Source organism: Haliotis rufescens, unplaced genomic scaffold (genome assembly GCF_023055435.1).
Source record: "Haliotis rufescens isolate VD_foot unplaced genomic scaffold, xgHalRufe1.0.p SCAF_19, whole genome shotgun sequence".
NCBI lineage: Eukaryota > Metazoa > Mollusca > Gastropoda > Lepetellida > Haliotidae > Haliotis > Haliotis rufescens.
The window spans coordinates 11468147-11540235 of NW_025963879.1; the positions used below are offsets into that span (position 1 = coordinate 11468147).

Consider the following 72089-nt stretch of genomic DNA (forward strand, 5'->3'; position numbering starts at 1 on the left):
GTCCCATTCTTATTAAGAATGATTTTTGTGCAAATTAACTATTTATCTATAATAAGTTGGATCTGAAAATGATGTCCTTTAAACAAGAATACTTGTTGGGGGAACAATAAATTTCTTTTTTCAAGACAAGGGTATGGAAGAATGCATGTCTATTTTCATAAACACACTTTTTATTAGCCCAGTTTAAGTATAACAAATAACCTTTTGAAAATTATTTTACGCCAGTGTGACATTTTTACACTGAACTTATCATTAAAAAGTGTATAGTTTCTTTTAGGGCATATTGACCGTGAAATAAATTGTAACAATAGTATGTCCATCAAACTGCTTTCGGGGGCACGGGTGGCCAAGTCGTCTGAGGCGCCGCGATTCGCTGTGCATAGTGGCGTCCCTTGGGCACGCCAGAAACCTATGATTGTGGGTTCGAATTCGATTTCGCCCGGATTATGTTTCTAGCTTTGTCAGGAAAGTGATATCCTCAGAGATAGTATGATCTAACACAATGAACCTATATCCTGATGAGATGGGGGGGGAGGTAGCCTAGTAGTTAAAGCATTCGCTTGTCATGCCGAAGACCCGGGTTCTATTCCCCACATGGGTACCTATGATTGTGGGTTCGAATCCTGGTTTGCCCCAATTATGTTCCTAGGTTTGTCAGCACCATACCCGTGCTCGTGGGTTTCACCGAAGTGTTAAACGTCTGAGATATCCCTGCATCACTTCGGGCTTTCCTCCCACATTAATTTGACACGCCGCGATATAACTGGAATAATGTTAAAAGAGGCGTTAAACCCAACTCACTCACTCACTTAGTAAAGTACAGGTTCTGGTACTTTTGGGTTGAGTTTGGGATTCGAACCCACACTGACAAAGTGAGGCCCCTAATCGCCAGCACACATAGTCAGCGATCTAACCCACTCAGTCATGAAAGACCAACAACTGGTAGTCTAAATCGGCTTTCGGCCATGGGAGCCGTGCCAATTTACACTTGTCAGAGGGGTACACAAAGAATGTTATCTTTTTAATTTTAATTTTAATTTTAAATTTTAATTTTAATCTATTCTATTATATTTTATAAACAGATCAATACCACATTCACTCAAATAAACCAGTCTAATTGCCTGCACAGAAAGCATATAAACAACGGTGTATGTATAGCCATCATAGCATAATCCAATCGTATGGACTATAGTCACATTGCTTAAACAGTGTACTTGCATACAGATAAGAAAATGGTATATATATACTACGTACATTTATAAATTTGCATACATATTTACTTTGGACACACAGTCCTCTCTTTGACTATACGGAGGGCAGCACTCGAATCCTTCACCCATTCGTGGAGTGAGTGAGTGAGTTAGGTTTAACGCCGCTTTTTAACTGTATTCCAGTTATATCACTGCATGCCTGCTGACAAAACTAGAAACATAATCGGGGCGAACCCACAATCTTAGGTGTCTGGCATAGCGAATCGCGGCGCCTTGGACGACCCCCCCCCCCCCCCCCCCCCCACTAACACTAACACTAACACCTTCTTTGTGGAGGTAATTATGTGGACGACTTAATAACTTTAAACCAGGGCGCCCCATTTACAACACAGCAACTACCGGCATGAGCGAGAACAATCTTTTAACATTTGGGACAAATGTAACGAGGCTATCCTTCGGATTGTGGCACTCAAGTAACACTGAGATTTCCATCAAGATGCTCTTTTCGCAAAGGCTTCATATCCCAGCGACTTAGATGACGCCACAAAATGGTTTTAATCACAGCTTACCAACGCTCCGAGAGTATTTGTGGCTTATGGTGACCATGACAGAAACATTGTTTTTATACAATGTTAACAACACAGTCTCCGTATTGTGTGGTTCGCTTTCAGATACCAGAATACGGAAAAGGGAATAGAAGGCGCTCAATTCTATAAAACTCAGTTCGATCTCATTTCCAATTCAGGGCTGACGATATCTCAGTTTCTTGTTTCCAGTCAGTTCTACTCTGACCCTGGCCCTGTGGCAAATGTCAGCGAGGTGACAAGCTCTCGCTATATAAATTACATTACTTCCGTTTAGCATATTTTCTGACGGAATTCGAAGGTATTCGTGAGTCACAAATTGCCCTATGAGGCACAATGCCACTCGAAGCCAAAGCAACGTCCTGGGTTTGATTAACTGGCCTATCTGTTATCTTACAAATTGAGTTTTACAAATTGAGCGACCCTAAGAAAAGCATGAATCATGTCTTACTCAGAAATTAAAATTGATGACAATATTTAACGTAAAGCAGCTGGGATATTTTCTTTCTGTTTTCAGATGATCTGACGATTAACGAAATTGTCCTTGTGAAATATGGATGCAGAACTGCACTGACATCATCTGGGGGCAGGAACTGCACTGACATCACCTTGATGCAGAACTGCACCGATATCACCAGGAGGTAGGAACTGCACTGGCATTCCCTGGAGGCAGGAACTGCACTGACATCACCTGGAGGTAGGAACTGCACTGACATCACCTGGAGGCAGGAACTGCACTGACATCACCTGGAGGCAGGAACTGCACTGACATCCCCTGGAGGCAGGAATTGCACTGACATCGACTGGAGGTAGGAACTGCACTGACATCACCTGGAGGCAGGAACTGCACTGACATCACCTGGAGGCAGGAACTGCACTGACATCACCTGGAGGCAGGAACTGCACTGACATCACCTGGAGGCAGGAACTGCACTGACATCACCTTGAGGCAGGAACTGCACTGACATCACCTGGAGGCAGGAACTGCACTGACATCACCTGGAGGCAGGAACTGCACTGACATCACCTGGAGGCAGGAACTGCACTGACATCACCTGGAGGCAGGAACTGCACTGACATCATCTGCAGCAGCTGTCATCGGTACAAGAACAAACATATCGCAAACACATGCGAATGAAATATTGAGTAATACAAGAACAAAACTGTCGATTTGAACTGTATTTCATTTCTTAGTTTCAAATTTTAATTTCAATATTTCCACCTCTTTTCAAAACGCAAATTTCTACTTTCAACTATTTAGATTTACTTCAAATTACAAAACGAGCACTTTTGGGTAATTTGACCTTGAAATTATTAAAAGCGTTCAACGCGTACAAATGACATATCCAGGACACTCTGTTAATCAGGTCGGGACGGGTGCAAAAGGAATCTTCCAGATTAAGAGATATCCTGATAAACGAATGATTACATCACAGCTTCTGGAACTGATCGGGTCCAACAGGCTACTAACAATGTCAAGGTTTCACTGTATTCAGACGTGAGGTCCCTGAAACAAACAGTGGACAACAAATCGCCGCCATCACAAGTATTAACTACAGATATTGTCTTAGGAAGAAAACATTCCGTACAAAAGGTGACTATTATTGCATGATAGGTAGGTAATACACTTCATTGAAAAAGTATAAACATTGCATTGACAAGTTGAAATGACATTTAGCAGTGAAATGTACCCAGCAGTGAATGGGTACCCGGTAGGATGAGATGATAATGTGGCTTGAGTTGCGTACTCCCCGGGGAGATGTCAATAGCCTGGGAACGTCTTCAGAATGCCTCATGTATTGAGAGCTTCCTAATCGAATGTAACATCTTTCAAAGGACATTGTCATCAGAGTTTCTAAATGTCAACATTGTTGAAGCTTGGGTAGCCTTCAGGAATCGATTTCTTACACTTGCCATAGTCAGCAGAAACATCAACTCTTTTATCTTCAGACCGGTAAAAGCCATTTGAGAGCGCTTGGTCAGATATCGGTAACATATGGCGGTTATTTGATGCATGAAGGTATGCGGATAGAACGGGTTATACTGAGAGTAAATCGAAGAGGCAAGTATTTTCATATTTCCTGTAGAAAGACGGTCGAAGATGTCTTTAAACTGAGTTTGGTCTTGACCTTCACTCACAACAGGTCCTAACGATAAGCCAGGGCATGCTCCGAGTGCGGCGCTAAACAACAAACAAACATAACTGTAACTTTTAGCTCTGTCTCTTTCACAGTTTAATATTGGGTCGTGGAGTAATTTACAAAACGCATAAATATGGCTGTCAGTTTTACGTGTGTTGTTTTACAAGCTGTGCACGAACAATGATTTGCTACATTGTTCTAACACCGGTCCAAAATCGTCTGAACTTACACATCAATTCAGGAAACAATCCGATATGCATGTTCCACAACAGGTTCATGTTTTATTTTCTTTATGACATCTTGACATAACATTATGTGAAAATACATCAATTTCACATAATATCGAGACACAATATTCGTATATTATAATCTATCCAGACTCAAACAGGAAATACCCCCACCACGCGGAAAGTATTTATCATTAAGACGCGAGTTTTTAAGTTCACAAAAAAAGGCCGACAGAAGGGGGGACTTAAAAAATATTTATGGAAGTTTATAGGGAGCACGGGGGTCCAGTTGTCTGTGGAGGCATCATTCACTGTGCAGAGCTACCAGGATCTGCGGATACTGGGTTCGACTCTTGGAATCCTTCTAATTATGATGGATGGTTAAATATGTATAATTACCTGCCCCACTGTGATCTGACACTTAGCTGACACCTGTTATCATCACTATTTTATGAAGATTTTTTATCGCTACATTTATATACAGCACAACTCAGACCCAGAACAGCAGAGTTGATAGTCATCTACAGGGAAAAGTTTCTAAAGTGAAATTTCTTATCAACGGCAAATTGACAGTTACTAATATAATAGTAAATTCATTTCTCAATGAAATCTAATTTTCACTTTTCCACCATGATTGTTTCCCAGAAGCAATTCCACCTGTATGTGATATAATGAGTCAAATTCCGGAAACATAAAATAAACGTAGTCTGATTCACTGCTACAGCCCTGTCACAACAGAAGCTCTGAATCACAGATGATTCAGTTAGGATGCAGTGATTATTCATTTAGGACGTAATGAAGGTGCCAACCAGACAGACATCAAGTTCGGAATGTGAACGCTCTGACCTGTATCATACAATGCTATCACCCCCGCCTTAGTCGGTGAAAAAGAAAGTTGTAGGAGGAATCGATCTTTGATAGGGCTCATTGGAAAAATCAATGAACACTTCACTTCCGGTTAGCGGGTATAGGAGACGCATGTGTAAAGAATAATATTTCCTTCGTTTGTTAGTTTTCCCTTGTAGAAAGATAATTAAAACGTTCGACCAAAACCTAAATTTAGACTGGTTTCAATATTCTGCAGTCGAGTACAACTTATGACGTACGCAAGATGGCTGGGATCGAACAGCGACAAGTTTAGCTGAAAGGCGAAAGGTTTTGTGGTGACTTGGCGCCCAAAATAGCACGCGCTGTCCCTTCTCGATGTTATTTGCACATGTCTGAGTTCGATAAATCCAGAATGCCAGTCAAGGGTGTGTCTGTAAGTCTTGTCTAATGTTGGGTTTCAAAGCACGCTGGAGGAACCGGAAGGTTGGGGTTCGCTTTGATAACCTGGAAATGAAGAGAGACGTTGACTTCAACACGTTGTTTGCGGTAGTCACAGACTCCCACATCCCACGCACTCGCCTGAAAGAAGGTGGTCATTTTTTTTTAATTTGAGCGCCTGAAGCTGATTGTCATCATTGTGTCAATGTGACCTGTCTGGATCCGAATAGAAACGATCTTTTTTTTAACAGTCTGAAGCATAATTATCTTTTTCACGAATCCCAAACTTCTAATCATAAATGTGACAATTAGTTCTACAGGAGCTATATGTACACTAGATGACACTGTGTGGAGCAATCTGGTTACAGTGGGATTTGAAGCCCGGCATTCTTAAGGACTAATTACGTCGTGGGAATACTCTCCTGTTGTTAAATTTGGCATTTTCGTATTCTTCAGTCAATCAGTTTCATTTCAAACTGACAGAAAACGATAAATTATTTTTGTTAATATGCTTTTGTTGCAGAGGCATATGACGTCATCAAATTCTCAATAATACCCTTGAACATCTACGCCCAAAAGGTTTCAATATTCTTTTTAAAAAATGATAACAGCAAAAGATTCGGCGTCGAATCTACAGCAGATCATGGAAAATTTCCAAACAACAATTAGTTTCAGATGATTCAGCTCAATCCAATCTTAAGATCACCTCATATGTCTATATGTTAATCTCGTTGGTATGACATTATTTCCAGACAGGCACTGTTTCAAATTTGCGAAAATGCGATCGTAAAAGTTGTTTCGTGTTGATTAGTTGCGCGACTACGGGAGAACGAACTCTAACAACTCATGTATTAACAAGAGTTTGCCACTAACTTGGCTATATACCCCGCCCCTGTTGCAATTGTTTTGACATAATTAAATCTTAACAAACCCTAAACTTTTTTAACCGAGGTGGAACTTGGAAATTGTTAAAAAAAGAAGAGTTTGGAACCTAAGTCCATCTTGTTGCCATGGAAACGTAAAAAATAAAAATTTCTTAAATTTCTAAATAGCAAAAGGCACCAGTTCAGCATGTACCTGACAGACCTGCAAAGTTTGATGAAAAGATATTCAACGGTTTATGAGTTATGCACCGGAAACAAACCCTACCCTCACAGAACCTAAGTCCATCGTGTGGCCATGGAAACGTAAAAATAAAAATTTCTAAAAATTATTACATACAGAGGAAACTCTAGGATACTAGCAGTACAATGTCCCTCATTGTAATCCCGGTGTATATGATAGCTTTATCTACTTCTAACAGAAACAGCTTGAGTCATGTTGAAATATCAGACAAATGCCTCCAGACTGAACAATTAAAATGGCGAAAATGTGTGTTTGTTTGTTGTTTAACGCCGTACTCAGCAATATTCCAGCTCTATGACGGCGGTCGGTAAATAATCGAGTCTGGACCAGACACGAGGACGTTAACCAATTGCTTATGCCTAAGTGTTGCTATAAGTCTAAGAAACACATGTTATAACTTTCCTAACTAGTTCGGATTGTTTTGTGTTGTGTTTAAATGATGCAGAACCTTCTGGGCCAAACCGGTATATCTGACTGATTTTATCCAAAGCAGGCGTCAATCGACAGGAAGTGATCGCGTCAAAGTATGCCGAGAGTTATCCCCCTTTTCAACTTCGATGACAAGCTCCTTCCGAGCGCGTGACACCTTCGTTTCACTCTCGATGGCCGACCCGGACACAATATTGCAGCGTTCGTGCTGTCCTGTTCCATGTGAAAATTAGGAGCTTTCCACGGTTAGAATATTCTATAGTTTTGATAATTATAATATGTTCATTGTTCATACATTGTCCTTCATGTCCAATCACTGCCGGACCGGCCTTCAGATCACGCGTCTTCTCATCAGCATTATACGTCATATCTTTATATGACTAATATTAATACAGACACGTGACCATTCAAATATAATAATGTCGAACTCCTTTATGTCATTAGCCACGATAGTCATGTGGCACAATGGTCAAGAACACTCCCTATGGGTGTAAGTGCAGCTTATTTCATGGAACTTAGTGCGCTACTTCTCAAAGAAATCATTAAGTTTTTGTCTTCCTGACAACGCTGTCCATATCAGTCAGTATATACAATCATTTCCGTTTACCTTCTTACTTTCAGTTGCACGTGCCACGGAGCTCGGTTTCTTATTTCCCCCTGGCAAACACAAGGAGCACTTACCTTAATGAAGACATTGATCGCATAGCTGTATACAGATGTACACGTTGACACATCTAGCAACATCTTGTGTGTATGTTCGATGATATCATTCGTTTAATTTTTTTAGGTTGGCATTAATCGTATCATGGAAATCCATGTATGCACTCATATGCTCGTAAATAGAAGTGAAATTATAAGGAGAATTAATCGTGTTCATGGCATCGTCGATTATCCAGCATAACATACCTCGATGAAATATCTCAGCAGAATACAATTGAGATATAACACTAGTTAATCGTGGATGTTTTGATTAATAATTGATAGTGTATAAGAACTGCTTAAAACACTTACTAGAGATTTGATTCCTTTGTCGCAAGACATACCATGCTCTTTTATTTTTACTTCTGTAATTGTCGAAAGAACAATCAATATTCAAAATGTATCTTATAATCTGCTGGTTGTAGAGAGTTGTGTACCTTGGTTGGGATCCTGAATTTACTGAATTACAAATGTATGTGACAATACGTGCTACAGTGTGCAAGATACGAGCTAATCTAACATTCATTACAGATAACAATGTAACAAAACGGGGGTTGGTGGGGTAGCCAAGTGGTTAAAGCGTTGGTTCGTCAGGCCGAAGACCTAGATTCGATTCCTCACATGGATAGAATGTGTGGAGCCCATTGCCGTGTAGTGATGGAATATTGCTAAAAGCAGCGTACAACCATGCTCACTCACTCATCCACAAAACAGGTTACGAGAAAAACTACATAACAAATGAAAAGATAAAATTGGAAACTAAAACATTAAACTAGTAAAAAGGAAATGACAGAGGAGAATTCTCCTCTATCATATTTACATTTAGAGCATTAATTTGCATATGGGGCCAGACCAGTTCCGTTGAAGTCTGCATAAATCTCTATTGCGATTGTGGAAACAGATACCTACTTTATGTCATTATTGCTGAAATCAAACAGCACTAATGTGGTACCTACGTAACGCGGATCATAATCAGCGAGAACCTGAGATTCAAACCAAAGACCAGCTGATGTAAGGGACGCAACTCTGAACAGCGAAAACAGTGCCTTGTTGACCACCTGTCAACCTACCACTGTGTGGTTTAGTTGGTGGCCATATACGTTGACCTAGTCAAATAATATAGGAATCATTAATAATATAGGTTAAGCCCTTATAACAATCTCAATAAAATCAGATCTTAGTTCTCGCTACCGCTAAACAAGGATCTGATAACACCCCATTACGGGTCATGTCAGACCGACCTTGCGCGAACTGTGACCGACCAATGGAATGACTGACAAGAAGTCGACATAAGCCAATCAGAAGGCAGCTTTCTCGTGCACTAATTTCATATTGGCAACTACGCTTCGAAACATATTTTAACAAATTCTCGATTAAAAATTTGAAACCCTAACAAAAGAAAATTCTGGAATGCCTAATAGATTGTATGGATTCATTTATTAAGTCTGTAACTATCGTTCGTATCGTTAGAAATCACATTCCGACTGTCACTTTCATGATCTGGTAAGCGACGCTCTGATTGGTCGAATGCAATGGGATGTCTTCAGATCTTTGTTTAGCGGTAGCGAGAACTAAGATCTGATTTTAATGAGATTTGCCCTTATACTCAATTTATTCAAATGACCACGCGATGACTGTTATTTTTATTCGAAGAAATAATCAGTTTACGCTCAAAAAGTAGTTTAAAGGTTGTACAACAAGCGGTTGATTCGTGCGCAATCACGTTTCCTAATGCGATCAATGAATAAATCAACCCGTGTGTCAGTCCACGACAATCATTACAGCGCAAAGAAGACGGTTTGTGACTCTGCTTCCCGTAATACAGGGGGGCTTCTTTCCGTGCGTTTATTGGTAATTAAATTGAGTCATCGAATACAACTTTCTAATCAAAACGTTTCATTTTTTTACATAAATAGATTACATGTAATGGTTTGATACATGCTGTTTACTGGTATTAGTTGCCAGTCTAATGTTCGTGTCTCGGACATAAATAATGTATTACTGAGAGTCCCTGGGGTGAACATCGCACTGCAGATAAAAAGAAAGTATACATTGTTAGATTGTGAATAGGTTTTTAATACCGTGGCACAAGAAACTATTTCAGGTTGACAAATGTTTTTATCGTGAAAGAAAAAGCAAGCGTTGGATCCCAAAACATCACAGCTCATTAAAATATGCAAGAAGGACAGAGGGATCTTGGAATGGCGCTGATCGGGACTACACAGGTCCATTTTGCAAGAACGATTGGCTGCAGCCGACTGACCATTGCCAGGCTACCTCAGCGACACCGCCAGACTGGTCCCACGAGAGGACCGCCATCTGCGCATGTTACATCTGCGCAACCGCTTCCTGGCGGGACAAGGACATCGCATCAGCAGACTCAGTTTCAAGGCGATTACCTACTGTGGGAATTTGGGCCTGCGGACCCTCCCCGGAATGGCCTTGATCCCTCAACATCGGCGAAATAGAACGTTCGTCAATAGACTCGAAATGTGCCTTTTTGAAGCGATCAGGAAGTTTTGTTATAAAGACTTTGGGAAAAGTGAGTTATGACTTATGTGTTTAATCGTTAATTCATCACAAATGCCATAAAATTGTCTTTTAACGAGTACCATAAATGATTGAACTTCAAAATACATTTCAAATGAAATGTGCACATTTTCTCGGGTTGTTAATTTCATAAGCGGTGACTGTCAAAGTCTATGCATACTTTCTTCTGATGAGTGGTTTCGACACACTCAGGTAAATTCCTGCCAGTATCCATGCTAGACTATTAATTTGAATGTTTTGAAATTGATTTAGAGGAATGAAAAAATACATTTTTGAAAATATCCTTTTCCAGTACGAAATGTATGATTTGTGTGATATACGTCGTATCTTTGATATGGAACTGTTATAATTATAAGAAATTATGACAATAGATTTTTGTGTAATAACCTTTCATTTCTGGCGTAATGGCACCGCTATTTCCTAAATTCGCTTTTTCAGTAAAGAAACTAATCTTCTCAATAAGATGATCATTAAGCATTGCTGATAAAATAAATAATATCAAAGCGATGTTGACCCCTTGCAATGCGGTCAAAGGGAGACAACTCATAATATTTTGGTTCACTTGTGAGTGGTGGGGGGCTCTCCTCACTTAACCAACTTGTCACCATTGTGAATATGCAGCTCTACATATACTACGATGTTGAAACAGCTGTTATGCTGATTGAACATCACCGCAATCTACTTCCTACACCATAACGGAGTCTTAAACTTTTATTGACTTGTGTTGAAATATTTTATATCAAATTTACAAACACGAGGGTGAATTTTTGTATGTCATCCAAAATCCTTCTTCCAACTTCTTCAGTTCAGCACAAGTAACTTATCAATGAATTACAATCATTAAACTAATAATGAGAAACAAAAGAGACGTAAAATCGGGGGGGGGGGGGGGGGGGGGGTAGTAGTCAGCAATTGTGTCCAAAGACTCACCCCACCCCCTGTAATAATAAATGGCCAGTCCTCAACTATGCATCCTCAACGCATTCTATTCTATTTTAGTGCAGCAAAAAGAGCAGCATCTTCAGTTGTTAAAGACATATCTGGCCAAGGCATGGTTTTCATATATTAGCTCCGCTAATTATCGTTTTATTAATACGTTCATTATTTTCAAAGTGACAGTACTTGATTTGCAGTAGGTATCAATTTTATGCTCGCGCACTAAAGTATGCCAGTATTCTAAAGGAAAAGGTTTCCCTCGGCATTGTGCGTGGGATTTTGTCCGGTATTTCCAAACCGCTTTTATCCAGATACAATTTGCTTTTTCCGGAATGTTTCCAGAATCCCCATGCCAATTTCCTAAACATTTTGGAAATGTTATAAAGTTTATGCTACTCTGAAAAAAACATAGAAAGCTATAGTAGCGGACACACTTTTTATAAATGCAAATCTGATCTGTATGTTCAATGGCCATTTCACGAGGCTCAGTTTATTAAGGCTTGATTCAATATGGTCAAAGGGAGACAACTCCAGTTTTCCAGTTGATGACGGGAAGTTCCGGTAAAATTCCTTTACACAGCAGTTGTCATTGTTTTGGTTTACTGACACACTCCATAATATTCAAGCTGCCTGTAAAAGGAATCGAGTCTGTACCAGACAATCCAGTGATTGATATTATGAGCACAGACCTGCGACGCCCCTTTTTATTATATTTATAACTGTAAATTAACTGGTTCATTTCGGAAACCACAGATGTTAAGCTAGGGGAGCTATTCTAATACGGAATTGCAAATTTTGAACAGCTGGGGATATATAGATACGTGTAGATGGACACAGAAGTTAGTATGACATGGGATGAAGTATGAGAGGTGACAGGAGAGTGTGGGCAGGTTGAGGAAGTCGCAGCTGAGCTGCACACGTTGTGGCCTTGTAGGATTCAGGGATCATAGAAAAACATTCTTATAAATATATCTACAGATACGAAGTTGTAGAAATATCGCCAATGTTTAGTGTTGATATTTTTAAATTTAATCACAATAATAATATTTTAGTAGACTCTTTGTTTTGAAAAAGATTATTCATTTCTTTCTTTTTCGGCTTATCTTTAAGACATACATCAAGCTCCGACGTTCATACAGTTTGGCCTTCACTCTATGAAGGTTCATACTCGAATGAACTCACACAAAGTGAAGGTCACATCTTAATTAAAGCAAATTAACTATACCAATATTGTATACTCATATGGTGAAATCAATGACAACAAAATATTTAAAGAACAAAGGAAAGTATTTGTATTTGTAGAGAGTGTTTCACATTTACTTGTCTCTAACCAGAGACCATATAATAATTATATGGTCTCTGCTCTAACCAACCAAAACATTTAGCCATGTACAGGCATATTTCAATAAATACAAACTTTGTTCACCATATGAGTAAACAATGTTAGTATTCTTAATTGGTCTTCATGAAGTATGTCTTAAAGATATGCCAAAAAAAGTCAGAAATGCACATTTTCTTATATTTTTTTCACACTTAAGATTACCTAAACATACATAAAAAGTCTACTGTGAAAAATGTATTTACTTTACAGATCTAGTGTTGGGTAAATATAAAACCACAGCTAAAGTCATAATGGCAGTTCATTGCAAGTTTGTGTAAGGAGACGATGTAGGCTTTATTCTGTGTCAGGGATGGATTCAGAGTATATGAACCTTTAACTCTGTTCAAGTAGTTCACACAGCAAGAAGAGTGATTTCCTTTCACTGACTGTGTCTGTTCTGTGGGTTGAGCAAGCTGTGTATACCAGTCGGCGTGTCCACCGAAAGCGCTCCAGCCGAGGAAGGGGGCTGTGCTGATCGAGGCTCTTTGAGGTGGATAACCATGTGGCTCAAAGATCAGTGAAGAGCAGCTTCCCAGAATAACTATTTTTGTTAACAATAAACATAAAGTAAAAACTACGGATTTGTGTTATCTATGCATCTCTATTTAGGGCCATTTTCGTCTTCGTCCCGAATTCTTTGTATGTTTATGGGATCAGCGGTGACGAATTCGTAGAGGGTCGGACGCCACTCCACAAAAATTATTGTGAGAGGCTCGGTGCTATTTTTTCACGCTGACAAAAGAGCACTGTATTGAGTAAATTGTAAAACGTGGACTGCCAAAAAACAAGCTGCGTCCCTGGGTGGGCTCGAACCACCAACCTTTCGGTTAACAGCCGAACGCGCTAACCGATTGCGCCACAGAGACCTTGCTGTTGTTGCGATGAAATCCACGACTTATAAATGACTAAAAATAGCACCATGAGGGGAGATAAGTATGTTTTCCGGAAATGCATATTATCAATAAACAAGATGGCGGAGCATGATAAATCCCCGCTTCTAAAATTTGACCAGTTAGACGATTATGAAACCCAGAGGCAACAAATTCGTCATTTATATGAAAACAATGAGAGATCAAGCGGGGGTGACGGTTCCAACGACGTGATCACTATCAGCGGCAGCACCTCGGCCTCAGTTCTTGCTGAACCTGATAATGTTGTGGCGATTTTTGTTGTCGCATTTGACACAAGAACAGGTGGGCAGCATTGAAATAATTTATTTATCATGTACATCAAGGCTGAAGGAAAATTCAACGTCACAGACCCATAAGAATAGATGAGATGTCAGTTTAGGTGTAATGGACCTTATAATATATGTACGGGGTATGTACTCATGATGATTCAACATGTACTCACCCAGTTAGCCTGCCTGTCTGCCCCAAAATATTCTTGACGTCGGTGAACAATGGTGAATGCGTTGTGTCGCTGCAGAAGTGTAGGCGTTTACCACTTTTACATGTAACAAACTACATATAAAGATTGCATGTATGTTGATAAGGCAGTGATTGAATTGTCATGATTTTGTAATACTACTGTCCAGTTATCAATCCTGTCTAGAGTTGAATATATTTGGACCTTCCAGTGTCCAGTGTCACTGAAGCGAAAAACACTTGGCATTACACATACTGGTATATGTATAATAGAAGTAAAGGACAATTATCGGGGATTAATAAGTAAAATGACACCCATACCCGAATGAAGAAAGAATTTGTCTCACCCAATCATGCCCAATGTAAGGTGCTTCTTGTATGTTGAGGCAAGCTTTTGCCTACCTTTAGAATACAGTACCGCAAATTTTTCACACAGGTCACAATACCCTATGACGTAATTTGAAGTATTTTGTATATTGAAGTATATTGAAACAATGCCCCGTGACGTCTTGGTCTCAGTGATCTATCATCTCCACATGCAATGTCGTTGAATAAGCCCAGCGATGTTGAGAGTTTTGAATATTTGTTTACTAAATATAGACTACAGGAGCACATTTTATGGAAAGCTCTAGTTTATGAAAGCACCTTTTTTTTTCAATATATATATATATTTTTTTTTTCTTAATACAAATGGCTAAAATAATACAGCCATATACATTCAAACTAATATACATGGTTTATTTTTTTCATTCATTAATTTTCATTATCATGTACAGGAATACAGTTTACTAGGTATTTATATTGGCGCTGAACACATCCAAATGTCACCCGTGTTAGACACAAAGACGTCGAGAAAGCAGGATGAAATGGTTTAGTGTCGAATATTTTGTCTACTGGAAACTGTCCTGGAACATTCATAGAAACCATTTTCACCCGCAACGTTATATTCAGTAATGATTCAAGAGTGGACTCATCCTTGTGGCGTCACTACCCATGCTCATTCCTCTTTTTTTCCTTACTGTGATCCACATTATCCTTACAGTGTTCACTACCACTAGGGCTGCAACGATACAGGAAGGTCACGATACGATACGCATCTGGATATTCTGGTCACGATGCGATACGTATCTCGATACGCAATGATAAAAAAAAAACAAGACTTAAAGCATGTCAAGATTGAACCTTTCATGATATAGGAACAGTCAAAATTATTTTATAATAACAAGACTACTGAACTTCTTTGAGTGGCATTTAGAAGTTGGAGTGATGAAGTAAGACGAGTTCTATGGATGAACAACTTCTTTATTACAATTAGTGCGACGTTTCGGTGTAGATCCTAACACCTTTATCAAGCAAGTGATGGATAGGGCTAAACAACATAGGTATATATACACTTATTGACATCTAAGTTGTTACAGTGACTAGTTGATGGACACAGAGAGGTGATTAAGCTAATTGGAAGCCAGTGGATTACTAATGAACACAGAGTAACTAGCAGAGTAAACAAGCAGACTGATGGAGATGATGGAAGCCACTGTATTAATCGGATGGACAAAGGGATTTAGCAATTAGGTGATGGTAAGCAGAAGGGATGTAATAGCCTTGGTCTCTGTTCATTGCTGGCTGGATGTCAACTTAGATGTCAATAAGTGTATATATACCTATGTTGTTTAGCCCTATCCACCACACAATCCTTCCGACTCCCTAACAACCAATCAATATTCACGGCAGAACTAATGGGCATGGCCTCAGCCCTCCATAATCAAGAATCCAAAAACCACAAAAAAATCCTAATACTTACCGACTCCCTAAGTGGACTGCAAGCCCTCCAAAACAAAAATACCAAAAACCGACCTAAATTAATAAATCGAATACTTAAAAGCTCCAACGACCTAACTAAGGCAGGCAAACAAATAACCTTCTTGTGGATACCCGCCCACGTAGGAATATACGGTAATGAAAACGCCGATAAAGCAGCTAAACTATCCCTCAAAATCCCAGAAATAAGCTTAAACTTACCCATCTCAAAATCAGAAATTAAAAGTGTAAACAAGCAAAAAATCACCAAAAAATGGCATAACCTATATCTAAACTCAAATAGCCAAATCAAAAAAGTGCTCAGCAAACCACTAACCAAACCAAAAATTCTCCATCCATCCAAAAAAATCGACAGAGTAATCACTAAACTCCAAACAGGACACACCAACCTAAATAACCACCTAAAAAAATTTAAAAAACACACTACAGGTAACTGCCCACACTGCAAACAACCAGAAACCCCAGAACACGCACTCATCCACTGCACACACTACCTAACACATCGAACCGCATTACAAACCACCCTCAATCTAAACAAGGCTCTAACTCTAGAAGCAATACTAAACCCACAAAATAAACTAGAAAACTTCAAGGCCTTAGGCGTATTCTTAATCAAAACGGAACTAATAAAACGCATCTAAAAACACAATAACTCACCAAATCAAAATCACATAAACAAACAAACATCCACCATACCCAGCTCCCTTAGTTCTCCTCCCCAATCCCATCGGCATCTATTCCAAATCTCAAAATTCCCAAATTCTATATAAGCAACCCCTAAAACCCCCCTCTTGGGTTGCACAGACCACCTTCGCCCCTTTCGGAAACACATTAAATGGCCTGGCCGGGCCCGTGTGCGAAATACGCATCAGTCGGAAAGCGCACGTTAAATCTCCAAAGTAAGTAAGTAAGTAAGTAAGCCCTATCCATCACTTACTTGATAAAGGTATTAGGATCTACACCGAAACATCGCACTAATTGTAATAAAGAAGTTGTTCATCCATAGAACTCGTCTTACTTCAAGACTACTGAAGTTGTTCAGCTTCAAAGTGAAACTTTCTCTAACTTTCCTTCAAAACAATTCAAAGTTCAAACACCAGAATATAATTAATGCGCTCCACCAGTGATACAACTTCAAAGAATTTTGATGCAAGAAATTGTATCTGAAATTATTGTTTTATCAGGAATAATATATTGCAATATTGTGTTTCCTAAGTTGCAGCTTTTACTATATATATATTTAAAATTATAAGAACCACAAGTGTAGCATTTTGGTACTGGTGATTGCTGTTGCAGGATATTTTTATGTATGGAACAATTTGACCAGTCACCGTAGGGACTTCCCGCGCTACATGTATTTCGATTGCGAAAACGTTATGTTGACATATATTAGCCTAATTGCCACAAATATGACTTTCAACGAGTCAAAGTATGGCATTTTTAATATTATATGTATCCATTCTCTAGCAACTAAAGTTCGTTTCAATGCGTCAAAAGCGGTAATCTGACCGTGGTTGCTGTATCTCTTCACACACGATTTCACATAACTTAATGAAAACAATATGAAATGAAATTTTGAATAAAATTAATAAAATATATTACAAACACAAGACCAGATATACAATGAACACGTTTTATTAACAAGATAGTATAATAATGGTATTGAATTGCGTACTTCAGTTCGGATTTGCTGACTGGTATTTCCAGTGTTATGTGCTTGCAGTGATCAGCTGATAATATTTTATGAGATGGGGAAAAACATCTGTCGGTGTAAAACCTCAGCTTATTAAAAATGTAAGTACAATCTTGGGAGCCATGCGTTACCGCGGGCTATAACCAAGTTAGCGGTTTATTGAAAGGCGCAATAGCGAGGAAACGCTGTACTTGAGATTTGCGTTCCGTATCGTGGGGTATCGATAAATGGGCCCACGTTTATCGTATATCGTATCGTGGGTCAAGTATAGCGATGCATCGGAATATCGGTGTATCGTTTCACCGTTAACTACCACACTTTTCTGTCACAAAAGTCATCTGACAAATTATTACCATGTCGTTCATGCGCACCCGCGAGTTCAACATCTGCACCTGGAACCGTTTTCATTAGCGCCACATCAGTTCATTCCACACCATTCAGTATCTTGTAGATTAGGAATGGAACAAGTGTGCCAAATGACATCCGGATCACTTTTAAGCATTCGTAGAATAAAGTAACAAGACACCTTGCCAACCTGTGCCCATTGTAAGTGTCCGTCACCTGTTGAACCCTTTTCGTTCAGTCCCGTAACATCGTAGGCATGACTAGGAAAATTTGCCTTTAGTTTCACAGTGTGGATGTAGCTCAGTCGATTATCTGTCCGGCTAACGATCCAAAGGTCGCGAGTTCGCGTGCGACGGATTCTCACAAAAACTGGTTGCTTGTCTTTGAGACACGTGACCTACGACAGAGATCGTCCTCACGAGAAGTTGTGGTACTGTATTCTAAAGGTGCTTGCTTTTTCTCAAAAGAATTGTTGGTTCTAAGTGGAGATTAATCCACGAATGACAGGGTAAAAGGATCATAAAACAAAAGCACTGTCGGCTTGAAGTCAGAAATTGGTTCTTGCTATGATGTATCATGTGCATTGATCACTGCTGATTGGGATTTTAGATGTACTGACTAAAACATCTTCCTATATCCCTGTTCTATGTTTATCCCCAAACAGCTGCAGTAACCTTATCTCTGTGCTGGAGCTGCTGGCTGTTCCATAGTGATTTTCTAACAGATCCCTCATCCAAATCTGCTTGCACTTTAAAAGCTTTAGCAAAGTGCATGTGTCATGATCTAATGACAGATGCTACATGATTCACTTTGTAAGACACTTGCCTTCAAATTCAACTACTTATATTTTAGATTGTGCAACACTATATTTACTTATAGAGATTTTCTATCTGCCATTGTGCTTAGCGAGGATGGCCCAAAATATGTACCCTCTTGATGATTCCAGCCCAATAAGTACATAGAAAGTTGCATGATGAAAACTTTAAGTACACATATTTGAAGGCATGTGTTTTTGGAAGCAAATCGTGTTGCAGTTTTCGTAGGATAATGATTCATGTACATTATGGCAGGGTTGTTTGTGCGGTGTGTTCTGAATTCAGAATCTATCAGGAAAACACAATGGAACAGCCTGTAGCTCTGTGTCACAACAAGTCTATATCAAAATCAGTTATAGGGAGCCGCAAGGAGTTATGGTTAGTCCCCAACCTATTGGCTACAGGTGAATTTGTAACCAGGCTAATTTGTAGCCATGGAGAAATTGAGGCACTCCCAACTCATAGACAAAATTCATGGTGAACTCTGAAACAAAAGAATAAAATTGGGAAATAGACTTAAATAAATATATCTATTACATATACATTTTTAATTTTTATGTGGCAAATTTCTTTCGAATCTTAAATTTTAAGTAACAATAAATATTACTGTTATCCTTTTGTCCTTCTCTGCTTGGATATATTTACCCAATTATTTATTTATAGATTTATTTACAAAGGATCCTTCTGAACCTTGTATGACCAAACAATAGTACGACAATCCCCTACTTCACTCACCACTTTACCGAATGATCCTCTTGTCCTACTCACCTCGAATATACTTACCTGATCATTAATTTATTTACAAAGGATCCTGCAAACAAAATTCTAATACTTATAAAATTTATTATTTAACACTTTATTCACAAAAGAAAACACTCAACCAATGAAAATGTTTCCTTCCTTTTGGAAGTGATGCGGCCAATCATATGCCTTCTTGTGAAAAAAACCCTGTTGTTTGGGTCAATGAAATGCACATCAATATTCATTCATTTACAATATCTAAAAAATGTGTCCACAAATTCACTCTTGGTTTGTCTATGAGTTTACTGTAAGTTGTGTCTTTGAGTTGGTTGTGTCTACGAATTCACCGCAGTGTCGCCAAATATGGTAGTTTGTTCCAATGTTCCGAAGCAGTAATAGAACTTATCCAATATTATCGGATGTAAGCATCTTCTGTTCTTCGTCATACTCTGCATGGTACTCACATGTTCTGTGAAATATATTATAACAAGTTTTAAAATGACTGTCCACAAGTAATCATGGTAATGTTATGTATTTGTTTGTCAGTAATAGACTCAGTATACAGATGCACTGTGGGGATTCTTGGTCAAACTTGAAGCCCAGCGACCTATGCTGATTGTAAGAGGAAACTAAATGGTGACTTGGTTGTGTCAACATACCCTGACGGCATGGATCGCTGCTCCTTATATCAATCACTGGATTGTCTGCCCCAGGCCACTGTCTATATTTTGTATTACTGTTGAAAATAAGTGCTGTTATACAACAAGAAAAACAACAGAATGTACAATTGAATATACACCCAAGATTCAGTGAGTGAGTTGGGTTAATCGCCGCTTTTAACAGTATTACAGTTATATCACAGCATGTCAGATTAATGTGGGAGGAAAGCCCGAAGTGATGCAGGTCTCAGACGTTTACCACTTCGGCGAAACCCATGAGCACGGGTATGGTGCTGACAAACCTAGGAACATAATTGGGGCAAACCAGGATTCGAACCCACAATCATAGGTACCCATGTGGGGAATAGAACCCGGGTCTTCGGCATGACAAGCGAATGCTTTAACTACTAGGCTACCTCCCTCCCATCTCATCAGGATATAGGTTCATTGTGTTAGATCATACTATCTCTGAGGATATCACTTTCCTGATCACCATTGTCGACTGCCATGGCTTCTTCAGGTTTCAAGTTTCAAACCTAACATAATTTTTTTCTGTTTTTAACTGACTAACATTTGATACTTCTTATTCCAACAATGGCAAAGTATATATGATATAACAATCTATATATAGGACTACAATATATGTATAGGACTCCTTGTTGATGAGAATGTAGCTGTGTGCAAGGTTGTCATGTCATTGTAACATTGATGTGGCTGGCAGTATTTATCAGCAGATGAAGCGAGTGTAATTGCATTATTTCCATTCAGTATGAAGACCTGGCTTAGAATAGGTCTTCAACAACACATGCTTTCCCTTAGAGGTGACTAGGCTTGTCGTAAGAGGCAACAAATGGGGGTGGTCAGACTTGCTGACTTGGTTGATGTATGTCATCGTATCCCAATTGCATGGATCGTTGGTCTAGATGTCAATCACTGGATTGTCTGGTTCAGACTTGATTAATTACAGACTGCTGTCATATATCTGGAATATTGTTGATTCTGGCGTTAAACAACAAACAACATACCAGTATTGATTGAGAATGATATATGATAATAAGTCAAATTCCATACTTGTTTAATTTCCTATCTTAACTCGACTTTATGTAAGTTTGTGTTCCAATCTTAACTTGTCTTTATGTAAGTTTGTGTTCCAATCTTAACTTGTCTTCATGTAAGTTTGTGTTCCAATCTTAACTTGTCTTTATGTAAGTTTGTGTTCCAATCTTAACTTGTCTTCATGTAAGTTTGTGTTCCAATCTTAACTTGTCTTTATGAAAGTTTGTGTTCCAATCTTAACTTGTCTTTATGTAAGTTTGTGTTCCAATCTTAACTTGTCTTTATGTAAGTAATGCTCCCTATCTTATGTTGTCTATTTTGTCATAATGTGAGATGAAGACGGGAGAGGTTTCTTAACTAGTTCAATGGTTTGGGAGAGGATGCTATTCTCGTTATTCACCACATGACAGTGTGTGAAGCCCACTTCTGGTGCCACACGCCGTGGTATTGCTGGAATACATGTATTGCTGAAAGCAGTGTAAAACCATACTCACCCTCACACCATGTCAACACAGTCCACACTTATATGGATTTATTGGAAAAAAATCAAGGCAGCAAAATCACAGACAAGTGCAGTGAGATGATTCTGAAACAATCATTGTGAGAATCGTGAACAAATGTAGTGGAAGAAAAGTGTATGATTGGGGTAGTGTGTCAATTATGTGACAAGCTACCTGGACATTTTTGTTTGCCTTATGGGAGAGCCTAAAAGAATGAACATTCACAGAGGGTCAGAAAAATATGATGACAAATGTAAAAAATATTATGTTTTGTTTTCATGCAAGTAATTTGCCAATAACTTTAATTATTCATTGCACCATAGCATATTTACTGTGGTATGTAAAATTAAACTGTAATATCAACATGGCTGATGTTCATGACTCACTTCTAACCCATCTTCTATGCTTGTCAGCTGTTGTGTAGAATTGTGTATTTAACAAGTCTAGTCATGACAATTGATACCAGTTACTGTACATAAATCACATGGACATACTTATTGAGACTGGCAGCAGGGAACACCGTCAAACAGCATGTCTATTGGCAGATCAATACGAGAGTGTTGTTCTGTGTGTGTGGTGTGTTGCTGCTTACAGAGAGACTATTGATTGATGTCAGATTGCAGCCTACATGTGTCTGTTGCCATCCTGCAGGGAATTATAGGTGTTTAATAGCTGAGGGTTCATGTAATCAACAATCATTTCTGCTGCAGTTGCTGGCATACAATTTGTTTCATTGTGATGATGAAGAACATGTTACCATAGCAACAGTGGTTTAAAGAAGGCCACTGTTATCAGATGTAATAAAGTGTCCTACAACTAACTCAGGAATGTGTCAAAGTTTGCTGCTTATTTACAATGTAAATATAAGTGTAATTTATGCGAGAAAGTTGGTATTTTGTTATACACCTGTCTAAAGTTACACAAAGTAACCATTTAGCATGTTAAGATGTTTCTAAAAAACTTTTAAAGTTTTAATATGCAAACCCAATTAATGGATAGACACTATGATTGCAAGCTACATCCAATCAGCCAAAATTTTAACAAAATGTTAAAAAATGACCTACATATACCATATTTTATGGTTAACATAACAGCAAAGTTGAGATGTAAAATGAGTAGCTGATTCCTGTGAGTTAAAAAGTCTTAACATATGGTTTAAGGTGTTGCTGTGAGGAAAAGCTTGAGATGTAAAATGAGTAGCTGATTCCTGTGAGTTATAAAGTCTTAACATATGGTTTAAGGTGTTGCTGTGAGGAAAAGCTTGAGATGTAAAATGAGTAGCTGATTCCTGTGAGTTATAAAGTCTTAACATATGGTTTAAGGTGTTGCTGTGAGGAAAAGCTTGAGATGTAAAATGAGTAGCTGATTCCTGTGAGTTATAAAGTCTTAACATATGGTTTAAGGTGTTGCTGTGAGGAAAAGCTTGAGATGTAAAATGAGTAGCTGATTCCTGTGAGTTATAAAGTCTTAACATATGATATATACCCCATAGATCAAGGAATAAAGTTTTTCCTTAAGTTTGTTGTGTGAGATTGTGGTGTACAAGGTTGAAAAATCAAATGTTTGACAAATTTGAACTTGATTCTTTTATGAGATTAAAAACTTGAACAAATCTGTTGGGTTTTCTGACAATCCACAACTGGTATGATTTCCAATTGTCTCAAATATTTTCTGTGAATATTAAGTAAGTCCTTCCTTGAATTGAGGATTATGGTTAATCTCTGAGGCAGGAATTTGGTAGTTCATTTACTGGACCCAGCAATCTCTCATTGAACAGATATTTATAGAGCTTTGGAATCCAATATAAAAGTGGAATGGACATTATTCTTCAGCAATTAGAGTCAAGCCAAAAGTTATGGTACTGATGAGTGCTTTTGGCAGATTCCTTCCTGAGTTAACATACTGGCCTTCTGTCATGTATGTGGCATTATCTGATATGTCCCTTATACCAAGTTCAGCGTTCCTATACTTTAACTACTTGAAGGAGACGGTGTATGTAAGAGAAAAGACGGTGACATTTCCAAATATTGTGGAACGAAAACTGCATGACTGTTCACTGGTATGCTTGACTTTGAACCTGTGTTCCCAGTACATGCTGAACTGGAGATTACAACAAGCAGATTAGATTAGAATTTTGTAGATTGCCTATGTTTTTTTCTGAGCAGCTTATTACATAGGAAGAGAATTTATGGATGTCAACTTCTTTATTATGAGGAACACAACGTTTTGGAGTATATGCTTACTCCTTCATCATATACTCCGAAATGTTGTGTTCTTCATAATAAAAAAGTTGACATCCATAGATTCTCTTCCTTATATGTATCACTTTTAAATGCCTTTCAAAAACTTATTACATTACTCTCTTTCTACAAAACAGGCCAACTACCCCTCATTCTTTATCCGTAATGATCATTGTAACCATTTGGACAATCATACAATCATTTAGTTAATTCCTAGAAGATGAAGAATCAAACAGCACTTCTGCAAGTCCTCTGTGTCTATCAATTAAAGTGTATAATCTGAATAGTTCACTTCTTGGGCAAGACAAGCTTATGATAAAGTTTACATAATTTAATTAAAATATAACATGGCAACATCAGAGAATAGCAAGTTTCAGTTATCTGCCGAAACAGATTCAATTGCCTTTGGTGTAAACATGGTAAAATGCAAAATAGCGGTGAAAATAGTCAAATGTCAAATATTTGTAGAAATCAACCTTTTTGTATACAAAGAGCATAATTTGCTTCTCTGCAACATGTAGAAGTGCTTGATAATTGATTATGTTTGGTTAAAGTGTTAGAGATACAAATCTGCTGAGTTCCGAGGGTAACAGGTGGGTGTTCAGTTGTTTATAGTTCAATATTTAGAACTGATATAAATATTGATAAACATACAAGTTTCATCGAACTGTAACAGCTTGCTGATACATCATGATGACTTGACAATATGTATATTTTTATCTTTCAGAATATTTGATATTGGTTGAATCATGTTAAGAGTGAAAACAAGAGGGTGGATATGATAGCTGAGAAAATGTTTTCGCCGTATTTAATCAATCACTAGTATCACCATACATTCAACATCTTTCAGTAACATTGCAAGTTTTAGTTCCAGTACGTCAGATTTGGTCAGGTTCAAATATGTACATGTATATGGAGTTTGACTTGTAGTAGAATACGAGGGGTGGTCGTGAAGTTCTAAGCCTAACAAACAAAATAGACATTAGTGAAAGTTTTTAATTTTATTTTTCAACATAATCTCCCTGCTTTTCAATACTCTTCTCATATTGATAGTGAAGCTAGTCATCCAATTCCAGTCAGAAAAAAGCTTTCTGAAGCCCCCCTGAAAACCCCATTAACGGCATCTTTGAGGTCATCGTTGTTGTCATAACGCTTTCCATGAAGGTGTTCTGTTAGTTTAGGAAACAGGTGGAAATCACTTGGTGCCAGGTCTGGCGGGCATGGAGCTTTTCGAACCCACATTCTCTAGCAATTTCAGTTTAGTAACTGTGGTACCCAACGAGCAGATATCTTATTCATCTGTAAATGTTCATGAATAATAGTTTCAGTGGATCCAAGTTCAGCAATGGTAATATCTCTATCTGATGGTATAAATTTATCTCCTTGATTGAATTTTCATTAATTGAAGTTGAGGGACTTCAGGCCTTGGGTCATCATCAAGGCTTGTCCTCCCAGCCTTAAACATAGCTGGAACAGTGGAATAGCTAGGGCACTTATCCCCATGCGCTTGTGACATGGGGTCATGAATTTCTTGGGGAGTACTTTTCTATAAAGTACAAAAACTTGATGACTGCTCAGTGTTCGTTCTTTTCCATTTGTGTGTCTATTTAGGCCCCTATCACGTTCAACTGGCTGTCACCAATATACAAACAGTCTCAACAGACCAAATACACTTGCAATGAACTGCTCAAACATTGTACTACATTGACTAATTCACTTTGTTATGGCCCATAGTTGAAAGTCAGGCTTAGAACTTTTTGACCAACCCTCATACATGTCTGCCAAGAAAGCTTTGTATATTTCAAAAGGACATTTCAAAAACAAATATTAGAAAATTCCTGATATGAGATCTTTTACTATGAGAGGATCGGACACACCTCCGTAGGTGGCCATGCCGCGGTATAACTGGGATATTGTTAAAAGCGGCATTAAACCCAACTCACCCACCCACCACTAATATGATATTGATAGATAATATTTTCATACTCATAAAATATAAGGTGTATTCCTCATGATTAATATAGACAATTGAACAATTTTCAAAAGTTGATTTTATGTGTTAGAAAGGCTAAGCAGCTATTTTTATGGTTTGTAGATAATTTAGCTGTAATGAACCATTGTTAACTGGCGTGGCAGGAAGGTGTATTAGCTTGTTTGTAACATGACTGGCTCTGTCCTCAGGTAACCTTGTGGAATGGTGTTTACCAGAAGAAACTGACCTTGATGGTGTAGAGTTCAAGGCCATGGCTAGTGGTTCCCATACTCTGGACAAGGATTTTGTGTAAGTAACTAATGTACAAGGTTTTTCTCAGGCATAGTACCATGTTTTTTTATTCATTTCTTGTGTATTAAAGACATGACATACCAAGTCTGCAAACTGTAAGCTTTTGTCATGCTTACCTTCTTTCTCAAATTATTAAGAGATGAAAACTACAACTGAATATCGTATCCTTAATCAAGTTAATAAGTTATGCCATAAACCATTTAAGACTATTTTCACAACTACAACAAGTATTTTTGCAACACTACACACACCCAATATCATTGAAGGACACATACCCCTGATGGTAATGTACAGAAATATGTCCCATCCCCTTGCATCAGTATCCTGCAAAGTTCCTACAGTCTCTCCCAGGGGCGGTCGGGGAGCCTAGTGGTTAAAGCGTTCGCTCGTCACGCAGAAGACCCGGGTTCGATTCCCGACATGGGTACAATGTATGAAGCCCATTTCTGGTGTCCCACGCCGTGATATTGCTGGAATATAAGGTCCTTCTTGAAAAGCCTTGATTTTTAATGTCCTTGAAAATCACCAATATAGCTTGAACAGCCTTAAATTTGAACAAAATGACATAAACTTGTTAATAAAAGACTTAAAACACACACAAAACTAATAATTCCTGTTCAGACTAAGCTTGAAAAATATGTTGACACAGTACTCAATTAAAATTTTGAAAACTGAACAAAGGAACATTCTGGAATATCTAATATATGGTTAAGCGAGTGACAGACGATAATTTTGAATCAGTTGTTCGGAATACCCTGTGTTAACGTTTTTGAGGTTGCATGATTAGAATACACATTCCGACTGCCACTTTCATGATCTGCTAAGCGATGCTTTGTTTGGTCGGATGAAAGGTCGTTCTGACATGAGCTGTAATGAGATGTCCTCAGATCTTTGTTTTGCGATAGCAAGAACTAAGATATGATTTTAATGAGATTGGACTGAGGCTAATCAACCAACTAACAAGCCTTGAAAAAGACACTTGAAAGGCCTTTGAAAAGGCCTTGAATTTTAATGTTCCATATCTGTATGAACCATGTCCTGCTTCTCAAAGACAACAGAAGGCATGTTTCACCTTCATGAAGGTACACATATTGATCCTGTCTGTTTCAATGTCAGTAGCTAACTTAACATTGTCCTATTTCATACTCAGTGTCATGAAGCTTATCATTTGGGATGTGTTTTCCCATATCAAACAAATTAAATCTGATCTTTCACCTTTATCTAGATATCAAATAATAAGATGGTAAGAAAGTAGATTGGACTTAGATATATAGCTACTCTCATGTTTTCCAAATGTTTTAACCGCACAGATAACATGAGTTATAAACTGTAGTCCAACTACATGTATTGAATGCAATGTTAACCTCATAATTTTAGAAAATAACATTTCAAACGCTGGCGAACCCTGTTGTCTCAAACTTGGATGTGTCAAGAACCTGGTTGTGACAAATTCAATTTATAGCCCCAAGTGTTAATACCAATTAAAACTTACCCTGATAAGTCGTTGATAAATGTGTGTATTTATTTACTATTGTTATTGTCATATGATATCATGATAATCCTGTGATATGAATAAAATGCATACAGATTCATAAATGTAGATATGACAACTGCTTCTGTTTGTCATTCTTTCCATATATATGATGTAAATGTAAATGTAGAATGTTTGCTTGATGTCTGATGGCTGGGTCAGAAGGGAAGACCGGATGTGTCAAATCCCAGATAAGTATAACTATTTCTATGGTTCCCAGCAGTTCAAGACACACACAGGGTTAGACTGTATGTCAATTTGGCACGAAATCATGCATTTTTCTCCAGTTTGCTTGCCAGTGTTACTCAGTTTCACATGCATCACATGGGCACCAGAACTGCAGTCAGTGTTTTGTTGTACAGTTACTTCCGGAAGGAGAACCTGTATGGCCTGGCTTGTTTTGAGAACATGAAGGTGGAGAGTGAGATCGAGCGAGGAGCACGGATGAAGTCAGTGGGGATCCTGTCTACATCCTACACCTCCCTCTACAAACACATGCAGTTCCTGGAGACCCAAGTCAGGTAAATAATAACAGATAAACAGTGAATGTGAAAATATTGTGTCATTCTTCTACAACTGAGGCATGGAAAATGATGCATATGATCTCAAATGAAATTGTGAGTTGTGGACTTCTAATTCTCAATTGAAGGCAAACTAGTTTTTGCTCTTTATGGTTTCTTGAGTTTTTCTTGGTTTGCATTGGTATCATGACAAGTGGTAATTACCGAAGGCATGTTTACTCATGTTGCAAAGATTTCTTGTGAGGTACCTCCAATACTTGTATGATGCCAGTTTTTTAACATTTTGGAATAGATACCCATCTTTGGCTTCAAGCAAGGTGTACTTTATCAAACTGAATAGGTACTAGTTTAATTAATGATTGACAGTGTGTAGTTTCATTGTATTAGAAATATTAGTCTATTGATAGTGTAATATGGCATCGATCTTAACTAAATTGATATTTATTATTGATTTGTTGCCATGGACAATTGTGTTGCATCTATAATTTTTTTATCCGTTACATTTTTGATGTTTTCCAATCATGACTGAAACATATATATTTTGTTGAGATCAGACAGTAAGAGGTCTGCATGTTTTCAGACATCAGCTGGAGGTGCCCGGGGTGTACACACAGTTGATAGCATTCTTTGATGACAAGAAGGGGGTGTTACCGATAAGTGGGTCAGCGGAGGCGCTGAAGATTCCCAGCCCTGCGTCCACACCTTCCACACCCAGCAAAGAGCTGCTGCCAGAGATGAAGGTGAGGCTGCGTGAGGCAGGGGGTATTGCATCTCTATGATGAGCCTTGGAATAATGATATCCTCACAAGATCAACCAGTGATTGATAGCTTATGTTTCACATTGTGATCCTTGCACTACGGCAGTCATAATTCCCATGGTTTTACAAAGACTCACAACATTCTTATTGTTGTGATCTTTCTTTTGTTAAACTTGTCCCAGGCCTTCAGCGGGATCCCACATTGTGACCACCCCAAGCTGAAGACAAGTGTCAGCTACTGGTGATCCGACCCATGAAGATCCGGGTACAGGTCTTCAGCAACCCATGCTTGTTGTAAGAGGCGACTATGCTTGTCATAAGAGGTGACTAACAGCATCAGGTGGTCAGACTCGCTGACATGGTTGATGCATGTCATCGAATCCCAATTGCGTAGATCAATGTTCATGATGTCAATCACTGGATTATCTGGTCCATACTCGATTATTTACAGACCGCCATCATATAGCAGGAATATTGCTGAGTGCAAATAAACAAACAATACTGGTGATCCAGTGCCCAGTCTGTCCAGGATTGTAACCACTACTGGTTCCATTGTAGATTCTGTTACAGTAGCAGAATTTAGCACTCCACACATGAGTGAGTCATTTGGGTTTTAAGTCATTTTGAGCTGCATTTTGGTTATATCAGAGTGTATGAGCTAATATTGGAGGTCGTGATAAAGGTCTTCGACATTTATGACTAATAACTACAGGAGAATCATAATCATAATAATCATTGGAAGTTTTGATAATAGGTTTCTGTCACCTTCGGGACACAACTTTGCACATCTTACCATCTGTATCTGGCAGTCTCTCTCAGCATTGTGTTCCTAATGGCCACCTTGCACCATATACATTTTCTGGAGTCTGAGAATTGAAATTTGTATTTTGAAATGAGTTGCCCCCCTTGAACCAATTTTAATTCTCAGCTAAAAGGTAAGGGAAACATTATTCCTTTCAGTGATTCTCAGTGACTTGAGAAATAGTCTCAGTCTCTGTCTCCTCCCTTCCAGATCACCCACCCAGCTGGCTGTTTCTCCCAGTTCATCAAGTTCTTCGGGGAACAAATATACACGCTGTGGAAGTTCGCCCTACTCCAAAAGCGCATCCTCTTCTTCTCTCCTCCTCCCATCGGGGTCGTGTGTTACAGAGGTGAGAGCTTGTAAATAACTGAATCAAGACCAAACAAAACAGAGGACTAGACCCTGAGCACTGAGCATCACCACTTTATGTACGCATTGCCATTGTAGTACACTATTGTGGGGCCCGTGAAGATCCGGGGTGGAATAGGTCTTCAGCAACCACTGCTTGCCGTAAAAGGTGACTATGCTTGTTGTAAGCGGCAACTAACGGGATCGGGTGGTCAGGCTCGCTGACTTTGTTGATGCATGTCATCGATCCCAATTGCGTGGATCGATGCTCATGATATCAATCACTGGATTGTCATGTCCAGACTTGATTATTTACAGACCGCCATCATATAGCTGGAATATTGCTGAGTGCGGCGTTAAAACAACAAACAAACCAACACTATTGTGGGCAGCATTAGCTCCTGGGTTCCTATGTTGGAACCACAGGGCACGTGCAATATTGAAGAATGAATGAATGAACGAACAACAAACAAACAAAGAAAGAAAGATTATGTGCATCCTCAACTGTTTCATGCTTTCAAAGAAATTAATTTACTATGTTCGTTTGTTGTTTAAAGCCAGAGTCAGAATTATTCCTGTAAGTAATTCCAAGACAAATCAGTAGTTGACATGATCAGTGTGCCACCCGTCGCGGTATGATAACCTACCAAATTACCATACCTGACCACGAAGTACAGTCACAATGTCCCTTATGACAATAAGAGTGCTGGGTACCTACTCTAACACAGGTCACTGAATTAATCATAACTCATTATGACACACACACACACACACACAAGATATGTAGTTATGATGTCATGTCCTGTGACAGGTTGTTATGTTCTGTCTTATGAAATATAACACTGAACAGGTGAAGAAATACATTTTATACTGTTATACCTCTATTAAGAATTTTGCAATTCTATTGGTTAATCCGTACCAAAACAATAGATTTAAATGTTGACCCCCAAACCATGTGACTGACACTGACCTCGAATATTGACTCGTCTCATGATCAGTATTGACCTGTCACGCGATGAGTATTGACTTGTCTGCTAGAAAACAAGATGGCGTCTGTTACTAGAATTTCATTGTTCGCAGCGAAGTTACTGTAATGAACCAGAAGATGGTTTAAAGGATTCCTAAACTTTAAAGTGAATTTCAGTATAATAAAACAAATGATTACTCTTGATGAAGTAAATTATGCAAAAACAAGGACCCGAGGACCGACCCATTCAGCAGTCTGTGGCCTCTGTCCAGTCAGACCTCCTCGGCGGCCAGTTCCTCAGGTCCTGGTTTTGGCATAACTGATCTTGTCAAAAGTAATTACTTGTATAATGTTGACTTGGGTTATGTCTTAGATATCAAATGAACTGTTTCAGTGTACTGTGCTTGTTGCCTTGGTAACCACAATATACAAGGCCTTACGCGGCATGACATCCGGCCCCACTTCTATGTCAATGTAGCTGACATCGAGGCTTTGGAGAACGAAATTACATATATAGCATGTAAGTATGTGTACCACTGTTCCCCGAGTATAAGTCACACAGTGACACAGTGTATTGTCCAGACAAGCAGAGAAACACTCTGCTAGTATGCACTGTAGCATGTGGGCGGTCGGGTAGCCTAGTGGTTAAAGCGTTGGCTCGTCACGCCGAAGACCCGGGTTCGATTCCAGACATGGGTACAATGTGTGAAGCCCATTTATGGTGTCCCCCGCCGTGATATTGCTGGAATATCGGTAAAAGCGGCGTAAAACCATACTCACTCACTCACTCACTCACTGTAGCATGTGACTTGAGTATTTAGCATTAGTGTGTGATGGTTTAATGTGTTTAGAGCATGTATTGAGTGTGTAAATTGTACTATATAAGATACCAACATGATAAATCACAAAGAACCATGAAGAACAAGTTGCTTTATTTAAGAAATAAACGACTCGTGGTCGTTTTTTATCGTACAATAAAACACTGCAGGGGGAATAAACCATGAGGGGCACAGCCCTAAGTGTTTTATTCACCCGGTAGTGTTTTGTTGTAAGATAAACAACGACCACGAGTCGTTTATTTCTTATATGAGATACCAACATCATGTACATCCTCTTTGAGAATGGTGATGAAATGTTAAAGCTTTGAAACTATTTACTTGTATTTAAATAATGATGACTCCCTCAATAGAATCTGGCCTCAGCAATGTTGGACAAGTCCATTTTATGAGGCGTGTATTTCCCGCATATTCTTGCAATCTCCCATAGATTACCTTTACCCTTTTCACTTTTGGATGCGATCGTTTGGCCATCAGGTTTATCTGTGTTGCCCAGCTACATCGATGTTCTTCACTGTTCATTGCAGTTTATTGGGTAGCTATCTTATGTTTCACGATAAAGTTATCTTCTAAAATGACCTAATTTCTGGAGATTTTAACATATGCTCACAACTTGATGACTTCATCAGTTGAACAATGCTATTTTTGAGAGGGCAGTGAGTTGTTAACCTTAGATAAACACATTGGCTGAATGATAGCATCCAACAGTAAGCAAGCTATGATGAGAGAAAAGGTACAAATAATGGCCGGCAATTATCCACTTAGCACCTTTCCTCTTTTTACTGTTAAATGAAACCCACCTTTTCATAAAATGGACTTGTCTGACATTGCCGAGATCAGATTGTATTCAAGGAGTTATTTAAATACTTTTAAAGCTTGTTAATTTTACAAAGTGGCTGTAAATAATATTGATATCTCATGTAAGAAATAACAAAGTTTGGTCATTGTTTATTATTCAATAAGACAGTGCAAGGAGAATAAGCCATGATGGGCAGTGTTTTATTGTATGATACAACTGTGCTCCGGATGGTTTATTCTCTGTGAACTGTTTTATTGTAAGATAAAGTAAGATAAAGCAAACCCGCCCCTGTCTGTTGAAGGTAACTATGCATTGTGAAACAGTATATTTGAGTTAATAGCCTCCTGTCTTTCACAATTGTGCAGGCACTACAGAGAAGATATTTGAGAGCAAGACCCATCTATATGATGTGTACATAGACAACCAGCTGGTCAGGGCACACACACCGGCACTTAAAGACCTACTTAAGATCAGCGATGCTGACAGAGAAAAATATGCCAAACTCAACAATCAAAGGTAAGCATTGTTGAAACAGATACAAGTTTGTTAATGATGACAAATGTAAAAATGTAGTTGATATTTTGTTACCTCAGGCATTGTGACAGAAATGTTCATGTGTATTTTCAAATGTAATATGTGTTTGGATCCTACATACCTTCAGTCTCAAATGAAATGTCAAAGACAGTGATAGAGGATAACCTTTTTACATGAGAGGCCCAATGTCCTCATCTTCCCGAGGCAAGTGAGTTAACTGACTTTAAAAGTCCAGTTTCCGCCCTTGCCGAACTAGGCTGAAATTCATGGGCTCGATCGTAGCGCAACCAGTGGTTATTACCAGTTATGATCCTTCTAAGCCTCTCCTATGGGCCAATCAGATTCCACCTCTCGTATCACTTGCATTTGTTTCAAACGCCCTGTCAAGACAATCTGATCGATAATCAACACCTATATTGTGATAAAACAGGTCTTACATCGTGAAGAGCATCTTGATTAAAAACATGAAGAGATTTGGAAAATATCTGTTGACAACGAGTTAGCGGTGTACATGCATTGTAAATCCTGCAATCGACCGAAATCTGCATGACACTTTACAAACCGGATTTTGATTTCGTTGCGTGATTTTGATTGGACTATGCATAGACTTGTTAGTCCAGCCAAAATGTAACTCCATAATACCAGCCTAGTTCGGCAAGGGTGGAAACTGGACTTGAATACTCAGTTTACTCTCTTGCCTCAGGAAGATGAATGGAAATATCAATAATTGTTTTACTTGCAACAAAAGTGGAAACATCCTCTGATGTGGTAGAAGCTACACGTCAGTGGAAGCCAGCTGTAGAGGTTTTTGTTTGTTTGGTTGTTGTTGTTGTTGTTGTTTACCGCCGCACTCAGGATTGGGATACGATGACATGCATCAACCAAGTCAGCGAGTCTGACCACCCAATCCTGTTAGTCACCTCTTTTGGCAAGAATGGGTTGCTGAAGACCTGTTCTACCCTGGATCTTCACGGTTCAGCTGTAGAGGTGGGCACACTTAGAGAGGGTAAAGTGCAGGTTGGCCAGAACTACAATACTTCATTATCAACCCTGTAATTGATAAACAAGTCAGTTCTTAGTTGTATGTGAACATACCCTTGACACACACATTCCACTCTGTAGAGAAGGGTTGCATCCCTTGGTTGTGCCAGAAACCTGTGATCATGGGTTCAAATCCCGGTTTCACAAAAGTGGTAAGTCATCAGTGTGCAGCTATTCAAACCTTAAGGAACTAGTAAATTTTGATGTTTGGTCCTTCCATGTACCTACTGATGTGTGATGTAAGACACATCGTGTATGTTGTGGCTCCGTCTATAGTTCTGCTTGTGCTACAGATCCTCCTACATATTCTCCCTACAAGAGGCAGGCGAGCAGGTGATTGATGAAGAGGAGTTCTTCTCAAAGTAAGTGTACACTGTAAAAACTCTCCATGTCTGTAGCCCTGAACATAACACTAACCATAGGATATTCTTTTGACAATGTAATTTATCACATCATATTGAATACAGTTGAACTCCATTGTCACAAACTGATGGGGAGCAGAGAAATATTGTCTGATCCGAAGTTTGACACACCTGACTTGACCTTCTTACTGTGTGACAGAGCCTTCACACAACAGAAAGCGAGAACATCGTGCATGTTATGCTTCTTGTCTTTCATGTTTCACGATATTATGTTTGAGCTAAGTTTGTTTTTGAAATTGAGTTGATTTATCAGGGTAAATTTTACTTATATTGGGACTCTTGGGACTATAAATTAAGTTAAAAACAACCAGAATTCAGTACATCCAGGCTAATTTGAGAGTTTGCTGGGACCAGACTGAGTTGGACACAACAGGGTTTAACTGTACTTATGCTCTAAATGATGATAAAAATATTGCTCAATGAATTTGGTCTTAGACTCAATGGTGAAGTTTATTCCTAAAGCAGATCTTATAAATTCATTCAAGATTTCTTAACCAGACATTGCAAATGTATTAACATTGCAGGGCTTGACGTAGCTATATATAACACACACAAGTGCAACCTTTTATTGAAAAATGCAACCAAGTGCTCATCAACAAATTTCAATTTTGTATCTTGACTAAACCACAAAATCTATCTTTGAACACTCATTATATCTAAGCTTTATTTACCATACCACAACACTAATTCCTGTGGTATGTGCAATTTGTCATGCTTTTCTTGAGCTTGACGTCATTAATCTGCGGGTACTTCAAGATCATGTACTGTACTGTACTGTAGCCTCATCTATCACTGAAGTTGCCTTTCATGTCATGATATTTAGATTATCCTACTAATGATAATTATGCATTATGCCATTGATAACATTGCCACATGAGTATTGTAACTAGTAACTGTACTATAAATGATGACACAGTCAGACATCTGAGATTTTATTTTGGGGGATACATTTATGGGACCAGGGTGCAACCTTGTTTCTTGTGGTGCAACCCTGTTTCTTGTGGTGCAACCCTGTTTCTTGTGGTGCAACCTTGTTTCTTGTGGTGCAACCTTGTTTCTTGTGGTGCAACCCTGTTTCTTGTGGTGCAACCCTGTTTCTTGTGGGGCAACCTTGTTTTCATGTCAACATGCACATGGTGAAAAGTAAATCAAATTCCTTAAATCTAGCCCTGCCTTATGCAGCAATAGAAATATGTAGTGGTTATTTAGAAGGACACTCCAACAAGCCCTGCTACTAGCCCTCAGGATACCTTAAACATCAGACACACTGACTCAGGCTTGCAGACAGCTACCAATCTATCCCTGGGTGCTTGTGGTGGAGTGTGCTCCCTCGCACTTACAGTAACTTTTGTTTTTTTACAGTTTCTTCACAGAGCTCAACGACAGGCTCTTCCAAACCCTTCTGGACATCTCATGTTCACAAGATCGCCAGTTGACCTCTGACCACATGAAAAGCATGGGCCTTGACCCTGTCGGTGACCGCACGTTCCTCATGGAGCTGGTTGAGCATTATGGGATAGATGTTGTGTTAATGGTCGATAACCCCTGCTGTCCGAAATAGTGGGTCTCCACAACACACCCTCCCTGTGCTAGAGTTACATTTCTTTCAGCCATGATGTAATAAGGTGCTGCCACTTTTTGAAAGGAACTTAAATATTTGATTATGCTGTTTATGCATATTAGGGGCCTGTTATAAACACAGTATGGCCCTAATGAAGATTTATACTGATCAAATGTTAGCCTCTATGCGGGAATTCTATTTTCAGAGCGGTCATTGCAAGGGCAAGAATATGGATGATTCATAAAACAATTCAGTGAAATATTTCATGATACTCGTAGAAACCATGTTTGAAGCGCGCAGCCAGTCTGTATGTGTAGTCTTTCATCAAGAAACAAAACGGGGAACTTTCAGAGAGAGTAACTTGTACAGCTGAAAAGGAAAAGCAGTGAGGATACATAGAGCTGTTATACATAATGCAATATGGACGCCTATGCTACATTATACAAAATTCTTTTGGGGGGAACATAAACATTTTATCATTCCCTAAACATGGGTAACATAACAAAACTAAACATCCTTCGTGATATGGTACATGTAACAAAACGACTGTCATGATATGATGTTTTTAACAAAATTCTTGAAAAGTATAATGATATGTCAAAATAATTATTTTTAATTCTTGTTTCTTGATATGATCGCTTTGAAAGTAATACACCATGCATATCTTTCAATCATATGTTGTGAAGAAGTCCAGGTTTGTCAATGTTTCTCCAAGTTGCTACACTTGTTAATGATGGCAAATACCTCCCGCTACTTTCATTAGCTTTAAACAATGTGTCCACATGTTGTCTTATAAAGACGTCAGTTTCACATATCATGTATTCCAGTAGAGAACCAAACATGACTGCATCGTGACAATGTTGTCACGGACAAGGCAGTTGTAGCAGGTATTTGTGTCTAACATGACATGTGATGTGTTCACAATTCTTCAACAAACAGCTGATATAGTGCAGACTGTTTCATACTAGAGTTATCCTACAGTTGCTGGGAATTGTAGCAATGAATGAACCATGGTGTTTCTGCAAAAGCATTTTTGTCTGACTACTTACAAAATCACACTGTTTTGCATCCTGTCTGTGTCTAGAGCTCACATTTCAGTAAAACCATCTTCTGGCTGTTCCATGTGAACACCAGTCCTGAACCTAGCCAACTGTGTGTGCAGTATTAATACTTCATTGGTGTGTATATATTACGTTCCTCCGCCATAAGGAAAACATATGGTTAAACCAATCAAGCTATGGCCTGGTTCAAGTGAGAGGAAAACAGGAGTGGTCAGTGGACACTCAGTGTACATCACTAAGTGTTTTTTTGCTTGACACCATGAGCAAAGTGTGCCATAGCCTTGCTGTATCTGTTCTCCACATTGCTTCAAGTCCCATGATAATACGGGTCATTTGACTCAAAAGATAGCCTCATTTCAACAGGATATTAAGAACAGAAGCCATTACCCTGCGTGGATTCACAGGTGATGGTGAAACATAGTGTAAACATTCCTATAACAAATTTGTTTTGATAGTTAAGATACTTGGTGTGGGGCTAGTTGACTTTGTAACTATAATCACATGGGTAATGGGTAAAATCTTGTCAAAAGGCCAGTTGAGTTGAGTTTGTGAGTTAATTTTTTGCAGTGGGGCAAACTGTTTGAGTCTACACTGTGAGGCTGCAGTGTTGAAAGGCTGTGTTATTTGGCTGAAACAGTGATTCACAGTCAGTCACTTGTGAATTACCTGGTGTAGATCTTCAGAGGGCTGGCAGTACTTACAGGGCAATTAACCTTTTACCTGATGGGTCAGGTATTGGATATCTGAGGTCAAGGGACCATTTAGCTGAGGTCAGGTAATAAATATATATCTGGGGAGGGGACACATGTTGCCCAGTTTTTCATTTCCAAGGTGAGCTGAAGCACTTTTGGCAGCTTTGTCTTTTGAAAAGTCGAGAATGATTCTTGAAAAGTAGAAGTAAAATGCTAGTTTGCATGTATGTTTATTAGTGCAGGAAGAGGTATTTTAGGAAGTTAGCTAATCAGCTATCAGGGCCAGATAGTCCTTTCAAGATATGATCCACCGTGTGATTGCATGATGGAGATGAGGGCAGGGGGCAACTTTTGTAGCTACTTTAAGCTTTTCTGATATGGAGTGACTTGAGTATGAAATGGTTTGTTATCTTGTGAGCCGTGAGTCATTTAGGTAGTGATGCCTGTTTCATGTGCAATATCTGTATTTATCATGTACATATACTCTCACCTGTAGATAAAACACATTCCACCAGCTGTGACACTGATGCATGTACATGGCAATTTCTGTCACGTTAATTTCAAAACTGAGGGACATTGATATTTTGAAAATCATTTTTGTCTCCAGCAACCTTCCATCTAATGCTGCTGAATCATGCTTTGTCTTGTCTAACGGTTGCTGCCAGAAATGGTTTTCACCCATGTCTGAATGTGTGTACCAGGGGAAAACTTACTATTCTCTGATGCCCAAGTCCCGTAGGCATAAATACTTTGACAAGCTTGTTCATCACATTAAATATACATTGTAGCAAATGAAAACAGGGAAAAATCTATTTAGTGTCAAATGAAAATGGACTAAAACTGTAAGTGTCAAATGACAAATGGAAAACAAATGTATTTAAGTGTCAAATAAAAAATGGGGAAAGTCTATTAGGTGTCACAAGAAAATAATTGTTTGTTATCGGTATTTTCCTTCATGTCATTAAAATGAAAGTTATCAGCAAACTATTCTGATATATAGTAAATAAGGATATAGGACAACTGAAAAGTTCCTTTACACTTGGCGTCTTTTTCTAATAAAGATTTTGCAAGTAAATGTACCCCTTGAATACACTGTTACCGGTAAAAGAAGGACTACTTATCATCAAAGTGGATCAGTTTATGTATTGTAAACTACTGAATCAGCTGCTGGGTTCATTTGAAGAACAAAGAAATATTTCGTAACTCCAGCATATTTTGTTTTGAACCTGTTTGCAAGTTTTGCAGGTTATCTCTTAATTGATGGAGATTTCCCCCTTGTCACATAACAGCTGTTTTCGACCTTTGTTTTTAAAGGATAAAGCCACATGATGTTGTGGTTCGACATTGCTCAACTTTCTCATGTTAAGTTCAATGTATTTTTAATAAACAAAGAAATGAAGGTCTTGGCATGTGAATTTAATTATTATTTCATTAGTTTTAGTTGAATTTTTTATGTAAATGTTCATTATTTTAAGGTTGACTCTGAGCAAACACAAAATGGAAGAGATGCTTAGAGTCCGAAATGTACAGTGGCAACAATTTTGGGTCACCTGCCTGAATGTCTTGTTGGGTTTTTAAATTATTTCAAACTCTGCCTGCAGTTCAGTTCTTTTATGCAAACTGAAATATCTCCATATTTTCATTCCCCATAATAGATGTACAGCATTTTTGGAAGAGAAAAATGCTTGAGGTTGGTCTTCAATATGCATCAAGCTGTCCCGGTCTGTCTTGAGAAGTGGTTTGTTTTGTAAGTAAAATCCATATACTTATAATAATGAGTAGTTTTTCCATTGTCCATATGTTCCTTTGATCACAGTTACATTTGCCCAAACTGTTGGTGATAACTGTGACGATGTGTTGATGTCACCACACAACCTGTTATTTGTTGTTGTGATGGGATGACCAAGTTGGTGTATATATGTTGGGTGCTTCAAGTACAGTCTCAAACACAATGAACATATCTTGGTATTAGCATCTGTGTCTAAACATCCCTTTGGTTAGTTCAGCGCTCCTTATTCCATGCTTATCAGACAATACAGAGAGATACCAGTTTCTCATACAGATTTTCTGCTATACCAAGATCGTCTACAATAAGCATAGTTGGAATCACTTTCTTGTTTTACTTTTCTTGGAAGATTTGCGCCTACCCTATAGATCTTGCATAACAAGACAAAACAACTTTGCTTGGGGTCAGTATGAGATGTGTGTGTTCATATGTATAAATTTATTTTGAGATCTATAATACACATGTACCGCATACCTCTTTTTTGTTCACAGTATCAACATGATCAATTGTACAGTTCACCTTTACATCATTGATTTGCTTTCATCAACAGTTTCTTGTGTGTACCTTAAGCCTCTTGTAGTCCGACCCTACAGGTTCTAGCAATGTCAGTCTTCATGTTGTGTTTGATGTGCTAGTCATACAGCCTCCAAAGCCTGGATCTTTAGTCTGAAAAATAATTTTCTGGTGACTTCTGCATTGAATCTATATCCTTTCCACTGTGAATTAGTAACAATTTATCACTTTTCAGAACTGAAGTTTCAGGTCATATCAATATTAACATATTTAATATATTTTATGAAGTAATATTAACCTAGTGGGGAAATATGACCTGGAAAAAGGTAAGTGTAAATTTGCTTCATTTAATCCCAGTTTGGCTCTCCTCTCAAATATATGTTTTAACACCCTTAAAAACATGTTTAATCATGAACTGGTCATTACTTTGAAAAAAGCCAAATGTTTGGTTCAAGTATTGGAATTAATTAAACTGTTGTAAATAGTGTTCTATACATGTAGTTATCAGAGTTATGCCCCTTTGATGTCCGTATCTTTGACTGGGGTCATGAAAGTAGAAAGTGACAGTGTGATTGTCTAGTACATCACAGTGGTGTTAGGCTTGTTCATGACAGCCAACGCAACATAAAACATGTAATAAGGGTTGTTGTCGAAGTTAAATATGTAATAATTGATATTTCAACTCATTGATACTTGTTAAACACAATTATATTTGTATTGAGAACAATTTTTTTTCCGGCTAACATTCAATTTACGTTTGATATTAAACTTAAAAACTATGTTACTTTTTTTACTTATCTTGCTCACATGAATCTGTGTAGCTTGCTCCCATAACTGTTGTCCTGGTATTTTGGATTTTATCAATTTGAGGCATCTTGACATGTTAATTGTTTATTATTGAAACATTTGTTGGTATTAATACAAGTGAATTTTCAAGCAAAATAAATTCTAAGAGGTTTTTTTTTTATGTCTCAGATTATGGTTTGTCTTTTAACCAGGATTTTGAACAACTATCATTGGTGTTGATGGTAGCCATGGTAACATGATATTATCTGGTAAACCTGTTGATATTTCCCTCTACTTCTCATGAATTCATGTTGTAATAAGATTTGTGTTTATTTTGTATAAATATCATTGTATATATGTTTTATTTATTATACTGTGGAGAGGAACAGAGTTTCCATGTGATGAAATCCTGACACGCGTTGCTGACCATGATGTTATTCTGATCCGTCATTGCCACAACATTACCAGTTCAATGTAACAAAACACACTGTGTTTTATCAAAATGGTAGATAAAACATAAGTGTACAGATCAAACATTTAGTTTACAAATACATTTTACAAATTAATCCCTGTTTCTATTTAAGAAGGGACAATATCAGCCATCTGTCAATGAAGTCTTCAAGAACAGTTGATAGGGCCTGCAGACAATTTGATCAATCAAAATGTCCATGGCATTAAAACACCATACCTCTCCTTTCTCTCTTCTCCCCCTTTCTTATTTCCCTATCCCACCCCCCTGATGTTACTCCGATACCCAATCAAACTCTCACCCACCCATGTAGATGGAATCCAAGAAGTGATCCCTGTCAGTGTCACATGTCTAATCTATACAGACAAACATTCGAAATATACAACTGATAGGTGAGTGACGACTATCTACATCTGTCAATCACTACATCACCCTTAGTTGATATATATGTACTTATATACCAGACGGGATGATATTAAGTCAAATTATTTTTTTTTGCTTCCAAAAGTTTGACCTGAGATGAGCAATCATACAGACTATGTCGTGGGCATATCAACAAATGTATTTATTATGCTATATATATTTTAGTTGATCTTTCATTTAGCATGTAGTCAGTCAACAAAACGAGTCATGATAGGTTAATAGAGGTCGGATTCTTTACTTCAGTATGATTATGAAAATAAACATTTCATAACACTTCTTGCAGTGAGTATTGTATTGAGTGCTGCCTGTTGATGCACACTGCAAGGATGTCCCTGTGTATGCATTCATGCTACATGTATCTGATGGAAACTGTTAATGTCATGCTCGGCTCATTATGCAGACATCTTTATCAACTTGTGAGTTTTATCTCAAGAATAAAATTGATCAAAATATTCTTGTCATCTGTGTTTTTTTATGTGTGATATGCAACAAAGCTATATGATATCAGTGTAGTGTATCTGGAATGTTCTTGAAATCACCCATCCTCACACTTCCATTTTTAAACCCAGTAGTTTGAGAGTCATGGTTGTTCATCCTCTGCTGTGGGGACTTTTATTGTCAATTGTAGCAGCCATTTTGAAAAATTAAGAATCGTAGCCATCTTGATGAGAGATTTTGAAAACTTCAGTTTGATAGGTTTATGTGAAGTTGGAATAGTTTTGGATTTTATCTAAAAAAAGAAATTGTAACAAAAATTCTTGAAAAAAATAATTATGCTTCAAACTGTTGAAAAAGAAAGAAATTGTCTATCCCCAACTTTGTGGACCTTGTTTAATATGATAATTACACCATACACAAATAGGTATGACAAAGTGCCACATTGCGTAGAATACAGTTATATGTGGCACAGTCTTTGTGTTCATGCTAAATAACTATCTGTGAAAAGACGTCTTGCAACCTCTAGTGCCTCGGTATGTTGTGCCTCGCTGCTTGCACTCACATCTTGTTCAAGTCTAGTTTGTCGAAGAAGGTTAAAGGTGTGTTTAGTTTCTGAGTAGAGAAGTGTCTTCACCTTAGAGTGACATATAACACCTTGTATACTATATATACGAAACTGAAAGAAGACAGAATCTGTCAACTGTGTACATTTAATTATATAGAGGATGAATATCACTTTTTACTTATGGGAGATAATTTAATTTTCTTCCTTATGTGTATCACCTCCAAATGTCATTCAAAGATTTTATGCTGACATTAGAAACCAATTCATTAATGGTTCTTTTTTCAAGGATCCTCATTTGTATAAATTTAACTTACTAATGAAGACATTTTCAATACCACAAATCTTAGAAAGCGTGCACTTACTCAACGACTTGATGTTATTAACAGTTACCATGGTTATTGATGTATATTCTATTGTATAAGTGTACCCCAAGCTAATTTGTATACATGTACTATAGGCCTATGGCCTTCCGAGTATTGAGTAATAAAGATTGATTGATATAAGAAATTGATCACATAAATGTATTAAATAACAAAGATATGAACAATGTTGAAATACAGATTGTGAGTGAGTGGTGAGTGGAAATAGGTTGTGTTTTTTGGGGTCTTTATTGGAGGGACTTGGGGACTAACACATTGTACCAATGAGATTTGTTTGTTTGTTTGTTGTTTAACGCCACACTCAGCAATATTCCAGCTGTATGACGACGGTCTGGACTAGACAATCCAGTGATAGACATCATGAGCATCGATCCACGCAATTGGGATCAATATCATGCATCAACCAAGTCAGCGAGCCTGACCACCACTCCTACCACAAGCATAGTCGTCTTTTATGGCGGGCATGGGTTGCTGTAGACCTATTCTATCCCTGATCTTCACGGGTCTGTACCAGTGAGAAGAATCGAATCTTTAAATAATTAAACAGAACAGATTAAATCACCAAATGCTACACAGAAGTAAAGTATGACTGTCAAATGAAATAGCCTTACACGCGACAATGTGAATAATTGTACGAGTGTCTACGTACGTTCATTACTTAACTGTATAGGACAGCCTCCGTGGTCTAATGGTAGAGTATCCGCCCGGAAAGCGGTAGCTCCGGGGTTCGATCCCCTGGCCGCGTCATACCAAAAGACGTTAAAATATGGTACTTATTGTTACCCTGCGTGGCGCTCGGCAAGACCTGGTTGGCTCTGACTCGGTATACTGTGTCTAAGTGGGGTATTCATGTTAAACTGGGGCATGGTGTCTAGCACTATAAAATCGGCGTCAGTCCAGACTAGAACAAGCAACTCGACATACACGTAGCTATAGAAGTGCAATAATCTTGGACGCGACGTTAAACCATATTTCACCACACCTTATTGTATAGGGTATTTAAACATGTTACAACTGATATGCTTTTCACGGATTATGTGCAAAAAGTGTTATGCTTTATTACATACACAGTGTAGATGATGGCCGTCATGGTCATACATCCAGCTATTTTAACAATAACACTAATGAGACAAAAAGTAACTTAAAACACCATTCACATAATCGGAACACTGGTAAGACTTCCACCAATACCCCCTCAAATATATATCTAGCAAAAAGGATTGAGCGGCAACCTCAAATATATATCCAGCAAAAAGGATTGAGCGGCAATGGATATATGTATATTAACTTTTTGAGGGAGAATACGGGCGGAAGTCATTCCTCCTCCTCGACTGGACTCCTACACCACGATAAGGTCAAACACATCCGAGTTCCGTACTTCAAAAAAATGTTGTCTATAATAAAAGAATTTTCAATCATTTAACAAAAACCTACGGAAGCCCATTATGTCCATATCAGTTTCTTTTTTCTTGAAAATTCAAGATGCACATTTAAAATTTCAAGATATTCATACGACGTTCTATCAGGTTTAATGAATGCGATGTAGTAACAATGCTAAAACATGCGGCACATTACACATGTGTCTAGTTCCAACATGTCTTCATCATGAATTTTCAAAGAGAAAAACATCACGACATGTCTAAATTGGGCTTCGTAAAAACCTCTTTCATAAAGTTGAACCTGGAATAAACATAATCAACATTGAAATTTGAAATAGAATATTAACCTACCTGTGGTTTAAGGGGGTCCATGGGGTGAAGGAAGCGAAAAAGGAAACAAAAACCTCTCTTGCCGCACCTGGTCGCTACCCGCCCTTAGAGACATTGCCATACGTACAAGGAAGTGGTGTGGTAGGTAGGCGTGCCTCCCTCTGCCAGAAGCACCCCACATGGCAAAGTGGTCCCTGACATTGCCCCCCTCACATACCTGTGCTGTCGAGGTTCAAGCTGCGAGGGACGCAGAAATGCGGGACACCAACGGACAACGGACAACGAGGGCGGTGAGACCTGACGCCACTGTTGTCTATATATTGTTTACCTTTTGTTAAAATTGGACCTTGATTGGAAAGCTCGATGCGCCAGATGGTGTTCAGTTTCAGAAGGGACCACTCCTTATTGATCCCAACCTTGAACTCACGACAAAGTGAAAACATGACTTCTTATATAAGATTACCAATCTAGACCCAAGCTCCAGTCAAAGAAAACAAAACCCCACCGAAGCTTAACCAATACACGCTGGCTTGGGCCATGAGGTAATCAAGGTGAGGTAAAATGGGGCTTAACGTCGCCTTCAAGATTATTGCACTTCAATAGCGACGTGCATACACGTGTGTGTGTGTGTGTGTGTGCGTGCGTGCGTGCGTGCGTGCGTGCGTGCGTGCGTGCGTGCGTGTGTGCATGCGTGCGTGCGTGCGCGCGCGCGCGCGTGTGTGGCTGCGACTAATGCCGATTTTATGGTGCTAGCCCACGGAGATACCACTGCAGTTTAATATGAATACCCCTCTCAGACACAGTATACTGACCCCGAGCCGACCAGGCCTTGTTTTATCCCATTAATGTCGAGTGCCAGGCAGAGTAACAACAAGTATCACCTTTCAATGTCTTTTGGTATGTCGCGGGCGAGGATCGAACATCGGACGGACGCACTACCACTAGACCACGGAGGCGTCGAAATGCATCAGATGTATTCCTCAAACAAATCTATATTTAGATAACAGTTCCGTAAGGTTACGGTGTCTCTCTTATGAGTGAGTGTTGTTGTGAGATATAATGCAGTACACGATGCTTATCGCTGAAGTCAGTAGTCACAGCGTCCTGTAAATGATCGAATCTTGACCAGACAAGCCAGTGATTGACATCATGAGCATTGATCAACGCAATTGGGATACGATGACATGCATCAACCGAGTCAGCGAGTCTGACCACCTGATGCCGTAAGTCACCTCTTACGACAAGCATAGTCGCCTCTTACAACAAGCACGGGTTGCTGAGGACCTCAAGCCAGCGGGTCACGATGACACTCACTCAGACCAGTCACACAGCATAACCATCCCACCCCTTTTAGTTGTATCTTACGATCACTTGTTAGGATATCCATAATTGTTGTATGTGTTCTCATCTCCAATCTCAACCAGCAAGCGAGCGGGCGGGCGAAATTAAAAAAAATAAAATAATAAATTAAAAAAACCAACCGTTTTTCACTAATTGTGTAACTTATTTTTATGAAGCGTATTTATAATAAACATAGCTTGAAAAGATCAAGCTCACCTGGGTATTTTGTTCTGCAATTGTAGGAGTATTTTCTTTTATCACATCGGGGCCTTAATTTCCACTGCGGCGGGGAAAATTGAGATAAGAAAACCTTTTACTTTTGCAAGTCGGAACGAAAATTCATCGCGGGCGGGAGAAAATAACCAAAATATAACCCGGAACTCCAAGGGGTAAAATGCGGTTTCAACGCAACGATGATAATAACACCACCTCAACTTTTGTTCAACTGTGCATGCATGAATTGAATAGTTTCCCATTTTTTATTTTAACATTCTTTTCTATATTATCAAAAGCAGTAGATACTTAGTTTGATATAAGTGTCACCCAACTTTTATTTGTATTAACTCATTTCAATAACAATATAACTATTTTACATAATTAAAATAATGATAATGTGATGATTAGCTGTCGAGAAATGTTGGGGTCTGGTGATGAAGAACTGTGGTCGGGGACCGGGAGAGGATGGTCGAATCAGAGGTTTCAAATCACAATAACCATCTCTGTTTGATTGTTGTTTAACGACGCACTCAGCACTATTCCAGCTATATGACGGCGATCTGTAAATAATACAGTCTGGACCAGACAGTCGAGTGATTGACACCATGAGCATCAAGCATCGAGCATGAACAATTGGGATGCCATCACATCATCAACAAAGTCAGCGAGACTGACCGCCCGATCCCTTTCGACGTCTCTTAAGACAAGAGTGGATTGCTGAATACCAATTCTAACCCGAATTTTCAAGTGTCTTATAAACCCCTCTGATTGAAACAGCTGATTTTATGGACAAATACTTCTTTCTCAATCATCGTCCCTAGGCATATTAAAATAATGGCATATACAACTGTAGGTTGTAATATTCCGCGTGGCACTAGAAAACGTGATAGAAACTGACAAAGAAAGTGTATTTCAAGTTTTAGGGACTAAATGGAGCTCAATTTTTGTAGCTTTTCTATATCCGACTGTGACATCATTATCATTATAATGACGGGCGGTGTAGGACTATATACTACTCAAAGTTTGCTAAGGATCAAGTTTTGATGATATAAGACATCATCCAACAAAAAAAGATTGAAATATCCCTGTAAACAATGATAGGGTAACCCATACAGGCCCTCAGCTTAAGGATGAGCAGAGAGAGGCATGCCGTCATGGGCACGAGGTGCACGAGGTGCTTTAAAGCCTGTGTTTGGATCTATCGTGACAGAATCGTTGTACATCATTATCAGAGAGCACAGCAACATTGCTTCTGAGGATTGCAACAACTGAATGCACTTATGACCCCTCAGCATCAAAGACGTGGTTTGATGACTAAAGAATTAGGTAGATGCATAGGTATGCTTGAAACTGGGCCAATAAAACGCCACGTTGCAAACGTCTTTGGTGTCAGCCAAAGTGTGATCAGCAGGGCATGGAATCAATGCCAGACGTTTGGATTTACTACCCAGCTGCAGGAAGGTGGAAAGCGGGAAGACGGGTTTCTCCTGTTTGCAGCAAGACGTCAATCAAAGACGTTATCACTTCGTGACTGCCACTTTACTCAGAAATGACTTGCGGAACGCTAATGACGTTAACGTTTCTACTCTGACAGCACGTAATCGTCCCCGTGAGGCTGGTTTCCGTTCACGGAGAGCATGCCCACGCACCCCACTGACCCGACTTTACAGTGAGGTATGTTTGGATTGGGCTGAAGATCACGTAAATTGGACAGATCAAGACTGGGCTCAAGTTCTTTTCACTGATGAATCGAGATACTGTCTAGACTTCAAAGATCGTCGTGCCCGAGTGTAGCGTATAGTGATATTAACATTTCAGGATTCCAACGTAGCCGAACATGACCGCTATAGACTACATCCTCTTTGACGATAACATACGACCTCATCGTGCTTTGGTCGTTGATGCTTACTCAGAGCAGGGGACCATTGTCCGCATTGAGTGGCCAGCCCCGTCACCAGACCTCAACCCTATCGAACCAATGTGGCACGAGCTGCAGATCCTCCTCTCTCGACGCCCTGTCTTTCCGACAACTCTACAGGAACTCGGCAATGCTCTTACTGAAGACAATCTTCCCTTTGCAACCATCCAGACACGTACTGGGAGCATGAGACGACGGCGCCAGGCTGTGACCGTATCATGTGGATCACACACACTACCGAGAGTTTTTTTTACATTGAATGTGTTTTCGTATATATCTTTTTAAAGTTTCAGGTTTGGCCAGATGCTGTCATTTTGATGGGCGGCCTGACTGATTATTTGTCACATGTTGTTTGTTGGCATTGTGTGGCACATGACAACAGGATTGGGCATTAAACATGTCTTCACTCTATTTGGCTATTTCAACAGATTTGACGTTTTTACGTTTCAAAGAGGTGACCCTTAGGGTAATTTTGAATAGTATATTTTGCAAGCCAAACATAAATTCCTTCTGGCTGCCAACTCCATGTTCACATCTACAACGTAGCTGTGCCTCACACGTTCAGTGCCTGTCATACATACGAGTAAAGTATAATGGTTTTAGCAAGACCATATTGGAGCACAAACACAGCAATACTTGGTTTAAAGACTATAGGCGTTCCCTTTATTCAATCGGGGGAGGTGGGGAAGCCTGCTGGTTAAAGCGTTCGCTCTTCACGCTGAAGACTCGGGTTCGATTCCCTACATGAGTACAGTGTGTAAAGCCCATTTGTCTCCCACCATGATATTGCTAAAAGCGGCGTAAAACCATTTTCACTCACTCACTTTAATTCAATCGACATTCTTTTCAATGTTGAGCTAGGTTTACTGTTGATTTAACCGAAAACACAACGTTAAGTGCTTAAGTCTACGGGTAACTTAGCTCTACAATGAAAGTACAGTATGTTTATGTCCTGTATATCCCCCACCCAAGCGTGATTCTGTAGGTTGTCTGCCAGATCCATTCAAGACGTATAATGACGTAACGTCAACGTTGTTATCAGGAAGTAGCGTACACGTAGAGGTGATTTGCCGGAGGTATACCCGTGGATGATGTGCAGTGAAACACCGTTAATCCGAAAGGAGGCGTTCCTTTATTAACCTAAGAGAATAATGAATAATTTATGCAGAATATTGTCATTTTGTTTACATATACGTGTATATTTCTGGAATATGGGGTTTCCGGTGTAACTGAGTTCGGACTACCTAACACCCATATAAGCGATATGAACCCTGCGTTAACAGATACCGTATGTTGGTCCCAAAATAATGCAATTTGGCGTCACTCTTTGTGTACATCAGGCGTCACGCTCTGTATATCTGACGTCACTCTCTGAACATCTGAGTCACTCTCTGTACAGCTGGCGTCACTTTCTGTACATCTGGCGTCGCGTTGTATATATGACGTCACTCGCTGTGCATTTGACTCACTCTCTGTACATCTGACGTCACTCTCTGAACATCTGACGTCACTCTCTGTACATCTGACGTCACTCGCTGTACATCTGACTCACTCTCTGTACATCTGACGTCACTCTCTGTACATCTGACTCACTATCTGTACATCTGACGTCACCCTCTGTACACCTGACTCACTCTTTGTACAGCTGGCGTCACTCTCTATACATCTGGCGTCGCGTTATATATATGACGTCATTCGCTGTACATCTAACTCACTCTCTGTACATCTGACGCCAGTCTCCGAACATCTGACGTCACTCTCTGTACATCTGACGTCACTCGCTGTACATCTGACTCACTCTCTGAACATCTGACGTCGCGTTGTATATATGACGTCACTCGCTGTGCATCTGACTCACTCTCTGTACATCTGACGTCACTCTCTGTGCATCTGACTCACTCTCTGTAATCTGACGTAACTCTCTGTACATCCGTCGTCACTTTCTGATCATCTGACGTCACTCTATGTACATCTGACTCACTCACTGAACATCTGACGTCACCCTCTGTACATTTGACTCACTCTCTGTCCACCTGACGTCACCCTCTGTACACCTGACTCACTCTCTGTACAGGTGGCGTCACTCTCTATACATCTGGCGTCGCGTTATACATATGACGTCATTTGCTGTACATCTAACTCACTCTCTGTACATAGAACGCCAGTCTCCGAACATCTGACGTCACTCTCTGTGCACCTGGTGTGACCCTCTCAAATCTGACGTCACTCTCTGCACATCTGATGTCACCCTCTATACATCTGACTCACTCCCTATAATCTGACGTCACTCTCTGAACATCTGACGTCACCTTCTGTACATCTGACTCACTCAATGAACATCTGACGTCACCCTCTGTACATTTGACTCACTCTCTGTCCACCTGGCGTCGACCTCTGTACATCCGACGTCACTCTCTGACGTCACTCTCTACACCTGGCGTCACCCTCTGATCATCTGACATCACTCCATGAACGTCTGACGTCACCCTCTCAACATCTCACATCACTATCTGAACACCTGACGTCACCCTCTGGACATCTGACTCACTCTGTACATCTGACGTCACCCTCTGGACATCTGACTCACTCTGTACAGCTGACATCACTCTCTGATCATCTGACATCACTCTCTGAACATCTGACATCACTCTTTGTACATCTGACGTCACTCTCTGAACATCTGACATACTCTCTGAACATCTGACTTCACTCTTTGTACATCTGACGTCACTCTCTGAACATCTGACATCACTCTGAACATCTGACATCACTCTTTGTACATCTGACTTCACTCTCTGAACATCTGACATCACTCTCTGAACATCTGACATCACTATCTGTACATCTGACGTCACTCTCTGAACATCTGACATCACTCTCTGTACAACTGACGTCACTCTCTGTACATCTGACTCACTCTCTGAACATCTGACATCACTCTTTGTACACCTGACGTCACACTCTGTACATGTGACTCACTCTGTACATCCGACGTCACTCTCTGTACATCTGACTCACTCTCTGTACATCTGGCTCACTCTGTACATCTAACTCACTCTCTGTACATCTGGCTCACTCTGTACATCTGACTCACTCTGTACATCTGACTCACTCTGTACATCTGACTCACTCTCTGTACATCTGACTCACTCTGTACATCTGACTCACTCTCTCTACATCTGACTCACTCTGTACATCTGACTCACTCTCTGAACATCTGACATCACTCTTTGTACATCTGACGTCACACTCTGTACATCTGACTCACTCTGTACATCCGACGTCACTCTCTATACATCTGACTCACTCTCTGTACATCTGACTCACTCTGTACATCTGACTCACTCTGTACATCTGACACACTCTGTACATCTGGCTCACTCTGTACATCCGACGTCACTCTCTGTACATCTGACTCACTCTCTGTACATCTGGCTCACTCTGTACATCTGACTCACTCTCTGTACATCTGACTCACTCTGTACATCTGACTCACTCTCTGTACATCTGGCTCACTCTGTACATCTGACTCACTCTCTGTACATCTGACTCACTCTCTGTACATCTGACTCACTCTCTGTACATCTGGCGTTACTCTGTACATCTGACTCACTCTCTGTACATCTGACTCAATCCGTACATCTGACTCACTCTGTACATCTGACTCACTCTCTGAGCACCTGACTCACTCTCTGTACATCTGACTCACTCTCTGTACATCTGACCTACTCTCTGTACATCTGGCGTTACTCTCTGTACATCTGGCGTTACTCTCTGTACATCTGGCGTTACTCTCTGTACATCTGGCTCACTCTGTACATCTGACTCACTCTCCGTACATCTGACTCTCTCTCTGTACATCTGACTCACTCTCTGTACATCTGACGTCACTCTCTGAACATCTAACATCACTATCTGTACATCTTACGTCACTCTCTGAACATCTGACATCACTCTTTGTACATCTGACGTCACTCTCTGAACATCTGACATCACTCTCTGTACATCTGACGTCACTCTCTGTACATCTGACTCACTCTCTGAACATCTGACATCACTCTTTGTACATCTGACGTCACACTCTGTACATCTGACTCACTCTGTACATCCGACGTCACTCTCTGTACATCTGACTCACTCTCTGTACATCTGGCTCACTCTGTACATCTGACTCACTCTCTGTACATCTGGCTCACTCTGTACATCTGACTCACTCTGTACATCTGACTCACTCTGTACATCTGACTCACTCTCTGTACATCTGACTCACTCTCTGTACATCTGGCTCACTCTGTACATCTGACTCACTCTGTACATCTGACTCACTCTCTGTACATCTGGCTCACTCTGTACATCTGACTCACTCTGTACATCTGACTCACTCTGTACATCTGACTCACTCTCTGTACATCTGACTCACTCTGTACATCTGACTCACTCTCTGTACATCTGACTCACTCTGTACATCTGACTCACTCTCTGAACATCTGACATCACTCTTTGTACATCTGACGTCACACTCTGTACATCTGACTCACTCTGTACATCCGACGTCACTCTCTGTACATCTGACTCACTCTCTGTACATCTGGCTCACTCTGTACATCTGGCGTTACTCTCTGTACATCTGACTCACTCTGTACATCTGACTCACTCTGTACATCTGACTCACTCTCTGTACATCTGACTCACTCTGTACATCTGACTCACTCTCTGTACATCTGGCTCACTCTGTACATCTAACTCACTCTCTGTACATCTGGCTCACTCTGTACATCTGACTCACTCTGTACATCTGACTCACTCTGTACATCTGACTCACTCTCTGTACATCTGACTCACTCTGTACATCTGACTCACTCTCTGTACATCTGACTCACTCTGTACATCTGACTCACTCTCTGAACATCTGACATCACTCTTTGTACATCTGACGTCACACTCTGTACATCTGACTCACTCTGTACATCCGACGTCACTCTCTGTACATCTGACTCACTCTCTGTACATCTGACTCACTCTGTACATCTGACTCACTCTGTACATCTGACACACTCTGTACATCTGGCTCACTCTGTACATCCGACGTCACTCTCTGTACATCTGACTCACTCTCTGTACATCTGGCTCACTCTGTACATCTGACTCACTCTCTGTACATCTGACTCACTCTGTACATCTGACTCACTCTCTGTACATCTGGCTCACTCTGTACATCTGACTCACTCTCTGTACATCTGACTCACTCTCTGTACATCTGACTCACTCTCTGTACATCTGCCGTTACTCTGTACATCTGACTCACTCTCTGTACATCTGACTCACTCCGTACATCTGACTCACTCTGTACATCTGACTCACTCTCTGAGCACCTGACTCACTCTCTGTACATCTGACTCACTCTCTGTACATCTGACCTACTCTCTGTACATCTGGCGTTACTCTCTGTACATCTGGCGTTACTCTCTGTACATCTGGCGTTACTCTCTGTACATCTGGCTCACTCTGTACATCTGACTCACTCTCCGTACATCTGACTCTCTCTCTGTACATCTGACTCACTCTCTGTACATCTGACATCACTCTCTGAACATCTAACATCACTATCTGTACATCTTACGTCACTCTCTGAACATCTGACATCACTCTTTGTACATCTGACGTCACTCTCTGAACATCTGACATCACTCTCTGTACATCTGACGTCACTCTCTGTACATCTGACTCACTCTCTGAACATCTGACATCACTCTTTGTACATCTGACGTCACACTCTGTACATCTGACTCACTCTGTACATCCGACGTCACTCTCTGTACATCTGACTCACTCTCTGTACATCTGGCTCACTCTGTACATCTGACTCACTCTCTGTACATCTGGCTCACTCTGTACATCTGACTCACTCTGTACATCTGACTCACTCTGTACATCTGACTCACTCTCTGTACATCTGACTCACTCTCTGTACATCTGGCTCACTCTGTACATCTGACTCACTCTGTACATCTGACTCACTCTCTGTACATCTGGCTCACTCTGTACATCTGACTCACTCTGTACATCTGACTCACTCTGTACATCTGACTCACTCTCTGTACATCTGACTCACTCTGTACATCTGACTCACTCTCTGTACATCTGACTCACTCTGTACATCTGACTCACTCTCTGAACATCTGACATCACTCTTTGTACATCTGACGTCACACTCTGTACATCTGACTCACTCTGTACATCCGACGTCACTCTCTGTACATCTGACTCACTCTCTGTACATCTGGCTCACTCTGTACATCTGGCGTTACTCTCTGTACATCTGACTCACTCTGTACATCTGACTCACTCTGTACATCTGACTCACTCTCTGTACATCTGACTCACTCTGTACATCTGACTCACTCTCTGTACATCTGGCTCACTCTGTACATCTGACTCACTCTCTGTACATCTGACTCACTCTCTGTACATCTGACTCACTCTCTGTACATCTGACTCACTCTCTGTACATCTGGCACACTCTGTACATCTGACTCACTCTGTACATCTGACACACTCTGTACATCTGGCTCACTCTGTACATCTGACACACTCTGTACATCTGGCTCACTCTGTACATCCGACGTCACTCTCTGTACATCTGACACACTCTGTACATCTGACTCACTCTCTGTACATCTGGCTCACTCTGTACATCTGACTCACTCTCTGTACATCTGGCTCACTCTGTACATCTGACTCACTCTCTGTACATCTGGCTCACTCTGTACATCTGACTCACTCTCTGTACATCTGACTCACTCTCTGTACATCTGACTCACTCTCTGTACATCTGACTCACTCTCTGTACATCTGGCTCACTCTGTACATCTGACTCACTCTGTACATCTGACACACTCTGTACATCTGGCTCACTCTGTACATCCGACGTCACTCTCTGTACATCTGACTCACTCTCTGTACATCTGGCTCACTCTGTACATCTGACTCACTCTCTGTACATCTGACTCACTCTGTACATCTGACTCACTCTCTGTACATCTGGCTCACTCTGTACATCTGACTCACTCTCTGTACATCTGACTCACTCTCTGTACATCTGACTCACTCTCTGTACATCTGGCGTTACTCTGTACATCTGACTCACTCTCTGTACATCTGACTCACTCCGTACATCTGACTCACTCTGTACATCTGACTCACTCTCTGAGCACCTGACTCACTCTCTGTACATCTGACTCACTCTCTGTACATCTGACCTACTCTCTGTACATCTGGCGTTACTCTCTGTACATCTGGCGTTACTCTCTGTACATCTGGCGTTACTCTCTGTACATCTGGCTCACTCTGTACATCTGACTCACTCTGTACATCTGACTCACTCTCCGTACATCTGACTCTGTCTCTGTACATCTGACTCTCTCTCTGTACATCTGACTCACTCTCTGTACATCTGGCGTTACTCTCTGTACATCTGGCTCACTCTGTACATCTGACTCACTCTGTACATCTGACTCTCTCTCTGTACATCTGACTCTCTCTCTGTACATCTGACTCACTCTCTGTACATCTGACTCACTCTGTACATCTGACTCACTCTCTGTACATCTGGCTCACTCTGTACATCTGACTCACTCTCTGTACATCTGGCTCACTCTCTGTACATCTGCCGTTACTCTCTGTACATCTGACTCACTCTGTACATCTGACTCACTCTCTGTACATCTGACTCTCTCTCTGTACATCTGACTCACTCTGTACATCTGGCGTTACTCTCTGTACATCTGGCTCACTCTGTACATCTGACTCACTCTGTACATCTGACTCACTCTCTGAACATCTGACTCACTCTCTGTACATTTGACTCACTCTGTACATCTGACTCACTCTCTGAACATCTGCCGTTACTCTCTGTACATCTGACTCACTCTGTACATCTGACTCACTCTCTGTACATCTGACTCTCTCTCTGTACATCTGACTCACTCTGTACATCTGGCGTTACTCTCTGTACATCTGGCTCACTCTGTACATCTGACTCACTCTGTACATCTGACTCACTCTCTGAACATCTGACTCACTCTCTGTACATCTGACTCACTCTGTACATCTGACTCACTCTCTGAACATCTGACATCACTCTCTGAACATCTGACATCACTATCTGTACATCTTACGTCACTCTCTGAACATCTGACATCACTCTTTGTACATCTGACGTCACTCTCTGAACATCTGACATCACTCTCTGTACATCTGACGTCACTCTCTGTACATCTGACTCACTCTCTGAACATCTGACATCACTCTTTGTACATCTGACGTCACACTCTGTACATCTGACTCACTCTGTACATCCGACGTCACTCTCTGTACATCTGACTCACTCTCTGTACATCTGGCTCACTCTGTACATCTGACTCACTCAATGTACATCTGGCTCACTCTGTACATCTGACTCACTCTGTACATCTGACTCACTCTCTGTACATCTGACTCACTCTGTACATCTGACTCACTCTCTGTACATCTGACTCACTCTGTACATCTGACTCACTCTCTGAACATCTGACATCACTCTTTGTACATCTGGCTCACTCTGTACATCTGACTCACTCTGTACATCTGACTCACTCTCTGAACATCTGACTCACTCTCTGTACATCTGACTCACTCTGTACATCTGACTCACTCTCTGAACATCTGACTCACTCTCTGTAGATTTGACTCACTCTCTGTACATCTGACTCACTCTCTGTACATCTGACTCACTCTGTGTACATCTGACTCACTCTCTGTACATCTGGCTCACTCTGTACATCTAACTCACTCTCTGTACATCTGGCTCACTCTGTACATCTGACTCACTCTGTACATCTGACTCACTCTGTACATCTGACTCACTCTCTGTACATCTGACTCACTCTGTACATCTGACTCACTCTCTCTACATCTGACTCACTCTGTACATCTGACTCACTCTCTGAACATCTGACATCACTCTTTGTACATCTGACGTCACACTCTGTACATCTGACTCACTCTGTACATCCGACGTCACTCTCTGTACATCTGACTCACTCTCTGTACATCTGACTCACTCTGTACATCTGACTCACTCTGTACATCTGACACACTCTGTACATCTGGCTCACTCTGTACATCCGACGTCACTCTCTGTACATCTGACTCACTCTCTGTACATCTGGCTCACTCTGTACATCTGACTCACTCTCTGTACATCTGACTCACTCTGTACATCTGACTCACTCTCTGTACATCTGGCTCACTCTGTACATCTGACTCACTCTCTGTACATCTGACATCACTCTCTGTACATCTGACGTCACTCTCTGTACATCTGACTCACTCTCTGAACATCTGACATCACTCTTTGTACATCTGACGTCACACTCTGTACATCTGACTCACTCTGTACATCCGACGTCACTCTCTGTACATCTGACTCACTCTCTGTACATCTGGCTCACTCTGTACATCTGACTCACTCTCTGTACATCTGGCTCACTCTGTACATCTGACTCACTCTGTACATCTGACTCACTCTCTGTACATCTGACTCACTCTGTACATCTGACTCACTCTCTGTACATCTGGCTCACTCTGTACATCTGACTCACTCTCTGTACATCTGACTCACTCTCTGTACATCTGACTCACTCTATGTACATCTGGCTCACTCTGTACATCTGACTCACTCTGTACATCTGACACACTCTGTACATCTGGCTCACTCTATACATCTGACACACTCTGTACATCTTCCTCACTCTGTACATCCGACGTCACTCTCTGTACATCTGACACACTCTGTACATCTGACTCACTCTCTGTACATCTGGCTCACTCTGTACATCTGACTCACTCTCTGTACATCTGGCTCACTCTGTACATCTGACTCACTCTCTGTACATCTGGCTCACTCTGTACATCTGACTCACTCTCTGTACATCTGACTCACTCTCTGTACATCTGACTCACTCTGTGTACATCTGACTCACTCTCTGTACATCTGGCTCACTCTGTACATCTGACTCACTCTGTACATCTGACACACTCTGTACATCTGGCTCACTCTGTACATCCGACGTCACTCTCTGTACATCTGACTCACTCTCTGTACATCTGGCTCACTCTGTACATCTGACTCACTCTCTGTACATCTGACTCACTCTGTACATCTGACTCACTCTCTGTACATCTGGCTCACTCTGTACATCTGACTCACTCTCTGTACATCTGACTCACTCTCTGTACATCTGACTCACTCTCTGTACATCTGGCGTTACTCTGTACATCTGACTCACTCTCTGTACATCTGACTCACTCCGTACATCTGACTCACTCTGTACATCTGACTCACTCTCTGAGCACCTGACTCACTCTCTGTACATCTGACTCACTCTCTGTACATCTGACCTACTCTCTGTACATCTGGCGTTACTCTCTGTACATCTGGCGTTACTCTCTGTACATCTGGCGTTACTCTCTGTACATCTGGCTCACTCTGTACATCTGACTCACTCTGTACATCTGACTCACTCTCCGTACATCTGACTCTGTCTCTGTACATCTGACTCTCTCTCTGTACATCTGACTCACTCTCTGTACATCTGGCGTTACTCTCTGTACATCTGGCTCACTCTGTACATCTGACTCTCTCTGTACATCTGACTCACTCTCTGTACATCTGACTCTCTCTCTGTACATCTGACTCACTCTCTGTACATCTGACTCACTCTGTACATCTGACTCACTCTCTGTACATCTGGCTCACTCTGTACATCTGACTCACTCTCTGTACATCTGGCTCACTCTCTGTACATCTGCCGTTACTCTCTGTACATCTGACTCACTCTGTACATCTGACTCACTCTCTGTACATCTGACTCTCTCTCTGTACATCTGACTCACTCTGTACATCTGGCGTTACTCTCTGTACATCTGGCTCACTCTGTACATCTGACTCACTCTGTACATCTGACTCACTCTCTGAACATCTGACTCACTCTCTGTACATTTGACTCACTCTGTACATCTGACTCACTCTCTGAACATCTGCCGTTACTCTCTGTACATCTGACTCACTCTGTACATCTGACTCACTCTCTGTACATCTGACTCTCTCTCTGTACATCTGACTCACTCTGTACATCTGGCGTTACTCTCTGTACATCTGGCTCACTCTGTACATCTGACTCACTCTGTACATCTGACTCACTCTCTGAACATCTGACTCACTCTCTGTACATCTGACTCACTCTGTACATCTGACTCACTCTCTGTACATCTGACTCACTCTCTGTAGATTTGACTCACTCTCTGTACATCTGACTCACTCTCTGTACATCTGACTCACTCTGTGTACATCTGACTCACTCTGTACATCTGACGTCACTCTCCGTACAGCTGACGTCACTCTCAGTACGCTCGCGCCGCTCTCTGTGAATCAAAGATCATCTGACCATCATTACATTACATAACAACATGTATAATCATAGATCGATCAGGAACTCGTTATAGCAGTAAAGCAGTCATTAATTCTACTGTCCTTGTCAGTGGCATGATATACTGGCGCGCCGTCTGTGTCTGACCTGACTTATGGTCACGAGACATATCCAGCAATGTCATACATTGTTGACACGTCTGACCTGTAGATAGTGCCCCGGTTACATAATTACTGTGCGACCATTGTCACTGTCGTCTTGACACTGTTCTAGCGCATATTCGGCTGTCGCCCTAATATTTCTTGAACTGATAAATGTAGATATGAGTTTTGTTAAGGCGAATAGACTACTGGTTTTTAGGGTTTATCTCTGTTCAAACAACCTGGATATTTGCGGCAGTTTACTGTACGCTTGAAGCTTTAGTCTTGACAATAATGAACGAATAAGTTTGCTTTAAGGCCCACTTTAACAGTATTTCTGTGTAATCATGGCGTGTCAGCTCGGTGTGGAAGGAAAGACCAAAGTGGCGAAATCTACCAGCACGAGTATGGTGTTATATGGGCAATATCGTTTGTTTCTTGATTTTTTCACTCAGATTCCGAGGCAAGAGCCAAATGTACATTGGGAATTGCCAAAACTGGAATGTCATTGTTGGGCAGCATTTTAACAGTGTTAACGCACAAATCTGTTAACATTGCCCTATTTTATCGCCAGTTTTTCACAAATTACAAGACAAAGATCAGACATGGCCAGTTCAAAGGGAGGTAAGTACCAACAGTGCCCCATACACCAAGTCCTGCGTGTCAGAGGAAGTGAGTCAGGGTGTAAGTTGGGTTTAACGCCGCATTTCAGTTTAACGGGATGAGTAGCTTAATGTTGACGGTAAGTTGGTTTTTTTGGGGTTTTTTATTTAACGCACTCAGCAATATCTGACGACGGTCTGTAAATAATCGAATCTGAACTACACAACCCAGTTATAGACATCATAAGTATCGATCTCCGCAATTGGGATACGAAGTTATGCATCAACCAAGTTAGCTACTCTAACCACCCGATCCCGTTAGTCCCCACTTACGACAAACATGGGTTGCTGAAGACTAATCCTAACCCGGATCTTCACGGAACTTAGATCGAACCATATACAGTGACGGCTATGGTACCGACAAACCAAATGCCATAATCAGGGCCAATCTGGGATTTGATCGTTTGATCATGGGATCCTGGCATGTCAAAGGGACACAACCCTAGACCACTAGACCATCCATGACATAGAAACAAATTGCGACCCGTGTTGGTGCTACGTGTATGTATATTCTCTTATGCTGGTGACACTAATGCGACGTTAACTCTAGGTAGACGCTGCAAACAGTTAGCGTCCTTTGGATGAGGTTTCATTCAGTAAATTTATCTACATGTATGTCACCCCCATTGTTTCAAACAAAAATTGAATCCGGAAATATGATGGTCATTTAAGCTGACTCCACGCTTGACTTTAACAAGACAGTCATTTCTAGCTATGTCAACTGATGCACCTACCACAACTTGACGTGTTTACTCGTGCCTAGAGCTATCTTATCTGAGTTCTAAGGAACACTGTGATAGTCGTATAATTGTGTGCAGCTTGTATCTAATAAGGCCGCGAGCTTCGCGAAGTTACAAGTAAACATGCCGTTATCTGAACACACTCCACACACAATTGCCCCATGCATTACATTGCAGCGACCGAACAACAGGTGTTAGCCTGCTAAATTAATCTCGAGTTTTATATGTCATTTACAACCAACCTACTTATGATAATTTCACGATTACATACAGGAGATAGGACTGAGTTTGTATGTTAAAAGGAAAAGAAGACCATGAAATAAAGTCGCCTGGATCTTCATTACCGTAATGTCTCCTTTAAACGGAATCCTGGTATCAGCCAAAGGCGTCGGTCGGTACGTGTGTATATGTGCGCTTACGTTATAGAAAAAATAAATCGGCTAGGTTTCATAAGGACAGCCCAAACCCATGATTGTGTTCGATTTCTAACCGGAATCCTTATGCGTGGTCCACTTTAGATGAAATAAAGTGTGCGTAACAAGAGTGTGTGGTTCATATGAGTGAGTGAGTGAGTTTTGGTTTACGCCGCTTTTAGCAATATTCCAGCAATATCACGGTGGGGGACACCAGAAATGGGCTTCACACATTGTACACATGTCGGGATTCAAACCCGGGTCGTCGCCATGACGGTGGTTGAGATGAAGATGTGTAAAACTGTAAACATATAGTTGTGATTGGTCGCCCATCGGAGACCTGAAATATCATATGAACCATTGATGTGTTTCCTTTATAACGTCGCACTCAGCAATAATCCAGCTGTATAACAGCGGTTTGATTGACATCACGAGCATCGATCTATGCAAGTGGGATACAATGACATGCATCACCCAAGTCAGCGAGTCTGATCACCCGATCCTGTTAGTCGCCTATTAACATAACCATTGTCGCCTCTAATGACAAACATGGATTGCTCAAGGCCTAGTCTAACTCGGATCTTCACGGGTCATCAACGAATGAGGGGATATTAGTAGTAACCGCGACCTGTGGTGATCACGCCATTGCTGGGGATTGTTTGTCTTATTTGAAAGTATTGAATCAATGTATACAAACGTAAACAAGTAACTGTGCTTCATATAAAGCTCGGACAATTCCTGGAGCTGAGACCAGTCCTGGCAGAAACGTGCGCAACCAGGTGAGGGAACACAATGACTGGCCCCGACGTACGCGCTACGCCCAAGTTGGCTTCCACGTTACCGCCAGGTACGCCTGCCTTGTTGTAGACAGTTTGTTTGTTTGTTGTTTAACGCCGCACTCAGCAATATTCCAGCTATATGATGGCGGTCGACAGACAGCATCTGAGGTTTAGAAGACTAGGACAGTATACCGTTCCAAGATGAGTCCAGTTTTTTGGTTAACGCCGCACTCAGATTCAGTTATTTACAGACCGCTGTCATATAGCTGGATTATTGCTGAGTGGGACTTAAACAACAAACAAACAAGATCTAACAATACTCCCAGAGATCAGAGATTTGTTGGAGAATGATGGTCACTTTTTGTTTATTTGTAATCTTCGACGGCAGTATATGTCAATCCAACATTTGACATAATTATTTATTTGTATCACATCTCCATTTCGATATATGGCTGTTTGAATATATCTCTCGTAATCGCCGTTTATCAATAATTTCGGCTGCACAGTATTCCAGTTATATCACGGCGTGTATGCTTAATGTGGGAGGAAAGCCCGAAGTGATGCAGGTCTCAGACGTTTACCACTTCGGTGAAACCTACCAGCACGGGTATGGTGTTTAAACCTAGAAAACATTGTGATGGTAAACAGTGATTCAGACCCACTGTCATAGAGTTCTGACACGCCTAAGGGACGCAACTCTGCACAGCGAATTGCAGCGCCTTAGCCCCCGATTGAAAAGATGACATGAAGAGGTATTTCTTCATCCTTAAAACCAGCAAATGTTCCGCTGTGATTCGAGAGTGTGGCTTACGTTTTATTACCACCAATTCTATTCTGAAAGACTTGCCGAGAGCAATAATACTCAGCTACAAAAAGCTCCGTTAAATGAAAAGGGTATACAAGGTGCATATCCATTTTTTATCGTTTGTTATCTTCAGTGCGCCAAGTAAACATGTGCAACTATAAACTATGTACGCGATCACAGGGGGTGCACACATAATGTCGGGAGGAATTGATTCTTCTCGCAAAGGGATATATTTGTGTTTGTTCAGGGTGTTTTAGGAGGACACACTTCACAGTGGTGCATGGGAACAATGTTTGTCTGAGTAGGAGTTACCTCCTTTCATGACTTGAGACTATGTTCCCTAGCGAGAGGTGCCTCAGATTGAAACTAAACACCCTCCGAATGACAACCCACTGACTGGCCGGTGGACTTTCAAATTCAAATTTAAATTCCACGTGCAAAGTGTTATAGTGATATACAGTGATATATTAACTGCAAAACAAAACTTCTCCATATAACACCAGACATCACACACATTCGTCCTAACTTGTTTATTTATATACAGATAATGTTAATCACCACTCCTTGCGAATTTGTTACAACAGATAACAGATTCACTGCAGAAATGTAAAGTACAACTTCCAACGAAAATCTGTTTTAGCTAGACTCGGATTACAGACAGATTTTGTTGTAGGACAATTTATCGTGGAGCACAATTCTTATTTGACCCACTTCGTTCATGTTCCCGGGTCAAGGGGGTTAACTGACTGTAAAACGAAATCAACATCCAGTTCGTAAACTGCCGTGCCGATGTCGGTCGATTCCTTGATTTGCAAAGCATGTGTTCCGCCAACTCGACGTCAACAGATATTTTCTAAATCTTTTCATGTTTTCAATCCAGGTCCTCACGAGATTTGATGCGAAGTAAGAACCGTTATATTTCAATACAGATGTTGATTATGATCAGGTATTCTTGACTGTGCGTTTGAAGCAATTTCAAGTGATATGAGAGGTGGAATCTGATCGGTCAGTAGGAGGGACATAGAAGGGACATAATAGCCATTGGTGGCGCTACGATCGGTCCCAGAAATTCGAGCCTAGTTCGGCAAAAGGGTGGAAAGTGGATTTTCATAGTCAGTTAACTTTCTTGCCGTGTTTCCAGTTCTAGTTCTAGTCTTCCTTAAGGACCTGCGGATACATGGCAATGTCTCGTGGTTACTGGGGAAATCAATAGTCCTGTAGGTATCCCAGGTCGGATTGCATGCCCGGTACTATGCTTGTGGTAAGCCAACTCAAATGAGGTTCGGTGGTCAGCCTCCGTGACTTGCTGACCATGCCATTGCCCACTGTTTTGCCGTCCCCAGCCACCTCGAGTATTTACAGGCAGTAATATCGCTGACTGCGGCGTAAAACAACAAACAAACAACTTCTTGACTGAATACACAAACACATTTGATTGATAAGATACAGTTAACCACTAAACTGTCAATTGGCACGACGATAGCGCCTCTGAAGCCAAAAACCACATCTTAATAGAGAGCATTATACGTGATATTTAATGTTGTTGTTCATATGAAATGCAATTCAGAGAAAAGAAAAACGGAAACCTCAACTAAGATAGTGTCCCTTTAAACTTCACGTTGTAAGCCAACACCGGTCGCCCACTTTATTCACGGAGGCACAGAAAGGTTGCGTCGACATGAGTGTGTATACATGTATAAGCCAGCGGCCCTTGACTTTGCAAGTGACGCTGACATCAAACACAGACACGTTGCATTATTATCTTTGGAACATGGTGAAGATGACTGCATTAGTCGGAAACTGTCTCATCATAAAGACAAGAACAGTTTAGCCCCATGCAGAAATATGCCAGGAATTAAGCATCTGATTAAAGGGCATTGCCTTCTTCCTACTAAACCAACCTTTAACTGCACGATAGACACTGTGTCAAATTATCTGTCCTTTGAAATTAAATTATGTACACAAACATATACGTATATATGTTTCCTTACATTCAAACCCACGACTATTCCTGAGTGGAATTGGTCCCCAGTGTGCTATTTATGTTGGAAAATGGACCAGATGGCGAGACTTGGTGACGTGTCTGATATGCTTTCAATGGTTCGCCGAGTCCAGATTCGATTATTTAAACTTGCAAGGTATTGCTACAATATTGCTGATTATGGCGTTAACAATAACACATACACCCCCTTTCATTCATCTTCAATAACAAATTGATGTAGTTGTCATTGCATTAAAAAAACATAAAGTACATATGTTCTAAAACAATTTCTATTGAAGCAACAGACAGGTGCGGATATGAAAGTTGTGTGATATAAAATCCATAGAAGATGGTATACCCATATTATAACCACATACGACAATAATATATTTCAATATATTACCAAAATGTATATAAAAATGAATCGATTCCTTGAACTCTTAAATATGCTTTTTGTATGCTGTGATGAATATATGTGAAACTAAAATGAATTTAAGTCCCTATCTGTGTGTATGTTTAAATCTATGCAGCTACTTCTCATACACAACATTTACAATAAGCATAAGTCCATTGACAATTGTAGTGATTGTCTGTGACAGCAAATGACTGTGATTCTCGCAGAATATCGAAGTTTCGTGATGTGACCGTACCTACATATGAGCGACCCGTGTGAGCTTGAGATACCTCAAAATTAAGATGCCTTTTCATACAACATATTGCGTATGAATACACGATGCAAACAACAATGGCTGCCGATATCCATTAGAATTGTATACTCTGATACTGTAACAATATCAGATGATGTTGTCACTCACTCCTACACAACACTCAAGCACTCGGACAACATGTCAAATATGATGGAATCAATTTCAGAATACATACAATTAGGTAAAACCTACACCAACCACAAAACGTTCGGGTCTACATTAAAGAAAGAGGTGTCTAATCAACAGTTTGACTACCTGAAATTACAAAACACGGTATGTTTATCTCCTAAATTTGACAATTTGGCAGGTTAGAACGCTGGGGTAGACCGTCTGTGAAACCCACCTCTCAGAGAAGTTGGTCACTGTGTAAAGAAGAATTAGGGGAGAGAGAAACTTGTCCCATTTTGCTATGTGAATATATATCTTAACAATGTAATGAAAAACATCGACGCAAGAGCATAACCACTCTCGATGTTCCTACGAAACAGATTCCGTTAGGCGTAAAAGGCAAAATAGCTGTGAACATTATTTGAATGGATCGCTGAGAATCAGTGACGACACCAGGTGTTCGCGAATAGAGTAAGTGAGTCCTGCTTGATCAGGATCAGGATGAAGTTGTATTCCATGTGAACATGATAATCTATATCCCTTGCCAGTTCATCGATAAAGATAAAAAAACAACATTGGGCTTAAAACACAACCTTGTCTTAAACCAAGAGTACAATTAAATTCCTACGAAAAGACGCCATAGATTTGACACTGGCCTTGACATATTCATAAATAGATTGAAAAAGATACACAAATTTGGGAGAGACACCTCGCTGCAATAAGATTGCCAAATTATGCCAAATTATGATAGTCCGTTTATACATTTTAATATGCGGTCGTTCTCTTCCAAACAAACCGTAAACCTTGACATTTGGCATTGAGTAACGAAGACCAGCTGCAATTTCTTTTTCAGAAACTTTCAATGTACTCTTTCAATAAAGTTTGTATTTTCAAATCCACACATTTCACTGTAATTTATTCTCTGTGATTGTAGTGAAAATACAGACAAATAATACATAAAACAAAACATCTCTCATTAGACATTGTTCAAGCAAGTGATCAGGTTTTAGAACCTACACCGAAACGTCGCTCTTAATTGTAAATGCCTATCAAAGAAGCTATACCAATATTTGCAAAAAACTATATCTAAAACCCCAAACGACAACACATGTGGAAAGAAATGGCTGGAAGGTTTCTTTGCGGCCACATATCGTTAACTTTTAATATTCAATGATCATCGCAAGGTCGAACTCTATTATCTAGAAGCTTGACACGTTGGCAAGATATAATGTAGTTGATTAATGTAAGTTAATGTAGCAGCCCGTGGTACCCACTGACCAATGATAGCTGTGTGAGAATCAGCCGTTATCTTGACCACTGTGCCGCACCTTGACCTGATCAACTGTCCAGTCAAGTCTGTCACGCCTCTAGGTAATACACACTGACTAAAGTACTCTAGACCTTTATCACTCAAATTGCAGATGTTTATCGAAAGGGCCACAAGACTACCCACTGGAGCGGTGGTGACGTAGGCAACACGCCTAACCGTAGCTTGAGCTTGATTGACTCTACACTCAGAGAGTAAGCTATAACTGAGAGCAATAAATAAATGTATTTACAAAGTTGCAAGATTAACATTAGGTTCTCGACAGCATGCATGTGTATGTGTAACATCTGCTTCTTGGTGAAACTGAAGCCATTATGAACAGTACGTATACAGAAACGTTTGTCAGAATTGTTGTCAGATTTCTGGATACCAGTAGCTTTTGATAGATCATAATGAAACATTGGTGAGAAATAAAATTGACTGCCATTCCATGGGCAACTGCAAATTTTCTACTTCGTGTGAAGAGAGGATATGGGTTAAGGGCCCAGTGTTCAGAAACAAATGCATATTCCGCTGATTGTATGGACACAAAAAGACACAAAAATGTGTCAGACATTGTATCCATGTAGGAATAGATCCCGGGCTTTCGGCGTCACGAGTGCATGGTGTGACCCCTATGCTACCCTACCGCCCTGTTGGGTAATGCTGGAATCAACAGTATAAAGACGTCATACTGTCTGCGAGTTTCGGCCGGTGGGTTTCTGAGTCACTGATGACCAGTATCCCATGTTCATGCCTCAGTGCCGTAATGTATATGCTGTCCTTGCTGGATATTCTAATTCTCCATGAAACAATTGCTCCTGAGGTATTGATGGTGTATCATTGTGTCTGAGCAGGATGTAAAGAAGGCAATGCTTTTTCGCAACATTAAACCACATTTAACGAAACCAGTGTGTAAGGTTGATAGCACGTTCATAATATGTTAACCTGCATCAACAGACAAATGTGATGCTACATCCTAAGAATCTACGATCTCCTATCAGTTCAATGTCGATATGTAAGGTCTGGTGTTCCTATTGGGTGATCAAGGCCGAGTCGCCAGGAGTGCCGACATCTTCAAAAGAGAGATTGAACAGTAGTCAAGTGATCTGACGGACTACCTGTACTTTTGCAAAGTCGTTGACGTCCTTGCCCGGTGTGTTAATCCTGGTAAATACCAACACTGCCGCCTTCATCTTAGAATATGTTGGTAAATGACTGACATTATACTTTGTCAACCGATCTCAGGGGTGTATGGTGTGTTTACCCTCTGTGTGACCCAATGTACCCAGGGCCGCCAGGCACAGACACAGGGTACACCACACCATATACCCCGAGGGATCGGTTGACAACAAATTTATCTCACTGACATTCATTCAAACAAATCCGGAATATATGTCAGTAATTTCAACGCTTTGACTTAGCCTTTTTGACAGTTACTTTCCGTTACAAACTGCATTCGGATAGGCATCGGTTCATTTCAGATCAACAATAAGCAATTTACGTAAGGTGTGTTCCGATTGAATTCTCAGCGGGATACATGAGCGGGCTTCTTGGAAAATAATTGCCCGCTCCATACTATTTTAATGTAAGGTAACATAATAAGATGTTAACAGTTTATTAGCTGAGCTCAAGTACACAATTATACGACGTATACAAACACTTCCTTAAACCTCCGTGACAGTATATTCAGCTGACGTTCCGGACAGGGGCGAGTGGTGCTGAATGCATTTCAGCAGACACAGCCGCCGTGGGCGTCCTTCTTGCTGCATTTTGGCAGATAGATGAAAGACCAGTAAAATGTTGGTATAAGTCAAAAGAAAGATAATATCTATATTAGGTTACAGTGACTTTATATGACATAACCTGATAAGAGTAACGACAATCCCTCACTGCGTGAAGTTCGTGATTAACCGTTACTTATGTAGTTGACCTTCAACACGTCTGTATCTGTCTGCAGCAAACACGTGTCATTCCCGGCAACAAAGTATGTCAATGTGTATAGTCACTTCCTGGCTGGATCTATCCCACAATGCAGTATAGCATGTTCTTGCCTTCAATACTCTCAAGGACAGTGACGTAAGTAACCGAATAAGGTAATGCTTATTTAAAGGCGATGTTCGAGTCTGTTTTCATGGTTTTATGTGTAAAATGTTGTGCAGAATTAATCAACTTGGTGAATCAGTACTTCTAAGGGTGGGCGGGACAACCGAAACTGGCACTGCAAACAAACCTTAGATGGTATTTTGTCGTCACTGTAAAGCCCCGGATGACTGGATTTGACTAATGTTTACCAGTGTGTTCATGGGCTCGTGTTCCTTCAAATAGGCTTATGCAGAATCCATTTCATTTCTATTGGGGAAGTGGGAAGATTTTTTAAATGAATAGTTAAATCCGAAATATGCCCAAAATGAATAGTTTTTTTGCAATGGTGAAAACAGTTTGTTTGTGGGAAATACCCAAATTTTATTAGTGAACATAAATAGATTGTTTAATGGTGCTCAATAAATTGTTGGATACAGCTGGCAAAAAAGTAGATTGTCCTCAAAAAAAATTCCCCATCCCTTACCCTCCCCCTTACAAATGAAGTTTCATTTCTGAAGGGTTTCAGATCAGTTCATGGACACTGGCTGAATTTCATCCTAAGTACTTTTTCAAATCTGGTAATAATATAGAGTAAGGTCCTATCATAATTTAGGAAATCATTTTAGGGCAAGTATGGTTGACTATTACTTATGATGAAAAGGATTTGTGTTATCCCTGGTCCTTATCTATCCTCAGGGGTGTGAATACGCAGCTCAGTGGGAATGCCGGGAGTGCTTTTATCGATAATAATATTGCATTTAGCTGCACGTATGGGGCACTTGAGCGTACACCGATTTAAACCAAGGTTGCAGCGTATCCACGACAGAACATGAAACAACTGTTCATGAAGCAGGGCAGACACAGTGACTGTCAGGTGTCTGGGTTATATATGGTAGTTTTATAGAGTTTTCTCTGACACCCTACTCACTGGTTATATGTGGCTATGGCACAGTGCAATGTAACACAAGACATTACTACCACTCGTTTGTCAGCCAAACCGAGGTCACCAGAGCGCAGGAATGCCCGCTGACAGGTTATGACGTCACCAGGATGCGGGCAGACGACAAACATAAGATGCTTGCATTATGGCGAAGATGATGACATACCAAGACGCTGCCGGTTTGGGTATTTCATGTTGATCTGTGTTGAGTGTAATTCAGTCTGACCCTTCTGTGTAGGGGTTACCCTTCTGTGTTGGGGTTCTTCACGAATGACCAACTCCGACCAACTCTCAATCTCACACACTGCGACCAACTCATTCCGTCAACAAGTCACTCTGTCACACAATCACTCTCAATCTCACACACTGCGACCAACTCATACTTTCACACAATCACACTCAATCTCACACACTCCGACCAACTCATTCCGTCAACAAGTCACTCTGTCACACAATCACTCTCAATCTCACACACTCCGACCAACTAATACTTTCACACAATCACTCTCAATCTCACACACTCCGACCAATTCATTCTGTTACACAATCACTCTCAATCTCACACACTGCGACCAACTCATTCTTTCACACAATCACTCTCAATCTCACACACTCCAACCAACTCACTCTGTCACACAATCACTCTCAATCTCACACACTCCAACCAACTCACTCTGTCACACAATCACTCTCAATCTCACACACTCCGACCAACTCATTCCGTCACACAATCACTCTCAATCTCACACACTCCGACCAACCCACTCTGTCACACAATCACTCTCAATCTCACACACTGCGACCAACTCATTCCGTCACACAATCACTCTCAATCTCACACACTCCGACCAACTCATTCTTTCACACAATCACTCTCAATCTCACACACTCCGACCAAGTCACTCTGTCACACAATCACTCTCAATCTCACACACTCCAACCAACTCATTCTTTCACACAATCACTCTCAATCTCACACACTCCGACCAAGTCACTCTGTCACACAATCACTCACAATCTCACACACTCCGACCAACTCATACTTTCACACAATCACTCTCAATCTCACACACTCCAACCAACTCACTCTGTCACACAATCACTCTCAATCTCACACACTCCGACCAACTCACTCTGTCACACAATCACTCTCAATCTCACACACTCCTACCAACTCATTCTGTCACACAATGACTCTCAATCGCACACACTCCAACCACCTCACTCTGTCACACAATCACTCTCAATCTCACACACTCCAACCAACCCACTCTGTCACACAATCACTCTCAATCTCACACACTCCGACCAACTCATTCTGTCAAACAATCAGTCTCAATCTCACACACCCCGACCAACTCATTCTTTCACAAAATCACTCTCAATCTCACACACTCCAACCAACTCACTCTGTCACACAATCACTCTCAATCTCGCACACTCCGACCAACTCACTCTGTCACACAATCAC

General features: G+C 40.3%; 1 protein-coding gene and 1 non-coding gene across 2 annotated transcripts; one reads left to right on the plus strand and one right to left on the minus strand.

Moving 5' to 3' along the window:
- Positions 1-13341: 13341 nt before the first annotated feature.
- Positions 13342-13415, minus strand: Trnan-guu. Its single transcript has one exon. It is a non-coding gene; the product is annotated as a tRNA-Asn (tRNA).
- Positions 13416-13515: 100 nt separating this feature from the next.
- LOC124138942 (DENN domain-containing protein 11-like) lies at positions 13516-42370 on the plus strand. The gene is made up of 9 exons (XM_046505857.2): positions 13516-13742; positions 25965-26064; positions 27961-28119; positions 28700-28859; positions 29890-30028; positions 31389-31514; positions 32995-33145; positions 34498-34566; positions 35989-42370. Exons 1-9 carry the CDS (start codon positions 13520-13522, stop codon positions 36185-36187), a joined length of 1326 nt encoding a protein of 441 aa, XP_046361813.1. The 5' UTR covers positions 13516-13519; the 3' UTR covers positions 36188-42370.
- Positions 42371-72089: the final 29719 nt, after the last annotated feature.

What these genes read in the sequence shown, in the direction of transcription:
- LOC124138942 (XM_046505857.2), top strand. Translation starts at nt 13,520, where the DNA reads ATGGCGGAGCATGATAAATCCCCGCTTCTAAAATTTGACCAGTTAGAC. An exon ending in CGCATTTGACACAAGAACAG is followed by an intron (nt 13,743 to 25,964) that starts GTGGGCAGCATT and finishes CTCTGTCCTCAG; the next exon opens with GTAACCTTGTGGAATGGTGT. An exon ending in ACTCTGGACAAGGATTTTGT is followed by an intron (nt 26,065 to 27,960) that starts GTAAGTAACTAA and finishes TTTGTTGTACAG; the next exon opens with TTACTTCCGGAAGGAGAACC.